This window comes from Zea mays, chromosome 3 (genome assembly GCF_902167145.1).
Source record: "Zea mays cultivar B73 chromosome 3, Zm-B73-REFERENCE-NAM-5.0, whole genome shotgun sequence".
Taxonomy (NCBI): domain Eukaryota; kingdom Viridiplantae; phylum Streptophyta; class Magnoliopsida; order Poales; family Poaceae; genus Zea; species Zea mays.
The window spans coordinates 236,933,730-237,005,542 of NC_050098.1; the positions used below are offsets into that span (position 1 = coordinate 236,933,730).

At 45.4% G+C, this 71,813-nt stretch overlaps 2 protein-coding genes across 5 annotated transcripts; both read left to right on the forward strand.

Annotated features, from left to right (window-relative positions):
- The first annotated feature begins 13,662 nt into the window (after positions 1-13,662).
- Positions 13,663-19,169, forward strand: LOC103651681 (protein trichome birefringence-like 11). The gene is made up of 4 exons (XM_008677389.4): positions 13,663-14,401; positions 17,316-17,711; positions 18,089-18,247; positions 18,485-19,169. The coding sequence occupies exons 1-4, from the start codon at positions 14,022-14,024 to the stop codon at positions 18,876-18,878; spliced, it is 1,329 nt and encodes a 442-aa protein (XP_008675611.1). The 5' UTR covers positions 13,663-14,021; the 3' UTR covers positions 18,879-19,169.
- A 382-nt stretch (positions 19,170-19,551) lies between these two features.
- LOC103651682 (uncharacterized) lies at positions 19,552-23,782 on the forward strand. 4 transcript variants are annotated; one of them, XR_564883.4, is made up of 8 exons: positions 19,552-20,469; positions 21,110-21,382; positions 21,465-21,593; positions 21,679-21,747; positions 21,908-22,100; positions 22,477-22,687; positions 22,793-23,128; positions 23,233-23,782. XR_564883.4 is itself a non-coding variant. In XM_008677390.4 (8 exons), the coding sequence occupies exons 1-8, from the start codon at positions 19,744-19,746 to the stop codon at positions 23,379-23,381; spliced, it is 2,055 nt and encodes a 684-aa protein (XP_008675612.1). In that variant the 5' UTR covers positions 19,552-19,743; the 3' UTR covers positions 23,382-23,782. The 4 variants fall into 4 exon arrangements, 2 of the variants coding, with proteins under 2 accessions (XP_008675612.1, XP_008675613.1); XR_004857438.1 differs by having other exon boundaries at positions 21,688-21,747; XM_008677390.4 differs by having other exon boundaries at positions 21,908-22,069.
- The last annotated feature ends 48,031 nt before the right edge of the window (positions 23,783-71,813 follow it).

Below are 71,813 nucleotides of genomic sequence, written 5' to 3' on the forward strand. Positions count from 1 at the left end.
AAACCCAAGGGACCCTCAAGCGCTTCCTAAGGAGAGCTCAAAACGAGTTTGAGCTCAAGGTGAAGAAGATAAGGAGCGACAATGGGTCCGAATTCAAGAACCTTCAAGTGGAGGAGTATCTTGAGGAGGAAGGAATCAAGCACGAGTTCTCTGTCCCCTACACACCACAGCAAAATGGTGTGGTAGAGAGGAAGAACAAGACGCTTATAGACATGGCGAGGACGATGCTTGGAGAGTTCAAGACCCCCGAGCGCTTTTGGTCGGAAGCCGTGAACACGGCTTGCCACGCCATCAACCGGGTCTACCTTCATCGTCTCCTCAAGAAGACTTTGTATGAGCTACTAACCGGTAACAAACCCAATGTTTCGTATTTCCGAGTTTTTGGGAGTAAATGCTACATTCTAGTGAAGAAGGGTAGGAATTCCAAATTTGCTCCCAAAGCCGTAGAAGGGTTTTTGTTAGGTTATGACTCAATACAAAGGCGTATAGGGTCTTCAACAAATCATCGGGTTTAGTTGAAGTCTCTAGCGACGTTGTATTTGATGAGACTAATGGCTCTCCAAGAGAGCAAGTTGTTGATCTTGATGATGTAGATGAAAAAGACGTTCCAACGGCTGCAATGCGCACCATGGCGATTGGAGATGTGAGGCCAATGGAACAAAAGGAGCAAGATCAACCTTCTTCTTCAACAGTGGCGCATCCCCCAACTCAAGACGATGAACAGGTTCATCAAGAAGAAGCGTGTGATCAAGGGGGAGCACAAGATGTTCATGTGATGGAGGAAGAAGCGCAACCGGCACCTCCAACTCAAGTCCGAGCGATGATTCAAAGGGATCATCCCGTCGACCAGATTTTGGGTGATATTAGCAAGGGAGTAACTACTCGATCTCGATTAGTTAATTTTTGTGAGCATTACTCCTTTGTCTCTTCTATTGAGCCTTTTAGGGTAGAGGAAGCCTTGCTAGATCCGGACTGGGTGTTGGCCATACAGGAGGAGCTCAACAACTTCAAAAGAAATAAAGTTTGGACACTGGTGCCTCGTCCCAAGCAAAATGTTGTGGGAACCAAGTGGGTGTTCTGCAACAAACAAGACGAGCACGGGGTGGTGACAAGGAACAAGGCACGACTTGTGGCAAAAGGTTATGCCCAAGTCGCAGGTTTGGACTTTAAGGAGACTTTTGCTCCTGTGGCTAGGCTAGAATCCATTCGTATATTGCTAGCATACGCCGCTCACCATTCCTTCAGGTTGTTCCAAATGGATGTGAAGAGCGCCTTTCTCAACGGGCCAATCAAGGAGGAGGTGTACGTGGAGCAACCTCCTGGCTTCGAGGATGAACGGTACCCCGACCATGTCTGTAAGCTCTCTAAGGCGCTCTATGGACTTAAGCAAGCCCCAAGAGCATGGTATGAATGCCTTAGAGACTTTTTAATTGCTAATGCTTTCAAGGTTGGGAAAGCCGATCCAACTCTTTTTACTAAGACATGTGATGGTGATCTTTTTGTGTGCCAAATTTATGTCGATGACATAATATTTGGTTCTACTAACCAAAAGTCTTGTGAAGAGTTTAGCAGGGTGATGACTCAAAAGTTTGAGATGTCGATGATGGGCGAGTTAAGCTATTTCCTTGGGTTCCAAGTGAGGCAACTCAAGGATGGGACCTTCATCTCCCAAACGAAGTACACGCAAGACTTGATCAAGCGTTTTGGGATGAAGGACGCCAAGCCCACAAAGACTCCAATGGGAACCGACGGACACACCGACCTCAACAAAGGAGGTAAGTCCGTTGATCAAAAGGCATACCGGTCTATGATAGGGTCTTTACTTTATTTATGTGCTAGTAGACCGGATATTATGCTTAGCGTATGCATGTGTGCTAGATTTCAATCCGATCCAAGGGAATGTCACTTAGTGGCGGTGAAGCGAATTCTTAGATATTTAGTCGCTACGCCTTGCTTTGGGATCTGGTATCCAAAGGGGTCTACCTTTGACTTGATTGGATATTCAGACTCTGACTATGCTGGATGTAAGGTCGATAGGAAGAGTACATTGGGGACGTGCCAATTCTTAGGAAGGTCCCTGGTGTCGTGGAGTTCTAAGAAACAAACCTGTGTTGCCCTATCCACCGCTGAGGCCGAGTATGTTGCCGCAGGACAGTGTTGCGCACAACTACTTTGGATGAGGCAAACCCTCAGGGACTTTGGCTACAATCTGAGCAAAGTCCCACTCCTATGTGATAATGAGAGTGCTATCCGCATGGCGGATAATCCTGTTGAACACAGCCACACAAAGCACATAGACATCCGGCATCACTTTTTGAGAGACCACCAGCAAAAGGGAGATATCGAAGTGTTTCATGTTAGCTCCGAGAACCAGCTAGCCAATATCTTTACCAAGCCATTAGATGAGCAGACCTTTTGCAAGTTGTGTAGTGAGCTAAATGTCTTAGATTCGCGGAACCTGGATTGACTTATAGCATACATGTGTTTTATGCCTTGATCATGTTCCTTATGCATTCTGTTGTTTATTTATGGTGCTCAAGTTGTACTCATGATCCCCGGACCTCACAAGTCCATTTGCAAGTGATGCACTTATTTAGGGGGAGGCATGCTACAACTTGACCCTTTGAGACTAACTGTGTGTTTGAGTCTGCTTAATCTAGTCTCAAAGGATGATTGAAAGGGAAAAGTTGGACTTGGACCATACAAGACTTCCACTGCACTCCGATGAAAGAGTAACTTATTCCGAGTTCATCTTTGTACTCTTATTGCCTTTTTACTCTTAGTTGAAGATTTTGGTGAGGCAATGGGGTTAAAGGGCCAAAATTGATCCCGTTTTGGTGCTTGATGCCAAAGGGGGAGAAAATAAGGGCAAAGCAAGAAATGGATCAGCTACCACTTGAGAATTTTGAAAATAGTAGAGTTAGAGTCTTTGTTTGCCAAAATACTCTTGTTTGTCTCTTGTTGTCCAAAGTTGGTCTCTTGTGGGGAGAAGGCTTAATTATGGGAAAAGGGGGAGTTTTTGAACTCTTTGATAAATTTCTCTTGAAATATCTCTCTTTATGTTTCAACAAGTGTGTTTGGCTTAGAGATAGAAAATTGAGTTTGATTTGCAAAAACAAACCAAGTGGTGGCAAAGAATGATCCATATATGTCAAATTTGAATCAAAACAATTTTGAGTTCTTATTTGAATTGATTTTGCACTTGTTCTACTTGCTTTATGTTGTGTTGGCATAAATCACCAAAAAGGGGGAGATTGAAAGGAAAATGTGCCCTTGGGCCATTTCTAAGTATTTTGGTGATTTAGTGGCCAACACAAGTGCCTAAGTGTTAAATGGTGGACAAAGTACAAATCAAGTATAAAGGTATGTTTCTCAGACTTAGTACATTGTTTTAGAGACTAATGTATTGTGTCTAAGTGCTGGAAACAGGAAAAATCAAGTTGAAATTAAAGATGGCTTTGTTCAGCCAAAGTCAGCCCTGTCTGGGTGCACCGGACTGTCCGGTGGTGCACCGGACAGTGTACGGTGCGCCAGGCTGGCTCAGGCGAACTTGCTGCTCTCGGGAAGTGATTAACGGCGTACAACTATAATTCACCGGACTGTCCGGTGTGCACCGGACTGTCCGGTGAGCCAACTGTCAGCCGGGCCAACGGTCGGCCGCGCGATCCGCGCGAGACACGTGGCCGAGCCAACGGTCGGAAGGGGGCACCGGACTGTCCGGTGTGCACCGGACTGTCCGGTGTGCACCGGACAGTGTTCGGTGCGCCAACGGCTCCAAAGCGCCATCGGTCGGCTTCGCCAAATAAGGAAAGAGATCCGCACCGGATAGTGTCCGGTGGTGCACCGGACTGTCCGGTGCGCCAGGCGATAGAAGGCAAGAATTGCCTTCCTGGAATGCACTCAACGGCTCCTAGCTGCCTTGGGGCTATAAAAGGGACCCCTAGGCGCATGGAGGAGTACACCAAGCATTCTCTAAGCATTCCTAAGCACCAAGACTTCGATTCCGCGCATTTGATTCTTTGTGATAGCAACTAGAGCTCCATTTTGAGTAGAGAACTCTTTGAGTTGTGTTGAGAGCTCGTGTTGTGACTTGTGTGCGTATTGTCGCTCTGATTTTGTGTCTTGTGTGCGCTGCTCATCCCTCCCTTACTCTGTGCTTCTTTGTGAATTTCAAAGTGTAAGGGCGAGAGGCTCCAAGTTGTGGAGATTCCTCGCAAGCGGGATATAGTAAAGTGAAAGCAAAACACCGTGGTATTCAAGTGGGTCTTTGGACCGCTTGAAAGGGGTTGATTGCAACCCTCGTCCATTAGGACGCCACAACGTGGAGTAGGCAAGTGTTGGACTTGGCCGAACCACGGGATAAACCACCGTGCCATCTCTGTGTTGATATCTTTGTCGTTATCGTGTTGTGCAAGTTCTTCTCTCTAGCCACTTGGCTTATTCGTGCTAACTCCTAATCAAGTTTTGCGGATTAAGTTTCAAGTTTTTACAGGATCACCTATTCACCCCCCTCTAGGTGCTTTCAAAACCCTAGGGTTATTTTCTTTGGTTTGCTGCACCATGCCGAACCATGCATTTTTTGATTGTTTGAAAGTGTGAAAGCATCCATATAGAAAATAGATATTAGAAAAAAAGGAAAATCTTTTTCTTTTCTCTCCCCTCCCTTTCCTCCCCTTTTGGCCCAGCCGCCCCCTTGGCGCGCGGCCCAGCCGGCCTTGCCCCCTCTCCCCTTTCCCCCCTCGCGCCGTGGGCCGGTGGCGTCGCAGCCAACCTCGCCCCCTCGCGCCCCCCGCGCCCCCCGCGCGCAGCGCGCGGCGGTTACGCCCGCCGCCGCCTCTCCCCCTGCGGGCCCCACCTGTCACCCTCTCTCCCCGCCCCAAACCCCTCTCTCCTCCCCTGCCCAACCCGCCCGCTCCCCTGCTCGCCCGCCGCCGATCCTCGCTTTGCGGGTAAGCCCCTTCCTCCCCCTCTCCTCTTTCCTCTCCCCTCCCTCCTCCTTCCCCGCGCACGCCAGCGCTCTCCCCGCGACGCGGTCGCGCCCGCCCCCGAGCTCGCCGGCCCCGCCCGTCCCGGTGGCGTGGAGCGGCGCGCTCGCCCCCAGACCGACCCCGCTCCCTCCCTGCGCCCGCGATGGTGCGGCTCGCCCACCCGCGCCCGCGATGGTGCGGCTCGCCCACTCGCGCTCGGCACGGCGGCGCTCGGCCCGGCGAGCTTCCCCCTCCCCCTACGCGTCGCGCCCGCGCTGCCCCTGTCCCGGCTGCGGAGCGGCCCGGCCCCGCCGACCATGGCGCCCGCGCCCGCCCTGCCCGGTCCGGCGAGCTCCCCCTCCCTCCCTGCGCGGTGGCGCGCCCGCCCGGCCAGGGTGCGGCCGCGGCGCGTCCGCTCGCCCCGGCACGTTCGGCCCCGGCGTGCTCGCGTCCGCCCGCCCCGGCGAGCTCCCCCGGCACGGCCTCGAGCTCGGCCAGCGTGCCTATGGCGCGCGGCCTTAAGCTCGGCCAGCGCGTGGCCCCGCGCGTTCGGCCCCGACGTGTGCACGGCTAGTTCGCGGCGCTTTAGCGCGGCCTTGCGCGCGCGTGCTCGCGTGGTGCGCACGGTGCGTTGGCACGGCTCGTCGTGCCCTCGTCTACCCCTAGACGTGTCTGTCTACCCCCCTACATTTTATGCGCGCTAATCACGTTGTTCATGTTAATGAAATAGGAAACTCAATTTAGAAATTGGTTACGTTAGTTAATTCATATAGTTAATCGTCTATCTCATTTAATGTTGATCAACTAAAAATGGTTATGTTTCTATTAGTGCATGTGACTAATCCTTATTATTGGAGCTAAGTGGAACTAGAGTACGTAACACTTAGTTATTCGTCTACCCGTAATGCACCTCGAGCATAAGCTTTAACCCCTGCGAGACCTTCCCCCGTCTCTTTCTAACCATGGTAAATGCAATATCGTATGTCATATTCTATGCATGTTTAATCTACTTGTTCTCTTGTATGGTGTACTGTTTGTCTCCTAATTTGAATGGATGGATGTATGTATGTTTGCACTCGCATAGAGAACGGTCCGGTTGAAGAGCTCGAAGAACTCGCAGGAGAAGCCCCTGAGCAGCAGTCGGTTGGTGGAGGCAAGTATCCCTTGACCTATCTCTGTCCTATTCATTCTTTAATTCACCTCCCGCATTACACATTTATACCTAAGGATTGACTAGCTTTTGTTATCCATGTCCTTGCTTACCTATTTGGGTTGGATTATTATTGTTTAGCTTTATGCTATTGCTCAACTCTAATCAATGAACATGATGAGAATGATCAATGATACGCTATTTTCCCTCTTTTTATTATGATGTTATACTCGTGGCCTTCAAGGGGGCTCGAGCGGTTTCTCGAGTGCCTCTCCGTAAGGACCTGTTCGTTGGATGACCGCCCGGGAAAACAGTGCAACCATGAGGGTGGAATGGGGTGCCCTTAGCTGAATAATTAGAGGATCCAGGGTGTAGTTCGCTTCGCCGTCGTGCCGTCAATGGGGCTCGGTGTATGCGGCTCGCTCTGCCAAGGTTGATTTGTCCCTTGGGGAGGAGTGCGGTACATTTAGGAAACCTAACGGGCGGCTACAGCCCCGGGGAATCTTTGTAAAGGCTACGTAGTGAGACCCTACCTACTCACCTTGGGAGTGTTCAAGGGTCCGTACAACCCGAGGCAAAAAGGGAATCACGACTCATGGGTAAAGTGCACAACCTCTGCAGAGTGTTATGAAACTGATATATCAGCCGTGCTCGCGGTTATGAGCGGCCAAGGGAGCTCCAATGATTAGTGGTACTTGATCAGAGATGTTCGGATTGCAGGTGACAATGAGACTGATGGTTCTTGGTTTTGACTCTGGTAATGGTAAGTAGTACTCTTTCCGTTTGGAAAGGAGTATGTTTGGGTTAATAACATGGGTTAACTCTAAAACTTGGCTTTCTCTACTAGTAATAATAACCTGACCAACTAAAAGCAACTGCTTGACTTACCCCCACATAAAGCTAGTCCACTACAGCCAAACAGGATACTTGCTGAGTATGTTGATGTGTACTCACCCTTGCTCTACACACCAAACCCCCCCATCCCCAGGTTGTCAGCATTGCAACCACTGCTCAGGAGAAGATGAAGCCGTGGAAGGAGATTTCTAGGAGTTCTAAGACTACGACGAGTTCTAGGCGTGGGTTAGCAGCAACCCCCAGTCGGCTGCCTGTGAAGTCCGCATCTATCTACGTTTCGTTTTCGCACTTTGATTATTTGTAAAGATTATGTGGATGTCTCAGACATATGATGTAATCGACTACTATTTCCCTTTTTAATACTATTTGAGCACTATGTGATGATGTCCATGTTATGTAACTGCTGTGTACGTGAATTGCTGATCCTGGCACGTACATGGTTCACATTCAGTTTGCCTTCTAAAACCGGGTGTGACATTCTCCATTGGTCACATGGAATCGGTGAGCTATGTCTTGATTCGACGCCGCTTCTGGTTGAAAAACAACATCATCGTTGTCCCTGCTCGTACTCACGTAGTCAGCACTCTCTGGAGCGAAGACTTGTGGGTTGACTTTGATTGCAACCCACCAAGCCCTAAGGCTTGGGTGAGGATATGGCAGGTAGTACACCTGTTTTGCCTGATTTGCAAGGACAACATCGCTCATACTGCTCGGAATCCTAGAGCTATGCCTCACCTCGACATTACCATACTTATCGACACGAGTCCCACTATGAGCATCAAACCAGTCGCACTCGAAAAACACGACTTTAAGTTCCTTGGGGCCATCGAAAATCAACTCTACAATGTTTTGAAGAACACCATAATAGTCCACTACTTTGTCATCGTCAACATATGAACTTGCCAACACACCACTATTGGTGGTGGCTGCCAATGGTTGACTCTTCTCCAATTTCGCGGTTCGGAAGCGATATCCATTTACATCATAGCGAGTATAGTTCCTGACGGACACATAGGTATGTGCCATTTGCTGCAAGTCCGGGTGCACAAAGTTTTTGGAAACCTATACAAGGAATTAGTATATATATATATGCATTATATCTTCCAAGTCCAAAATTCAAAGATTAAGTATGGACAATGAGAGAATGACAATTACTAACATAATTACGAAACCACTGCACGAAGTTTGGGCCACCTTTCAACCCATCACGTCGAAGATTTTCTAATTGGATGGCCGTAGGTTTACTAGTAGATTTCCAACATTCTTCATCAAACATGCTGAACATATTAGAAACATGGAGATTACACACTATAGAAATTATGAGATGAGAAAATGGACATAACTATGAGGAAAACTTACTCGAACGCCTCCTGTGTGTTGTCAATATTGCTATACATATATAGCATTAGCGTGTTCAAATCTGATGCTTCAATGTGACATACACTCCCTTTTCCAACTGCTTTACCCGGATTCGCAAAAAATTGAAGGGTGCTTTGGGGTGATTCATTTTCGACATGAAGTCGCACTGAAGGCGCAAACACATTGTTGGCTCGAGCGAAATACCTGGTTGAGAATTGAGATATCTCCTTAAGGGCAAAAGCCTTCGCAATACACCCTTCGACTCTAGCCTTGTTGCGAACAGACGCCCTGAGCTTTTTCAACACCCTTTCTATAGGATACATCCACCTGAATTGCACTGGTCCGCCTACCAAAGCTTCCCAAGCCAAATGCACAATTAGATGTTGCATCACATTGAAGAATCCTAGCGGGAAAACCTTTTCAAATTTACAAATCAGAATTGGAATTTCTTTCTCAAATTTCTGCATCAACCTCTTCGATACCGTCTTTGCGCATACTTCCCTATAGAAGTAACTCAGCTCTGCAAATATGCTCCAAAGCTCATCCTTAAAATAGCCTCAAAACATCACGGGCATCAGCCTCTCCATAATAATATGGTAGTCATGGCTTTTCAAACCGATCAATTTACCGGTCTTCAGATTGACTGCCCGTTTTAGATTTGCCGCATATCGATCGGGAAATTTCAGATTCTTCAACCACTTAAATATTTCTTTCGTTTCATCCGGCTTGAGGCAGTAATCAACTCGCGGCCTACTCTCATGCCCTTTATCGCTTACTTTCAACTCGAGCATCGGCCTCTTACAAATTTCAGCCATGTCTTTTCTTGCCTTCATATTATCTTTCGTTTTATCAGTCACATCGAAACATGTGCTTATGATGCTTTCAGCAACATTACGCTCTTGGTGCATCAAGTCTATGTTGTGCGGCATGATCAAGGATTTTGCATACGAAAGCTCCCATATTGATGAAATATGGGTCCAGTTGTGGTCCTCCCCGTAGCCTTGGAACCTATCATTTTCTTCTTGCTTCAGACAAGCATGCCATGCCATTATCTGCGGTGCAGTTTGCCTCTTTGGTGGCCCATTTCTGATTTTGGCTCCACTTCTAAATGCAGTAAGCGAACTCCTGAAATCATGCTTGAATGGAGTCCAACGTCGATGAGCATCAAAGAATGACACTTTCCCACCATGCTTCAATCTGAATGCATCTGTATCATTCATACATATGGGACAGCACAACTGACCATGAACACACCATCCAGACCAATCTCCATACGCTAGCAGATCATGCACTGACCACAAATAAGTAGCGCGCATGGTAAACTCCTTTTCAGTATGGCTGTCATAAGCCTTCACACCTCTCCACAATTGTTTCAGCTCTTCAATTAAAGGGCGAACAAACATATTCAGCTTTGGCCCTGGATGCTCGGGGCCTGGGATGACTAGTTCAAGGAACATGAACTCTTCTTTATTGACCAACTCAGGAGGAAGATTATATGGCACAATGAAGATAGGCCAACACGAGTAAGGGCTTGCACTGCTATTGAAAGGTGTGAATCCGTCCATCGATAGACCAAGCCGTACACTCCTAGGGTCGTTTGCAAATTCGGGATCAAACTCGTCAAATGCCTTCCACGCATCACCATCCGACGGATGGACCATTATGTCTGGATCAGTGACGAGACGTACACCATTCTTTAGCCACGTCATATGCAGAGCTATTTCCTTGTTGAGGAACAACCTTGAAAGCCGATGAATGATGGGCAACCGACAAAGTTGCTTAGCTGCGACCTTCGTAACTACCAATTCACCCTCATCATTTGTCACCTCGACATATCTAGAAGCTTCGCAATGTTTACAACGGTCCAGCTTGTCATCCTCCTCAAAGAATAGAATGCAACTGTTGGGACACACGTCGATCTTCTCATATGTCATCCCAAGACCAGCCAACATCTTCTTTGCGAAGTACATATTCTTTGGCAACTTATGATTCTCTGGGAGAACCTCGCCCATCAGTTGGACGATGTCGTTGTAAGCACTGTTTGAAATGTTATGCTTCGACTTTATCACCATTAGTCTTGTGAGAGTCCCAAGAACTGACATCTGAGTGTGCTCGTGCAGTCTCTCTTCTCCCGCGGCGAGTAGCCGGAAGAATTCCTGAGCATCGCGTGGAAGCTGCCCCGGCTCCTCAGCGTTCATTTCAACCTCCCTACCAAGATCATGCAACATGTCGTCCATCCTATCATGATCGTCATCAAGTTCCACCTCCGCGTCAATGTGTCTAATAGACTCTCCATGCCGGTACCATACAAGGTAGTTCGGCATAAACCCACTTTTGCAAAGGTGTTTCTCCATTTCTTCCTTCTTCTGAGGCCACTTGTTCTCGCAGCGATTGCAAGGACACTTCACTAGACGACCAGTTGCATCTTTGAAAGCGTGCTCAAGAAAAGCCTTTGTTACAACCATCCATTCATTCGAATGTGCCCCATCCTTTCTCCACCCGTCATACATCACCCTCCGATCACCGTCCATTTCAAAGGCTAAACAAAAGACAAAGAACATCAACGATCGTCTGTGGCTTAGGTGAACTCCCTATTAGGTAAAGGCCCTAAATCCACCCAAGAGTGTAGGCTGATGCTTGTGATTTGTGACGTGTAGCCTACGATTGCCGCGAAATTTTGGCAACATAACCCCGCTGCTCTCCAAGCACACGCCAGAACATGGTGTGTTGGAGAACAACTGAGTTACACAACCGAAATTCCGCGTCAATCGTAAGGCACATGTCACAAATCACAAGCATCGACCTACACTCTCAGGCTGTCCAAAATACGTGGACAATTTTGGAACGGCGAACCTCCCAAGCCAATGTGACGTTCGCCGTTCCCGAACGGGTGACGCATACGGTTCGCTACGGTTAACGATTAAAACTAAACTCTAAACATTAAAAAATATCTTGGAGACAAATATGAATTTGAATTAAAGCAATCAACAGTTAAACTCGACAAGTTAACTCAAATCTTAATCACAAGATGACAATATAACAAGATAACAATTAATGAAAATAAAAAAGACCAAGTAAGTACCTTGTTACTGGCGATGACGCCGAAGAGGCAAGTTCTCGGTGATGGGGCACGGCGAGGAGGCGGGCACGACACGACGATGGGTCACAGCAAGGAGGCGGGCACGGCGAGGGCCGGACCGGTGCGCCGATGGGGCACGACGAGGGCCAGGCGCGCCGATGGGGCACGACGAGGGGCGGCGCGGCGATGGGGCACGGTGAGGAGGCAAGCACGGCGAGGGGAGTGCGGGCGGCGCGGCGGCGTGCGGCGACGCGGTGATTCAAAATAGCTAAACGAGCGAGAGAGAAGTTGCGGGCGCGCGACCGGGACGATTTAGGGCCTCTATTTTCGTCGGCCTCACTGAGGCCGACGAAAATAGTGGTCGGTCAATGACTTATTTTCGTCGGTACGGTCCTGGCCCACGAAAATACTCCACATTTTCGTCGGTCACGAGACCGACAAAAATAACTTCCGTATTTTCGTGGGCCTGCCGACGAACATATTCCCTGGCCCACGAAAATACTCCACATTTTCGTCGGTCACGAGACCGACGAAAATAACTTCTGTATTTTCGTGGGCCGGCCGACGAAAATATCTCGGCCCACAAAAAATTATGCGTTTCCTGTAGTGTATGCTCTGCAAAATACACATTAGTCACAATAATTTTATGTTCTCATTAATCACTAAAATTAACCAGGGTCCTGGATGCTTTCAGTCTCCCCTTTTTAGTGATTGATGACAACCCTATAAGAGTGTGAGGGAAATTTATTTAAGTTTTGTCAACTTTTGAAGAATTTTAGCGATATTCCACAAGTTGACAATAGACAATCTGTTATAAGATTTGTAAGATGCATAAGCATATACACATGACATCAAATTTTGTTCAAAGTATGAGCATAAAATTCATGAACAAGTATTGCATGACATGTGAAATTAGCGAGTGAAAACATATAATAAAACACATAGTCACCAAAGATCATGAGAGTATATCGTTAAGTTTGAGGCTCAAAAGTTGAGAGTCACGGGAGAGAGTACATGCATATAATACAACCAAATGGCAACCTCTCTCTCAACTAGCTCTCCCTAGTACTCACAACTCATCTAGCTCTCCCTAACTCTCACAACTCATATCCCCTTTGGCGTCAAACACCAAAATGTTCGTCCTAACCTAGAGATCAGAAGGAGGAGGAGGAGAGGCAGACACATCAACTGGAGTGCGAGCGGCCAACTCAAACTCAGTATCAAAGTTGAAGTTAGAATCTGATCTAGGATCTGCTGTAGAAGTTGGAGCAGGTGCTGACTCAGAGGGATTCGTCGGTTGAGTATGAATGACTGGTGCTGGTGCTGGCACTGGAGCTGACACAGGCATCGAGACTGCCACTGCTGGGGTAGATACAATTGAGCAAATTGGTGGCACTACCGTTTGAATACTCACAACTCCAACGATCTGAGCAGAGAAATCTAAGGTCACTTATCGGAGAGGAAAGTCGGTCTAAAAGACTGAAGTTGAGCTCCTGACTGAATTGCTGGCATAACAAAAGTCTGAAGTGGTGGAGGTGGTGCCGACTGAACTGGGGGAACAGGAGCACCAGTGTGCTGGAGATTGAGTCACAAATGCCCGGTGCTTTGCCCTATCTGCCAACATCTGCCGCTGAAGGGCATTCTGATAATCCTGAATAGTCTGAAACATCAAGAGCATTTGCTCGGACTGTTGCTGTTGAACTGCTGCATGACGAGCCTGCTCGGCTGCCAAGTGAGCCTGTTGCTGAGTCAACTGCTGAAAATAGCTGCTAAGGTCAGATCCATCGTCGGAGGTGCAGGAGAGGGAGCAGCACTTGAACCACCTGCCTCGTGATCATGTGAGCATGGAGGTACATGGGGAGGCGGTGGTGGAATACCTAGATCATCATCATCAGAGTCGAAAATAGTATCAATAGCACCAAGGGGGACTAGACACTGCTCATGTGCTCTGAGCTAGGATGAGGTCACGAGGTAGACCACGAGGAACAAGGGAGATAGAGGAAGTAGAGAGGCCATGATAAAACATGGTCGTTGTACTATTGTATACATCGACAACCAAGAAGGCCAAGTCTCCTCAGTTCTTTTTGGGATAATTATCTGTATATCATACACAAAAAATATCATCTAATTGTCATTTAATAGCACACAAGAAATAAATATAAAATTTAATGGCATCTTGGGTTTTTTTTTTCTTCTTTTGGCGCCCAACTGGAGCACTAGGAACAAAAGAAAACAAAACTGCGGCTCCCTAACCATAATCGTGACCACTAACTGCCGTAAGGGGAAAAATAACGAAGGAAGCGAAGCGGCAACTTCCGCCTTCTCTTCGCCAGTTACTCCACTTCCAATCGCCGTCTCATAAATCCGGGCTGCCACTTCCGCCTCCATCGCCGCCAGCCGCCGCCTTCTCTTCGCCAGTTACTCCACTTGCCCGCAGGCCGCACCGCACCGCCACCGCTTTCATCGGACGATCCACTGAGCAAGCCACGCCAGGCAGGGGCTCGTACAGGGCGAGAGAAACCCGCGCGCTCGCCCCTGTCCTGCCGCGGGATCGCAGTTGCCGTCCGCTTCATCCCCGGACCCGGAGGTAGGCACCAGGCAGGCGGCGGCAATGCTACCGGGCTCGCCGGTGAAGCGCCTGCTGCGGCGGGCGGCCAAGGGGCGGCGGGAGAAGGCCGAGCTGGCGGGGCTGGCCGCGGCGGCCGCCGCGCTGCTGCTGCTCTGCGCCGCCTCGCTCCGCTGCTCGGCCACCGCGCGCGGGAGGCTCTGGGCCGGTGGGGTCTCCATCGCGGCGGCGGGGAGTGGCGGCGAGGAGGAGTGCGACCTGTTCGACGGGGACTGGGTCTGGGCTGGCGGCGGCGGCGGGTACCCGCTCTACGACTCCCGGGACTGCCCGTTCCTCGACGTCGGCTTCCGATGCGCCGAGAACGGCCGCCCCGAGGCGTCCTACACCAAGTGGCGCTGGCAGCCGTCGCGCTGCCATCTTCCCAGGTTCGTTTCGTTGCTGTCTTCTTCCTCGCTTCCGTCGTCCCCTGTCCGCCATCTCAAGAATGTAGAGATTGGTTTGCTAAGCTTGTCAGAGCGGAAGAAGCGTGCGCGGGCATACTACTAGCTCTCGGTTGTTTTGGAGCCCGCATACACTCATATTTTTTTGCCAAGTTCCGGCAAGACCCTACCGCTCGCGGCGACCTTCTCCTTCTCCTCCTCCCCACTTCCCGCCGCCACGTGCTCGCCTTTGTGTCTCCTGCGGCCCTTACCACCTGACCTCCTACCTTTCCAAAATTTCTTCTAAACTCGTCGGAAATGGAGAAGAAGAAGAGAGAGAGGACTGAGGAGCGATAGCTCTTCTGTTTTTTTTTGGTTGAATCTTGAACCAGTCTAAATTTGGTGCTGCTACTCCAGACTTTCAACGTCCGTGCAGTGTTTGTTCAATCTTGAACCAGTGTAAGTTTGACACTGCTACTCCAGACTTTCAACGTTTAAGAAAAAAAAAATCGTAGATAAGGGCACTCTCTTTCAACGTCTAGGAAAACAACTAGACAAGGACACTCTGTACTTTAATGAGATGAGATGAGATGATGAGATGTGGCTATGTGGATAAGTCGATGAGTGGGATCTTAAATTATATCATTAGAGTATATACATAATATAGGACGCACTAGACCACCACCTCACCTTGAGACCATAGTAAGATCGGAAACCCGATGCCCTTTGCCTGTCACTCGGTCAACAAATATGTAGTGGGGCAGATCCAGTGCCATGCCCGGACGCTCGTGCTGTCTGAGACAAACCGAGGCAACTTTCAGCACTGTACTATTGTTTAATTACGCACGTGTCATGCTGTTTCCATCTTACAACCTGTGGTTGGAGGGTGGTCTCTTTCATGTTATTTCTTGACCCGACATTGTTCTGTATAGAGTTAGAGACCATACTAGTGGGTTCTGATTCTGATTATATTCAGTTGCCTTTGTTGGCACGGTTTCTTGCTTATGTACCTTAGTTCTGAAATGAACCCAAAATCTGATGTCACCTTTACAACTGCACTATGTTCACAAACTAACAATAAGAATTGATGGTGTTTGTTGCGTGGTGCTACCAACAGTGCTAGAGATACCGACTCATCTCTCCAGGAATAGCTAACTTGCAACGGATTATACCACTGTTTCGCATCTGCTCCCTTATTTGGGCATGAACATGCTTTCAGTTTGTACTGACGATTGTGGCATTTAGTTGGATTGTTGTACATGTTTAGGATGTTATGAAACTGAAAGATTATACCTACTGACTGTGATAGAGAATTTAAAGTGGAACTACAATAATATTTTTTCCACAACAGCCGAAACCGATACTTTTTTTTTATAAACGCAACGAAAATAAAGAGATCAGTGCATAAAGGTACTAGCAAAAGAACACAATCCACGATTCCGATCACCAAGGGATCAGCCATCGAGGACACACAACTATCAACTAAACTAAAAGCATCAGATCTTAACCAAATGTTATCCCCAAGCAGCACGCAGGCTGAAAAACAAACTGATCACAACTCTTAATCAGCATTTAGGAATGATCTGGCATTTATCCAATCCTGAGTCTCCAAATCCTTCTTGTGGAAGTATAGAGCAATCACCTTCACCCTTTCTGCTCCTTGAGTAACCTGCTTCTCGACCTGCCTTCTGTAAACCAGCCCCCCAGTAATTAATAAAAGAACAAATCATACACACAATATTGGTATGAGATTTAACTCTCTTGTTACCAAAGCACACAGCGTTTCTGGTACACCAAATAGCCTGGCAAATTGATGCCAAACCCATCGCATAAACAGATTTGCAAAGCAAACTCTTCCCATTTGTTGGGGAAAGCTTGCCTCTGTTTATCTTTTCCCTAGACCTCACTCATGTGGGATCCTCCGACACTGGCAAGGTTATTGAAATGATAAAACGTTGAAATACTCATGGGTGAAGTTTTGACTTTTAAACGTTTAAACGAAGTTTAAATGGAGTTTTAAACAACATAGGAAAAATACCAATATATCATAATTTCAGACAATACATGAAGTTAAATACCAAAACAGAGAGGTTAGTGGCTTACCAAAAGTTCACCCATGAGCCGGATTGGACCCAAAAGTAACTAACAGACTGGGCCCAAAAGTAGCTAATAGTCTAAAACACATGGAACACCGTGTTTTACAGTTTAGAACACCAAAACGCTAAAACGTGGTTTTAACCTCTAATTAGCGTTTTGACGTTTAAACGTGGTTTTAATAACACTGACACTGGGTCTGCCCTTTCTTTTAATAGTTTTGTGACTTAGGTAAATGTGTTTGTTCTTCAACAAGTCATTCCATACAGGGGAATTTTTGTTGCTTTTCTTAAGTTGAGTAATGTCACCATTCTTCAAATATTTCTTGTTTATTTCCTGCCAAATGACAGTTCCATTTTTCCACCTTCCACCATCATTTGCATAACATGCTGATATTCAATCTTCTCAGATCTTTGATACCCGAACCTCCTTTCTCTTTAAGTTTTGTAATCTTAATCTATTTCACCAGGTGATACCTCCCCCCCCCCCCCCCCCCCCCACACACACACACACAATTCGTTTCCTGGCAGTATCCATCTTCTTGACAGTGGAAATGGGCAGTAGGTATATGGACATAGCGCAACACAACAATAATCTTGGTGGGCAATTTACAGCATTTCCGTAAGAAGATTAGCTGTCTATAATCAATTTCTTTCTAGTACCAGCAGGTTCATGGTTTTGTAGCCTTGTAAATCATGTCTATCTCTGATTCTCTGGTGCTTATGGTTTATAACTGAAGGACAATCTGAAAGATCCACATTTCCACTCTAGCATAATCACTAATCTTTTTCTCTGACTTGGTCATATTCTTTCTTTGATTTGTTAGATTTGATGCCAAAAGCATGCTGGAGAAGCTACGAAACAAAAGAGTGGTTTTTGTTGGTGATTCAATTGGAAGGAACCAATGGGAGTCTCTACTTTGTATGCTCTCTAGCGCTGTTCATAACAAGAGCTCTATCTACGAAGTTAATGGGAGTCCCATCACAAAGCACATGGGTTTCTTGATTTTCAATTTTAGAGACTACAATTGCACGGTGGAATACTACAGATCCCCTTTTATAGTCCTTCAAGGCCGTGCACCAGCAGGAGCACCTGAGATTGTCCGGTACAGTATTCGAGTGGATGCAATGGATTGGATGTCCGACCGGGGTAAATGGAAGGATGCTGATGTACTGATCTTCAACACTGGGCACTGGTGGAACAATGAGAAAACAATCAGGGGGTAAGCGTAACTTCTTGGTATCACACTGATTTTACATTCAGACAGTTCTTATGTCATAAATAGCTATATGTTTTCAAGATTTTTTTTTTGCAATATTGTTTTGATTAGTTGAAATGTGATCCGCCATGTTTAAGGAATTCACCTTTCACCCTTTTATATTTTATAAAAGGTCCAGTGTCTAGTTATCCACATGCATCAGGCTATGATGTATACACACACACACATGATTTTCTGTTAACTCTTGGAGAAGATTACGTGATCCTGAAATTACGAAGGATATGGAATGCTGGGATGGTGTTACAATTTTCCGATCACCACAGAATATGATGTCCATTTGAAGCTAGGTTTGCTCACTTGTTGTCATCTCCTTTTATCAGGGGTGCCTACTTTCAAGTAGGCGATGAGGTCAAAATGGGCATGAGTGTTGCTGAGGCTTACAGAAGATCGATAGAGACATTGTCCGATTGGCTTCGCAAAGAAGTCAACACGAGCAAGACCCATGTCATCTACCGCACATATGCTCCTGTGCATTTCAGGTCTGCGTAATCACCTACTTGTTACAAGTGATCACTCCCCTCTTCTGTTATTTGTTTTTATTATCACTTGACAACGTTTGAGATCATCTGTATACGTTCAAACTTTGTCAATAATTGACTGAAGCCATGAACAGTGCAGCGCATGCCTTTATTCCTTCGTTGTATTGAAAAATGCATGGATATATATATAAGTAAAGATTGCTTTTAGTGATATGCTAGACTGTATATGGTCTGCAGAGATGGTGACTGGAAGACTGGTGGGAGCTGCCACTTGGAAACTCTTCCAGACGCGATGCCAGTGAAGTCCCTGGACGAATGGGCCGACTTGCTCCAACCCGTGGACGAATTTCTAGGGAGCGATCTTGGATCCGAGCTGGCTGGTGTAGACCTGCTTCGCGTGACGGGAATGACGGCCCAGAGAAAAGACGGCCACCTCTCGGTCTACCTGAGCCCCTCAGGACCCGTGCCCCGCTACAGACAGGACTGCAGCCACTGGTGTCTTCCTGGAGTCCCCGATGCCTGGAACGAGCTTCTCTACGCCCTCGTCATGAGGAGGCATAAGAAGATGGCCGGCACTAGGACACCGGACGCTGAAGAGGGAGATGTCTTCAGCAGTGGATCATCATCGTGACAAAACGAGCTTCGTAGCCATCCATCCATCCTGGCTAGGCGATGACAGCTGCTGTTTCACATAGGATGCCGGAATGGCGAGACACGTTTTTGGACCATGGGTGCTGTTTGCAAGAAGCTGAGCTAGACGTCAGTGGTAGTATAGCTTTGTGTGTGGTGATGGCAACTTGTATGGCTAATGGGGAGGTATTTGGAATTGGCAGTGTAACTAGCTAGGGTCGCTACAGCGAATGATGTACATATGTATTCTTTTAGCACTCGTTCGATGATTCATATTCCATGTAGGTTTTGATGGGATTAAAAAGAAAATTATAAATTTTTTTACCTTTGAACCCACTAAATCACACCTAAACCACATGGACTGAAAGCAAAACGAACAAGTCTTAATAAGGTGTTAAGTTCCATCTAAATGAAATTTACTTTTTATAATATAAATTTAATATACTTTTTATTCTATAAGAAAGTTAAAATAATTTTTTATATAAGAAATTATAAGTGAAACGACTGCTGTGTAAGTAGATATATTTTATGTGCAAACGTGCAAAAACAGAGTCTTCTATATCTTTAGATCATGATGCAATTTAAGATGTAACACTAGTATATCAAGGGGTTTATAAAATACAATATAATGGTGGAAGAGTTAGTGTAAAATATGACATATCCATGACATAAAAGTTGAGGAGAATCGTTTATACATAAGATCTGCTTGCACAACAGTCGAAACTAACACATAGAGAGATATCATATGTAAATGATAAAAAGAACGAGATACTAGTACTTGATTAGATAAACGATATTTATTGAACATTTAATTTTAATATGTAGTATTAAATTACCCGTTTCTCTCGCGTGATTATGGAGCAGTAATGAATCAGACAAACAAGCGGAAATATTCTAGACGGTGGTCCGCGGCGGCTGTATTGCGTGCCCGTGCACTGCGTCATTCCTTGTCCTCCCTTTCCCATCATCGGATTCCACCGACGCACGCGCGCGCCACCGCGGCTCCCCGGCGCTGCGCAATGGACGCCGTCGCGTTCCCGCCGCCGCCCGCGCCGTTCCTCGACGACGACCTCGATTTCGGGGACTTCACCTTCGCCTCCGCGCCGCAGCCGCAGCCGCAGCCGCCCACCGCCGCCTTCGACGACGACTGGGGCGACTTTGTGGCAAGCGGGCTCGGATCCGACGCGGGCGCATCTGCCCCGACGGACGCGCCAGCCGCCGCTCCCTCCTCCTCGCCTTGGGAGAAGCCGCGGGGCCCGCTGCCCCTCTCCCTGTTCGGCGCCGATGCCGACGACGACGGCCAGGAGGAGGAGGAAGGGCCGGCCGGGCCGCCGCCGATGGACACGGCGCCCCAGTGCGCTCCGTCCGTCCCGTCCAACGGGTCGCGCCCCGCGGATCTGAAGGACCTCATCGCTGGCCTCTACGGATATCAGCCGCCCCACACCGCCGACGCGGTCCCGCAGGTGAAGGCGGAGGAGGATGACCAAGGGTTTGGAGACGATGATTGGGAATTCACGGCGGCGACGGGGCAACCTGCTGCTGATCAGGATGGAGGCGGACCAGGGCATGCGGATGGATTTGGTAAGATCGAGGTGAGCCTGCCGCACAAGTTGTCGTGAGACGTTTGGACCTGGGAGATCTCGTTGCCAAATTGTCGTGAGATGTTTAGACTTGGAGTGTAATGGCATCGACTCTATCCAATCCAGTATGCGATCCAAGCTCTCAGGACTGTTGGGGGGAGATATTTTGACATTTGACACCCAATTCACATGTCTTTCAAGATTTGACACCCCCTATCACAATGACATACGGGGTCACTGAGTGATTTACATGTGGGCCAGGATGTCAAATCTCGAAAAGCATGCGAATTAGGTGGCCAGCGCAATGCATTGGTGGTGATAAAATGTGACACTTAATGCAAACTTGAATAAGGGTGGTGTAAAATGGAGGGTGGGCTACTGGGCTGAGATGAACAAACTGGTTCCTGGGTAGGAGCTGGACGAAGGATTGTTGATTCCTTACATGCTTGCAAACTTTAGGCTAGGCAGACAAATCTGTCCTGCTTTAGAAAATCCCTGAGCAAGACTTGTTGCTATTGGAACATTAGGATGTCTCCCGTATACGGAAATTAGATCACATTATTGGAGTAGAACTACTTTGTGAAGTCTTTGTTTTGCCTATTTGTACAAATGGCAAAGGTGAATATTTGAGCGACATATTCATATTTTTCAGGATATATCGAAGTCATTGAGCACCGACCAGGAAGACTGGTCATCGTTTACCAGTGCCGATGGCAAATTGAACCATGTTCGTCTAACAACCGATGGTCTTGGGAATCATGAGTCCACTGGAGAATTTGTGAGGGCCTCCACTTATTCACCAGCTAATAGTTCGGCCATACTCAACCTGTACAAAGGAAGCAAACGGGTTGATGATGTTGTCATTGCCCAAGGCTCTGCAGAAAGTGTCCAGAGTTCATCTGATCTGTTTTCTAATAATGAAATGGTGAGCATTCATCATATCTAAGTTTTCCACTGACACAACCTATTTCATATTCTTTTGATGTACACTAACGATCAGTGATCAGAACTCTTCACTTGAAACAGATGACAACCATTCCAGTAGATCAACAAGTGATTGCATTTTGATTGAATTCTACCAAAGACTGAGAGAAGAGTCCTTGACAGCAATATCCCGGCACGTGAAGGATCTTAGGGTCAGTTATTACATTGCATTTGTAAAAGGACACTTTTTGTATGGTTTGTTGCTTCATAATTTTGTTACTAAGGATATGCATTCAGGGAGCACAGAAGGGATCTACAATCTCTGATGAAAACAACAAAGCGACTGCAATGGGAGGGGATATTCAGGTGTGTTCCTGATCATTTGTGTCTACAAATGAGATATTTCTTGTGAATATATTGAAGGATTGCCTTGACAATAACTTTTTTGTGTGTATTGTTGTGTTCGTGTGCATCAACTTGAGAACCCGTAATCATTGTTATTAATCTATTTTCCATGAACCTCCAGGAAATATATGACAAACTAAAAGATTCTTCATTGCCCGAAGGCTTTTTCACAGAGGAACAGCCTTGGAAGGATATATATATCACAGAACTCCTTAATTGTATCAAAGAGGAACATCTGAAGGATTTTGAACAAGAGTATTGTTTAGCAGAAAAGATAGAAGGGGTATGTATCATACTATTATTGTCTATGTCACGTAAGTTTCTGATCGTTATCAATATGTTGTATAGGAACTGTCCCTAGTGTTGGCAATCCAAAAATCACATATGAAGTTTTCCTTGGAAATTTCTGAGTCTTGAATGGACTTCTTCCTTAATTTATAGTTTCAACTCAAGGTCAATACACTCTTTTTTTTGCTGAACCACTTTTCTTCCTCTGATCAGTTTGGCATCATTATTTTATCTTAACAAGTTAACATTATCATAATCAATCCTTTCTGGTAAACTGACTCTAGAAAATTTTCTTGAATGATTTCCTATCGTTTACTTGCTGGTTTTTTTTGCTCACATGATTGATGTGATTTTGAATAAGAAAATAAATAATATATTGATCTGCTTGATACCCAATTTCAGGCAACGGAGGACACAGATATTGCAGTTGAACTTTATAAGCTCAGTATTTCCACCCTAGATCTATTGAAACTAGCATCCAAAGAGGAACAGGGTGATTATGTCGGTGCATGGTACAGTATGCTTCTGTCCTGTGCTCAAGAATTGAAGCATGGCGTGGCACTTTGGCAAGAGTTTTATCATGCAAATGTCTGCGACAGAGTAGTTTCTGAAGGTACAAATATTTTGCACGACCAGAAAAGCTTTATCATTCATTTGGGATCATTTACCTTCACAGATAGAATTCAATTATAAATTGCCATTTATGTTGGTTTTACAGGCGGTCACTACTTTATTGCTCTTGGGGAGATATATAGAGTTGCACAGATTTTATACTTATCCTTGCAGCGTTTCAAGCCCTGGGTTCTTGCAGATCCTGGAATGTTGAGTAAAATGTTGTCTTGTTTGGACAGCTGCACTTATGCTTGGACTAGTGGTCTGGAAACGGCTCTTAAGATGGTCATTGACAGCAGTCACATAGATTCATCCCTTGCTAAAGCTCTGATGGAGTCCATTAAGAATATTACAAAACTTGAGGTGCCCAATCTACAAAAAAATATTCCCAACAATGAGATGCAATGTAGACTAACTCTCTTGCCAAGTAGTCTTCTGCCAGGTAAAACTCCCAAACTCATGCTACTGTTGCTCTTTCCAAATGGAAAATTTCAGCTGAGATTCTTCTTCCAAGTAATCAACTAACTACTCTTGTCCTTAACGTAGGATTGAACTTGGTCATTTGGAATGGTGGTCACTATTTTGTTAAAGTCGCAAATCTGTGGGCAAATCGGATATCTCCTGATCCTCCTCTTCTGCCAAGCAACCCCACCTCTTCAATGAACAATGCAGCAACACACAGCCAGTCATGCTGAATAACATGTCAAACATCTGAGGCTGTGACCTACACTCTGATGGAAGCATCAAATGCATGTTGTGTAAAACATATTCGTCAAGTTATCTTTTTTATATACGTAAACTGAGCAAGCACCGTGCTGATTGAGGGCTGTTCTTGGAAGATAGAGATCCAAGGTGACTGTTCCTTTGCAGGTCATTCTTTTGTACAAGTTGTAATTTACAACATTCTTTCCATAGTGCCGGATGATGTCACTAAGTATAGCAAGTCGAAAGGGAATGACAAGTTTGGAAGTGGACGTCTGGTATAATGTGTAGATTATCAAAGCTGAGAATTGGAATACGGATCGTGGAAACTGTCACTCTTTTGCTAGGTTAATATTATGGGCTTTGCTGTGTTTTGCTAGATCAGTTGGTATTCCTCAGCTACGCATTGTGATTTGGGACTGTGTCTCGATAAGTTGCTCAGCCCAGCGTTGACTATTTATTGACTTGAAACGAAGATAGATCTTACTCCGTTCTTTCCACGCTGATGGACAATGGCACTAGTATAGCAAGTCAAAAAAGAATGTTCAGTTTGGAACTGAACGTATTGCATAACGTTGTACCAATTTTTTTTTAACATGATGCATTTTTATAGATTATCAACGCGGAAAACTAGAAATACAAAACGTGGAAATGAAGCATAGGATGCCAGACAGAACGAAACATTGATAAAATTTCTCTCGGTAAGATTGACCGGAAACAGAAATAACAGGCAGCAAGAGATAAGATTAACAAAAAAAAAAGCAGGCCAGATCAGCAATTGAGGCCCTGTTTGGGCACAATATTTTCTTAGTTTCAAGATAATACTTAGTATTTGATTATATCATAGTATTTTAGGCTAAAAATCTTTAGGGTACATCTAAAAACTCTGCATTTTAAACCATGGTTTTATCAATACCATAATATTTTTAGAGTAAAAAAACTTTGGTTTAGGGTTTAGGTGGTTGTGGTGGTCGTCTATGACACGCCACTATCGAGGTTAGGATTTGGGATACTTTGATTAGGTATGACGACAGTAGATAGGAGGATTAGAGTAAGAGCATGTATAACCTTGATACTATATTGTGGTTCTCTAAGCAATAAATACATCTAAGAAACTCGTTTATATAATCTAATATATCTAAGTGTTGTATCTTATTCACTAGATATCTTCAAGATATGGTTCATTTATGTGGGTTGCATGAGTTTAACAATATCCAGTCTTAGAGAACCGTGTTAGAGATGTTTTCTTCGTCAAGATACGTCTCGTGTTTTTTACACTTACCGTCTTAGATACCCTTTAAAATATGGCTTGGGCTTGTTCGTTTTGCTGTCAATCTATGTGAATTGGGTGAGTTTAAATCACAAACAAGTTAAAATCTTTCATATTTTTTTAATCTCGTTAAATCCATATATGATAGAAATAAACGAACAAATGGATTGTACATGCTCTAAAGGCTTATTTAGGTGCTCTAGTATTGATCCCAATACACCATGAGTTGAGGAGGATTGAGCTGTAAATTAATCTAATTTACCCCTCAATCCTTCCTAAACCATGTGTATGTATTATAATGAATACTAGATTATTAAACATAGCCTGAGTGAGGTGGCGATTGGTTGGACGCACGTGACGTGACTGCTCCTCTCGCCACCGTCTCGTCCCCTGCGGCCCTGCTCTGCCGTCGGCCGCCCCAGCATCCCCCACCCCCGGAAGACAGCCGGCGGTACAGGCTTGTTTCCCTTCGATTGTCCGCTCCATTCTCTTCCTCGTGGGAAGTTTTCTCAAGTCCATAAGGCCTATATTTGCTCTCTATCCGCAGGCAACGACTGCCAACAAGTCTCTCGAGATTGCATCCTTCCAACGACTGTCAAGTATCCTTTTTGTTTTTTTTCCCCAATTCAACGGCATAACAGCTATTCGCAAGATTATTGTGTTCAGAACAAGTCCAGCGCTTGAATTCATGGTGGGTGGTTTCTGATGTTTAGTTGCTTGTTTGGCTATTGATGAGTGACGAGAGAACCGAAAATTGTGTAGGTATAAATAAATATAAAGGCCAACATAGCAATGCTTTTGTCTTGGTACCTGTATCAAAGGTCATTGGACATTGCAAATTTCAACCAAACAAAGGAATGAAAGTTTGAAAATACAAATTCTCATCCATAACCTCCATGATGACAATGTGTAAACGTCGTGACTTCTATTTATGGTGATGGGCTTGTGTTTTTTGAAGTATAGGTGATTGACATAAGAGGACCGCTGAGGCAGCAGCAAGTTTCGTTCAATGCAGCTGCAGCTTCATCTATGATCATCAGGCATGCAGCTGAAAATTGAGACGTATCAGTCTGGTGAGCATGGCGTTTTTTTCTATATCCTGCCACAATGCTAACCAGCTGAAAATTGTTATGAAATGTACCTGTATTTGCATTGATCTAGTGACGTATCTAGTGTAAAAATGATTAAAGTGCTAACATGTTGACATTAGCAAAGATTTAATGCTAATGTTAACATATTAGCACTATAATCATTTTTTACAGTAGATATGTTAACATGTCTCTGCCCATGAGATACTTCTATCTGAGGAATGGTCTTGAGAGAACGGGCAGAGACAGTTTAGTCCAAAATTATAGCTCTATAGAGCAATTTTGCAATAAGTAACACCAAATCAAACAATGAACTGGTTAGATGGTTTATTATTCTAGGCCAACGAAAATGGTGTTAAAAAGTTAATGGCCATTGAATTGAGTGTTAAAAATCTCACGGCAAGAGAATCCAAGATAATACAGTTAGGCCTTGTCAGGTTAATCCTGTTACCCATAGATTGGATGAGATTGGAAAAAAAATAAGAAGTTTGGCTTACTTGGGATTTAAACTCACCCAATCCCACTCAATCCACATGGATTGAGAGTGTAACACCCTGATGTTACTAGCACTAAAACTTGAGCATAACATCATGAGCATTGACATTTCATGTGTTTGTTACACCTAGAATGCATTCACTAGGTAAAATCTTCAAACAAGTTGGGATGAGGTGACTTAATGTGTGATTAACCCTAGGATAGGGTACTTAACCCTGAATTAGGACTTATGGATGAAAGTGAAGCCTAAATGGGTACAAATTTCAAAAAACATGAAAAATGTCCACAAGATATCAAAGTTGATGAACTTTAATGACACAAAAACCCTAAAGTACTCAAAACCCTAAAGGAAACCCTAGAAAATCAACTTGTGAAGAGTTTAGTAGGATCATGATACAAAAATTCGAGATGTCGATGATGGAGGAGTTGAAGTATTTCCTAGGATTTCAAATCAAGCAACTCCAAGTGGGCACCTTCATTTGTCAAACAAAGTACATTCAAGACATACTTAAAAAGTTTGGGATGAAGGATGACAAACCCATCAAGACACCCATGGGAACCAATGGGCATCTCGACCTCGACACGGGAGGTAAATCCGTAGATCAAAAGGTATACACGTCGATGATAGGATCTCTACTCTATTTATGTGCATCTCGACCGGATATTATGCTTTATGTATGCATGTGTGCAAGGTTTCAAGCCGATCCTAAGAAAGTTCACCGTAGGGTCGTGAAAAGAATCATGAGGTATTTAGTTTACACTCCTAAGTTTGGGCTTTGGTACCCCAAGGGATCCACTTTTAACTTAATAGGATATTCCGATGCCGATTGGGCAGGGTGTAAAATTGATAGGAATAGCACATCAGGGATTTATCAGTTTGTGGGGAGATCCCTGGTGTCATGGGCTTCAAAGAAACAAAACTCAGTAGCTCTTTCTACCACCGAAGCCGAGTATATTGCCGTGCGGCCATTGTTGTGCGCAATTACTTTGGATGAGGCAAACCCTTAGGGACTATGGCTACAAATTGAGCAAAGTCCCTCTCCTATGTGACAATGAGAGTGCAATCCGCATGGCGGATAATCCTGTTGAAAACAGCCGCACTAAGCACATAGACATTCAGTATCGCTTTCTGAGAGACCACCAACAAAGGGGGATATCGAAATAGCTTATGTAAACACCAAGAACCAATTAGCCGATATCTTCACCAAGCCACTAGACGAGAAAACCTTTAGCAAACTTAGGAATGAGCTAAATATACTTGATTCTCAGAATTTTGATTGAAACATTGCACACATAGCTTATTTATATACCTTTGATCATATCTCTTTCATTTGGTACAAATACACATTTCTTATTTTCTTGTACCAAGGCTACGACAAATGTGTTTCCAAGTATATTTCAATACTAAGTCATAGATTGAAAGGGAAATGGAGTATTCGACGAAGACAAGGCTTCCACTCCACTCTAACGGTATCATTTACCCTTCGTCGTCACTCCACAACACTCTCAATTGGTATAGTCCTTCACTCATATTTACTTGCACTAATGGGGAGAAAATATAAAGGGCTCTCAATGTTTCCGTTTTTGGCGATTAATACCAAAGGGGGAGAGAATATTAAGCCCAAAGCAAAAGGACTGCACCACCATAATTTCAAAAACTTTCGAAATAAAGCTTTAATTGATATTTGGCAATCTCTCAATTGGTATCCATGATTCACTTGTCTTGAGAAAGCAAAATTTCAATTGGTATCTAAGTCATGGAAATCTCTTTCAATTGATTTGGTATTCAACTCTCTAGAAGTTCATCTTTAAATTGGTATCTAATTCAAAACCCTCTTGAAAGCTAAAAGGAGAATTTCATTCAGGGAAAGTTTTATTTAGTCAAAGGAAAAGCATTTGAAACAGGGGGAGAAATTTTAAATCTTGAAAATGCTTCTTGCAATCTTATTCATATACCTTTGACTATTTGCAAAAGATTTTGAAAAGATTTTCCAAAAGGATTTGCAAAAACATAACAAGTGGTGCAATTGTGATCCAAAATGTTAAAGGAAAGAAAAACAATCCATTCATATCTAGTAAAATTATCAATTGGTTTATTTCCATGTAACCTATGCACTTACCATTGCAAACTTGTCATTTATGCACTTTATATATTTGATTTGGTTTGTATTGGCATCAATCACCAAAAAGGGGAGATTGAAAGGGAAATAGGGTTAACCTTTTCCTACAATTAATTTTGGTGGTTGAATGTCCAACACAAACAAATGGACTAACTAGTTTGCTCTAGAATTCATGTATTACAGGTGCATAAGGTTCAACACAAACCAATAGATATTCAAGTTAGGGACCCAATTCAAAAGTAGCAAAAAGGACTTGAGTGTGCTGTGGTCTGGCGCACCGGACTGTCCGGTGTGCCAGGACCGTACAAGGTTAAACCAACCACTCTCAGGAAAACGCAGGCGCGCTCCGCTATAATTCACAGGACTGTCCGGTGTGCCAGCGGGCAACGGCTATCCAGCACGCAACGGTCGACTCTGACGGGTGAACATTGCAGCACAGTACCGCGGCAGAAGTCAGAGCAGCGAGTCAGAGGGGCACCGGACTGTCTGGTGTGGCACCGGACTGTCTGGTGCCGCAAGAGGACAAAGCCCCCAACGGTCGACCGGGCTCCAGACCCTAACGGTTGGGTGACGTGGCGGCGCACCGGACAGCCTACAGTGCCTGTCCGGTGGCGCACCGGACTGTTCGGTGCGCCCATCGACAGTAGCCTCCCCAACGGCTACTTTGTTGGTTGAGGGCTATAAATACCCCCAACCACCACAACTCCAAGCATCCAAGTTTCTGAAGTTCTCATTCAATAAAAGAGCTAGTGCATTCACTCCAAGACACATTTGCAAAGATCAAATCATCTCCAAGTCTAGAATTCATTCCAACCACCTAGTGAATTGAGAGAGTGTGTGTTTGTGTTCATTTGCGCTCTTGTTGCTTGGATCGCTTTCTTCCTTTTTCATTCTTGTTCCCAAGTTATTTGTAATCAAAGCAAGAGACACCTAAGTGTGTGGTGGTCCTTGCGGGGTCTAAGTGACCCGTTTGATTAAGGAGAAGGCTCACTCGGTCTAAGTGACCGTTTAAGAGAGGGAAAGGGTTGGAATAGACCCCATCTTTGTGACCTCCTCAACGGAGACTAGGTTCTTTGGAACCGAACCTCGGTAAAACAAATCATCGTGTTCATTCGCTTGATTTCCATTTGATTTGTTTTCCCCTCTCTCCCGGACATGATTTTAGATCTAACGCTAACCCCGGCTTGTAGTGTGTGTTTAAAGTTGTAAATTTCAGATTACGCCTATTCACCCCCCTCTAGGCGACTTTCAATTACAGACATGACCCTAACCACACATGTCCACGTGGGGCCCATCTTTATGGGCCTAATCGCACATGGGCCTCCCTCGGTGGTGAGGGAGCGGGAGGTTCGTAGACTACGGCAGGGCCTTCGTCTTGTCACACGAGAGCGATGGGGGTCGAATAGGCCTCTGTAAAGGCCGACGCCCTTGGCCTGTTCTGGCGGGTTGTGGATTCAGCCTTCATCTGCTTAGGACGAGGACGAAGTCGACGTGCAAAGGGTGGCATGTTCGCCTTCGCCCCAACATTTGCCCTCCGAGCGACCAGTTCGACTAAGTCAGCTGGTGCCGAAGACCATCGTAAGATGGTGAAGACGCTGCCCTCACTCGAAGTGGTCCCGCGGGGGTTTTTGAAATGTGACCAGTGATGGACGTGTTACTGTTGGACTGTATGTTTCCCGAGGCGTCGCGTCGCGCCTATAAAAAGCTGACCGCGGCCGAGCCCGTTTCTGGCTTGCATTTGCGCAGTAGAAACCCTAGCTTTTGTAAACTACTCACCTGCCCTCCTTGCTCTCCTGCTTCGGAAATCTGGCCGGCATCAAGCAGACCGCGCGCCGTCGCCGACGGTACGTTGCAATGTCTTCTTCTTCGTCTGCTGCGAGCGCATCGTCGGTCGTGCCGTCGTCCGAGGAGACCTTGAGTGATTTGGCGGTGATGGAGTTGCAGCCTGGCCATACCGTGGAGTTTGGTACTTCGAGGATTTTCTCGGTCCGCGTGCTGGAGATGCAGTGGCTTGGTTACTTTGGTAACGGTGTCGGGCGGGCCCTAGGTGCAGAGGAGGTCCCCGAGCCTGAAAGCGAGTTAGTGGTTTTTAGGCCTTTTTTGTTGCCGGTCTTCGCCCCCGACACATCGATTTGTGGCGGAGGTGCTGCGAAGGTTTGAAGTGTAGGTCCACCAGTTGACGCCGAACGCCGTGGTGGCACTAGCGAAGTATGTTTGGGCAGTTACTTCCTACGGCGGGCAGCCGTCTGTGGAGGTCTTCGTGAAAAACTATTGTGTGCATTGGCAGAATAGGAAAATAGGAAATAAGATAGCACAATTCGGATAGTGCCCCTTCATGCCGAGGACTGGGAAGACTTCGGCTGAGGTTGTGGAAATAGTCCCATGTGCTAGGAATAAATGGGGCAAGTGGTGGGACTTTTGGTTCTATGTGGCTCCTGGTGACGTCGAAGACCTGCCTCCGGCCATTCTGTGCTCACACTGCTACGTGGCGTTTCCTCGATTCGAGGTGGCGGAGGAGGACGAGGACGAAGTGGCCCTTCGTCATGCTGCCCGCCTGAGTAGCGGGCGTGACTTGGTTGAGTAATTTATTACGTATGGAGTGTGGCCCTTGGCGCACGGCTGGGTGTTGGGCGAAGTGACCCCCCATCGGATGCCAACCCTGGGCGACCAGCTGGTGCGAAGTACTGCCTTTGTGGTGGACTTACGCGGTCGCAATGCGGCCGCGTTTGTGCGTGAAGTTTAGGCCAAGGCCGCGAAGATTGTGGGAAAATATGTGCCGAAGACGGAAACTCTAAGGGGTTGGGATATCCACGATTCAAATGTTAGGTTGAACCGTGTGTTTGAGTTAAATCGTATGTCGTATGCCGGCTACCCGGGGGACGACTATGCCAATGTTGATGTTCGCCGGGGGAAAAAGGCGATGACCATGGCCGACGAAGGTCCTTCACGCGGAACAGCGCTGGGCGCGGCCGTCAAGAAGAGGAAATTAGGTACAACAGATGAGGGGTCGAGGGCTTCCGATCGTTTTGCTACAGATTTACTAGAGACTTGTGCGGCTCCCGGGGAGACGATGTCTTCGCCCGAGCTCCGGGAATCTTCCGTGCAAATGCTGAAGGTTACCGGGGGTCGCTGGCCTAGGAATGTTCCGATTCCCGGGGCGGCCGACGAGGACATGTTTACATCTCGATTAGCTTGTGAGATGAAAATTTTCCCTTACGGACGGAATGTTGGTGTTGTTGTATCAGCAGTGATGGAGAAGGATCGCCTAGATGCGCCATAGAAGCGCCGAGCGTTCGCCAGGGTGGGGGACCCGAGGCGCGAGGCGAAAATTGCGCGGGTGAGCGCGAAGCCTGCCGCGCCCACACACGAGCGTAGGCCTCCCTCGCCACCGCGCGTTGCCGAGGTAGTGGTGGCGAGCGCTGAAGGCTCCATGGATATTTCTGTGGATGACTACCTTGTTGGCGGAGTCCCAATATTCGACGCCCACACGGGACTAGGTCTTGCTGGTGACTTTTTTTCACGCGAAGTTTGTGTTTCTGACGTGACCATGATGTAGGAGCAGGGTCCGGGCAAATGGTTGTTGTCCCGACGCCGGTGGTGGCTGGTCCGGTGGCCGCGCCGACCGTGGCGAAAGGGTCTTCGCAGGACCCGTGGTCCAAGTTCTGCGCTGGCGGTGAAATTGCCTCGGCCGCCGCCGCGAAGGACGTGGCCGCCTCAGTTGCGCAGCAGCTGAGACACGTGAGTGATCAGTGCTTCTGGAGTTCGTTTTTCTTCCATGGCTCCAAATTTTTGACAGTCTTTTGTGCCAGGCGTCCGCCTTCGCCGAGCACATTGCGTCGGGGGCGTTGATCTCGGAGTTTTCTGCCGAAAGGCAGGGACTCGAGGGGAGGATTGAACTGGCTCCGAACGTAGCATATGGAGGCTGTGCGAGACAAATCGGCGACAGAAAATAGGAGTCGCAATCTGCTAGAAAAGCTATCAGCGGCGGAGGCTGAGAAAGAGGACCTCGGGCGCTGGCTTGCAGCGGAAAAGGAAGACGCGGAAAAAGCCCGCGCCGAGGCCTAGGTTGCCCGTGCTGAGGCCAGCCTCACCCTCAAGCGCGCCACCGACGCGGAGTTGGGGCAAAGGAGTCTGCACAGCTTTGCGGACAAAGCGGAGGCCTCCACCCGCACTGGGTCGACCGAGCACACGCGTTGCTCGTGGACGCGTACCATCAGCTTGGTGCGCGTACCGCCCCTTCGACACATCCGGCAAAGAGGTGGGCCTCCGCTTCCTCGGGTGGCTGCAGGAGGAGTTGGAGTTGCTCCCGTCCATCGTGATGGGTATCATGTCCTTTGCCTCGCTCATTACCTGCGAGGGGGCTGCGAATGTTTTGTCCCGTGAGGGATGCAGGCATTTCGAAGTCTTTGACCGGGCAAACGAGGACTTCGACCGTGGAATCTTCCAGATCGAAGACGAGGTGTTAAAGCGGTCCGCTGGGGCGCTTTATGATAGGATGTGGGGCCCTCATGGCCGTGATACTATCCGAGAGAGGTCCAACCGGACGTTGGAGCATGTGTGTGACATTTTTTTCATATGTTTTTTGCTATTTCTGTAGATGATGAACGATGAAGAAGTCGATGACTTCGGTGGCCTGGAAATATTGTTGACTCAGGCAGAAGATGCGAGGATGGGGGTTGAAGAGCAACCAGCACCACAAACCGACCCTGGTGGAGACTCTGCAGCGGCAGCTGCGTCGACTCGCGAAGACGCTCCAGCGGCAGCTGCGCCGGCTGGCGAAGACCCTGCAGCGGTGGCTGCTCCTTTGCAGGTGGCGGGGTCGTGTTAGGGGCGTTGGGTTTAGGGTTTTATTTTTTGTGATACTTGAAAGGGAAATGTGCCCTTGGGCCATTTCTAAGTATTTTGGTGATTAAGTGTCCAACACAAGTGCTTAAGTGTTAAAGTATGCCAAGGACTCAAGAAGTGCAAATCAAGATTAAAGGTATGTTTCTAGACTTAGTACATTGTTTTGAAGACTAATGTATTGTGTCTAAGTGCTAGAAACAGGAGAAACAATTATGGAGAAGTTGGCTGTGTACAGCCAAAAAGGCTACTCGGACTGGATGCACCAGACAGTGTCCGGTGCGCCAGGCTGGCTCTGGTGAAAAGGCCGCTCTCGGGACTTCGTCGGCGGCGTACGACTAAAATTCACCGGACTGTCCGGTGTGCACAGGACTGTCCGGTGAGCCAACTGTCGGCCCAGCCAACGGTCGACCGCGTAATCCGTGCGCGACGCGTGGTAGAGCCAACGGTCAGAAGGGGGCACCGGACTGTCCGGTGTGCACCGGACAGTGTCTGGTGCACCAACGGCTCTAAATCTCCAACGGTCGGCTTCGCCAAAGAAGGAAAGAAATCCGCACCGGACAGTGTCCTGTGCGCCAGGCGACAGAAGGCAAGAATTGCCTTCCTGGAATGCTCTCAACGGCTCCTAGCTGCCTTGGGGCTATAAAAGGGACCCCTAGGCGCATGGAGGAGAACACCAAGCATTCTCTAAGCATTCCTAAGCACCAAGACTTCAATTCCGCGCATTCGATTCTTTGTGATAGCAACTAGAGCTCCATTTGAGTAGAGAACTCTTTGAGTTATGTTGAGAGCTCGTGTTGTGACTTGTGTGCGTATTGTCGCTCTGATTTTGTGTCTTGTGTGCATTGCTCATCCCTGCCTTACTCCGTGCTTTTTTGTGAACATCATATTGTAAGGGTGAGAGGCTCCAAGTTGTGGAGATTCCTCGCAAGAGGGATATAGTAAACAAAGCAAAACTCCACGGTATTCAAGTGGGTCTTTGGACCGCTTGAGAAGGGTTGAGTGCAACCCTCGTCCGTTGGGACGCCACAACGTGGAGTAGGCAAGTGTTGAACTTGGCCGAACCACGGGATAAACCACTGTGTCTATCTGTGTTGATCTTCTTGTGGTTATCGTGTCTTGCTAGAACTCCTCTCTAGCCACTTGGCTTTATTGTGCTAACTCCTAACCAAGTTTTGTGGCATTAAGTTTCAAGTTTTTACAGGATCACCTATTCACCCCCCTCTAGGTGCTGTCAATTGGTATCAGAGTCGTTCTCTTCAAGAAAGGGACTAATCGCCCAAAGAGATGGATCCTAAGGGCAAGGGGATGGTGGTTAATGATAAGGAGAAGGAGTCCTTTGTCAATGATCCAAAGGATGACAAGCCTACTGACTCAGACTCGGGCCACAAAAGAAAAGACAGGAGGAAGAAGAAAACAAGGCGCATCAAGGAGATAGTCTACTACGACAGCGACAAATCTTCCTCTTCCCAAAAGGACGACGACAACGACTACGAGAAAAAGAAGACGGTTAATTCAAACTTTTCCTTTGATTATTCTCGTATTCCGCAAAGTTCCAATGCTCATTTGCTTTCCATTCCCCTCGGTAAACCCCCCCACTTTGATGGAGAGGACTACGGATTTTGGAGTCACAAAATGCGTAGCCACTTGTTCTCTCTCCATCCAAGTATATGGGAGATAGTAGAAAATGGAATGCACTTTGATAGTACGGATAGTACCATGTTCATTAATGAGCAAATTCACAAAAATGCACAAGCTACTACTGTTCTTCTAGCTTCATTGTGCAGGGATGAATACCATAAGGTGAGCGGCTTGGATAACGCCAAGCAGATTTGGGACACCCTCAAAATCTCACATGAGGGGAACGATGTCACCATGCTCACCAAGATGGAGTTGGTGGAGGGCGAACTTGGGAGATTCGCAATGATCAGGGGCGAGGGGTCAACCCAAACGTACAACCGGCTCAAGACCCTCGTCAACAAAATAAGGAGCTATGGAAGCACGCGATGGACGGACCACGACGTCGTCCGCCTAATGCTAAGGTCTTTTACTGTCCTTGATCCACATCTTGTGAACAATACTCGTGAGAATCCTAGGTACACCAAGATGACACCCGAGGAGATACTTGGAAAGTTTTTAAGCGGGCGGATGATGATCAAGGAGGCAAGATACGTTGACGATGCGTTGAACGACCCAATCCACGAGCCTCAAACCGTTGCTCTCAAAGCAACGAGGAGCAAGGAAGTGCTATCTAGCAAGGTGGCACAAGTTGAGGCGGCGGGACTCAATGAGGAAGAGATGGCCCTCATCATCAAGCGTTTCAAGACGACGCTAAAGGGTCGCAAGGAGCATCCAAACAAGACCAAGACGAAGGGGAAGCGCTCATGCTTCAAATGTGGTAAGATCGGTCATTTTATCGCTAATTGTCCCGATAATGATAGTGATCAGGAACAAGGGAACAAAAGGGAAAAGAAGAAGGCTTACAAGAAGGCTAAGGGCGAGGCACACCTTGGAAAGGAGTGGGACTCGGATTGTTCGTCGTCCGACTCCGACAACGAAGGACTCGCCGCCACCGCCTTCAACAAGTCGGCCCTCTTCCCCAACGAGCATCACACCTGCCTCATGGCAAGGGAAAAGAAGGTAAGCACTCATAATACTAGTACTTACGCTTCCTCAAGTGATGAAGAATCTAGCGATGATGAAATAGACTATTCATGTTTATTCAAGGGCCTAGATAGAACTAAGGTTGATAAGATTAATGAATTAATTGATGCATTGAATGATAAGAATAGGTTATTAGAAAAGCAAGAGGATCTTTTCTATGAAGAACATGATAAGTTTGTAGAGGCACAAAAATCCCTTGCTTTAGAAATTAAAAGGAATGAAATGCTTTCTTGTGAATTGTCTACATGCCATGACTCTATTTCTAGCTTAAAGAGCATAAATGATGATTTGAATGCTAAGTTAGAAATAGCTAATAAATCAACATCTTGCGTAGAACATGTTGCAATTTGCAATAGGTGTAAAGATTTTAATGTTGATGCTTGTAGTAAACATCTAGTTTCAATTTCTAATTTGAATGATGAAGTGGCTAGTCTTAATGCCCAACTTAAGACTAGCAAGAGTGAATTTGACAAACTAAAATTTGCAAGGGATGCCTACATGATTAGTAGACACCCCTCAATTAAGGATGGTCTTGGCTTCAAGAGGGAAGTCAAAAACTTAACAAGTCATAAGGCTTCCATCTCTGCCAAGGAGAAAGGGAAGGCCCCTTTGGCTAGTAGTGCTCAAAAGAACCATGCCTTCATGTATCATGATAGGAGACATTCTAGGAATGTTTATAGAAGTTATGATGCTTTTTATTCTCATGCCATGATTGCTTCTAGTTCTTCTATTATGCATGATAGAAATTTGGCTAGGAAAAATGCTATGCCTAGAAGAAATGTTGTTTATGTTCCTAGGAAAGTAAACTATGAATCTTCTACAATTTTCATACTTGCAATGCTTCCTTCACTATTTGTAGAAAGGATAAGAAGGTGATTGCTAGGAAGTTAGGGGCAAGATGCAAGGGAGATAAAACTTGCATTTGGGTCCCTAAGACAATTGTCACTAACCTTGTAGGACCCAACAAGAGTTGGGTACCTAAGACCCAAGCCTAAATTTGCCTTGCGCATCCGGGGGATCAAGCTGGATTATCGACAGCGGATGCACAAACCACATGACGGGGGAGAAGAAGATGTTCTCTTCCTACGTCAAGAACAAAGATTCCCAAGATTCAATCATATTCGGTGATGGGAACCAAGGCAAGGTGAAAGGACTAGGAAAAATTGCTATTTCATCCGAGCACTCTATTTCTAATGTATTCTTAGTTGAGTCGCTTGGATATAACTTGTTGTCTGTGAGTCAACTTTGTAACATGGGATATAATTGCTTATTCACAAATGTAGATGTGTCTGTCTTTAGAAGAAGTGATGGTTCATTAGCTTTTAAGGGTGTACTAGACGGCAAACTTTATTTAGTTGATTTTGCAAAAGAGGAGGCCTGTCTAGATGCATGCTTAATTGCTAAGACTAGCATGGGCTGGCTGTGGCATCGCCACTTAGCACATGTGGGGATGAAGAACCTCCACAAACTTCTAAAGGGAGAACACGTGATAGGTCTAACAAACGTAACCTTCGAAAAAGATAGACCTTGTGCAGCTTGTCAAGCAGGTAAACAGGTGGGAAGCTCTCATCATGCCAAAAATGTGATGACCACATCAAGACCTTTGGAGTTGCTTCATATGGACCTCTTCGGACCCATCGCCTATCTAAGCATAGGAGGAAGTAAGTATGGTCTTGTTATAGTTGATGATTTTTCCCGCTTCACTTGGGTATTCTTTCTGCAGGATAAATCTGAAACCCAAGGGACCCTCAAGCGCTTCCTAAGGAGAGCTCAAAATAAGTTTGAGCTCAAGGTGAAGAAGATAAGGAGCGACAACGGGTCCGAGTTCAAGAACCTTCAAGTGGAGGAGTACCTTGAGGAGGAAGGGATCAAGCACGAGTTCTCCGCTCCCTACACACCACAGCAAAACGGTGTGGTAGAGAGGAAGAACAGGACGCTCATAGACATGGCGAGGACAATGCTTGGAGAATTCAAGACACCCGAACGGTTTTGGTCGGAAGCTGTGAACACGGCTTGCCACGCCATAAACCGGGTGTACCTTCATCGCCTCCTCAAGAAGACTTCTTATGAGCTTCTAACCGGTAACAAACCCAATGTGTCTTACTTTCGTGTATTTGGGAGCAAATGTTATATTCTAGTGAAGAAAGGTAGAAATTCTAAGTTTGCTCCCAAAGCTGTAGAAGGGTTTTTGTTAGGTTATGACTCAAATACAAAGGCGTATAGGGTCTTCAACAAATCATTGGGTTTGGTTGAAGTCTCTAGCGACATTGTATTTGATGAGACTAACGGCTCTCCAAGAGAGCAAGTTGTTGATCTTGATGATGTAGATGAAGAAGACATTCCAACGGCCGCAATACGCACCATGGCGATTGGAGATGTGCGGCCACAGGAACAAAAGGAGCAAGATCAACCTTCTTCCTCAACAATGGTGCATCCCCCAACTCAAGACGATGAACAGGTCCATCAAGAGGAGGCGTGTGATCAAGGGGGAGCACAAGATGATCATGTAATGGAGGAAGAAGCACAACCGGCACCTCCAACCCAAGTTCGAGCGACGATTCAAAGGGATCATCCCGTCGACCAGATTTTGGGTGATATTAGCAAGGGAGTAACTACTCGCTCTAGATTAGTTAATTTTTGTGAGCATTACTCTTTTGTCTCTTCTATTGAGCCTTTCAGGGTAGAAGAGGCCTTGCTAGATCCGGACTGGGTGTTGGCCATGCAGGAAGAGCTCAACAACTTCAAGAGAAATGAAGTTTGGACACTGGTGCCTCGTCCCAAGCAAAATGTTGTGGGAACCAAGTGGGTGTTCCGCAACAAACAAGACGAGCACGGGGTGGTGACAAGGAACAAGGCACGACTTGTGGAAAAAGGTTATGCCCAAGTCGCAGGTTTGGACTTTGAGGAGACTTTTGCTCCTGTGGCTAGGCTAGAGTCAATTCGCATATTGTTAGCCTATGCTACTCACCATTTTTTCAGGTTGTTCCAAATGGATGTGAAGAGCGCTTTCCTCAACGGGCCAATCAAGGAGGAGGTGTACGTGGAGCAACCCCCTGGCTTCGAGGATGAACGGTACCCCGACCACATGTCTAAGCTCTCTAAGGCACTCTATGGACTTAAGCAAGCCCCAAGAGCATGGTATGAATGCCTTAGAGACTTTTTAATTGCTAATGCTTTCAAGGTTGGGAAAGCCGATACAACGCTATTCACTAAGACTTGTGATGGTGATCTTTTTGTGTGCCAAATTTATGTCGATGAAATAATATTTGGTTCTACTAACCAAAAGTCTTGTGAAGAGTTTAGCATTGTGATGACTCAAAAGTTTGAGATGTCGATGATGGGCGAGTTAAGCTATTTCCTTGGGTTCCAAGTGAAGCAACTCAAGGATGGGACCTTCATCTCCCAAACGAAGTACACGCAAGACTTGATCAAGCGGTTTGGGATGAAGGACGCCAAGCCCGCAAAGACTCCAATGGGAACCGACGGACACACCGACCTCAACAAAGGAGGTAAGTCCGTTGATCAAAAGGCATACCGGTCTATGATAGGGTCCTTACTTTATTTATGTGCTAGTAGACCGGATATTATGCTTAGCGTATGCATGTGTGCTAGATTTCAATCCGATCCAAGGGAGTGTCACTTAGTGGCAGTGAAGCGAATTCTTAGATATTTAGTCGCTACGCCTTGCTTCGGGATCTGGTATCCAAAGGGGTCTACCTTTGACTTAATTGGATATTCAGACTCCGACTATGCTGGATGTAAGGTCGATAGGAAGAGTACATCGGGGACGTGCCAATCCTTAGGAAGGTCCCTGGTGTCGTGGAGTTCTAAGAAACAAACTTCCGTTGCCCTATCCACCGCTGAGGCCAAGTATGTTGTCGCAGGACAGTGTTGCGCGCAACTACTTTGGATGAGGCAAACCCTCAGGGACTTTGGCTACAATCTGAGCAAAGTCCCACTCCTATGTGATAATGAGAGTGCTATCCGCATGGCGGATAATCCTGTTGAACACAGCCGCACAAAGCACATTGACATCCGACATCACTTTTTGAGAGACCACCGGCAAAAGGGAGATATCGAAGTGTTTCATGTTAGCACCGAGAACCAGCTAGCCGATATCTTTACCAAGCCTCTAGATGAGTCGACCTTTTGCAAGCTGCGTAGTGAGCTAAATGTCTTAGATTCGCGGAACCTAGATTGATTTATAGCATACATGTGTTTTATGCCTTGACCATGTTCCTTAATGCATTTTGTTGTTTATTTATGGTGCTCAAGTTATACAAGCACTCCCCGGACCTCATAAGTCCATTTGCAAGTGATGCACATATTTAGGGGGAGATGTGCTACAACTTGACCCTTTGAGACTAACTGTGTGCTTGAGGTTGCTTAATTTAGTCTCAAAGGAGGTTTGAAAGGAAAAAGGTGGACTTGGACCATGCAAGACTTCCACTGCACTCCGATGAAAGAGTAACTGATTCCAAGTTCATCTTTGTACTCTTATTGCCTTTTTACTCTTAGTTGAAGATTTTGGTGAGGCAATGGGGTTAAAGGGCCAAGATTGATCCCATTTTGGTGCTTGATGCCAAAGGGGGAGAAAATAAGGCCAAAGCAACAAATGGATCAGCTACCACTTGAGAATTTTGAAAATAGTAGAATAGAGCTTTTGGTTTGTCAAAAATCTCTTATTGTCTCTGTTGTCAAAAGTTGGCCTCTTGTGGGGAGAATGGTTGATTATGGGAAAAAGGGGGAGTTTTTGAAATCTTTGATCAATTTCTCTTGGAACAACTCTCTTTATGTCTCAACAAGTGTGTTTAACTTAGAGATAGGAAATTGAGGTTGATTTGCAAAAACAAACCAAGAGGTGGCATAGAATGATCCAAATATGCCAAATTTTAATCAAAACAAATTTGAGTTTTCATTTGCATTGATGTTGCACTTCTTTTAGTTACTTTTTATTGTGTTGGCATAAATCACCAAAAAGGGGGAGATTGAAAGGGAAATGTGCCCTTGGGCTATTTCTAAGTATTTTGGTGATTAAGTGTCCAACACAAGTGCTTAAGTGTTAAAGTATGCCAAGGACTCAAGAAGTGCAAATCAAGATTAAAGGTATGTTTCTAGACTTAGTACATTGTTTTGAAGACTAATGTATTGTGTCTATGTGCTAGAAACAGGAGAAACAATTATGGAGAAGTTGGCTGTGTACAGCCAAAAAGGCTACTCGGACTGGATGCACCGGACTGTCCGGTGGTGCACCGGACAGTGTCCGGTGCGCCAGGCTGGCTCTAGTGAAAAGGCCGCTCTCGGGACTTCGTCGGCGGCGTACGGCTAAAATTCACCAGACTGTCCGGTAAGCCAACTGTCGGCCCGGCCAACGGTCGGCCACGTAATCCGCGCGCGACGCGTGGCAGAGCCAACGGTCAGAAGGGGGCACCGGACTATCCGGTGCACCAACGGCTCTGAATCTCCAACGGTCGGCTTCGCCAAAGAAGGAAAGAAATCTGCACCGGACAGTGTCCGGTGGTGCACCAGACTGTCCGGTGCGCCAGGCGACAGAAGGCAAGAATTGCCTTCCTGGAATGCTCTCAACGGCTCCTAGCTGCCTTGGGGCTATAAAAGGGACCCCTAGGCGCAAGGAGGAGAACACCAAGCATTCTCTAAGCATTCCTAAGCACCAAGACTTCAATTCCGCGCATTCGATTCTTTGTGATAGCAACTAGAGCTCCATTTGAGTAGAGAACTCTTTGAGTTGTGTTGAGAGCTCGTGTTGTGACTTGTGTGCGTATTGTTGCTCTGATTTTGTGTCTTGTGTGTGTTGCTCATCCCTCCCTTACTCCGTGCTTCTTTGTGAACATCATATTGTAAGGGCGAGAGGCTCCAAGTTGTGGAGATTCCTCGCAAGCGGGATATAGTAAACAAAGCAAAACTCCGTGGTATTCAAGTGGGTCTTTGGACCGCTTGAGAAGGGTTGAGTGCAACCCTCGTCCATTGGGACGCCACAACTTGGAGTAGGCAAGTGTTGAACTTGGCCGAACCACGGGATAAACCACTGTGTCTATCTGTGTTGATCTTCTTGTGGTTATCGTGTCTTGCTAGAACTCCTCTCTAGCCACTTGGCTTTATTGTGCTAACTCCTAACCAAGTTTTGTGGCATTAAGTTTCAAGTTTTTACAGGATCACCTATTCACCCCCCTCTAGGTGCTCTCAATACTGAAAGTCGGTTGCTACGCAGGTTCCAACGTCCGAGCCTGCGCAAGCAACCCCTACTGATGATATTAATTTTGTGGCGGCTGCGAATGCAGTGCCTGTTAGTGGAAATTTGTCTGGTTCTGAAACTAAGTCTTGGTCATCAGACGAGGGTGAGTTTGGGAGCCCGTTTTCGTGGATTGAGGAGTCTTCGGATGAGGATTTATATTATTTTGTTGCATTGGATGTGGCCATGACGGAGTCCTTGCCGCAGCCTGAAGTGCGCGAAGTTTTTGCTCCCCCGGCTGGGGTGATGACCGAAGAGCACCGCCAGCGAAAGGTGGTTTCGAAGCACAATGTTGGCGAGATGTCGCGAAGTGGGAGGCATCGACGGATGGGGATGGAACGATCCCGTCTTCGGCTAGATCGGGGCGGCCAACGAGATTTGCTATCTTCGATGTCTGGGACGTGTATTGGGGAGGGGGATCTTCGGAATCTTTTTGAGGGCGAGGAGTTGAATATGATGTTGTTTAATTTTCGTGAGGCAGGCCTTATTCCGAAGGCTGAGCCGATGTAACATGTTTGCTGCCCTCGCTCTCGTGTTGCGGTAGTAAGTGAAAACGCTGGCCTCCCCCAGCTTGCAATAGAGAGGGAGGGCAACAAGATGCGATTTTTATTATTTGTGCAATGTGGCCGATGACCCTTCGTTGTGTGTATGTAAACTATGATGACATTGCTTGTTGTGAAGTTGTCCCGATTTGTAATTGTGGTGGTGTGGCACGTGAAATGGGATGGGGACCTCTCTTTCCACGGCGATGTTGGACGCTTATGACGCGTACCTGGTTGCGTCCTTAGGTGGTTTTTGTTCGACCGTGCCGGATAGTACAGTCTTCGCTAGTACGGACTTCGCACCTTTGAGGGGATCGTAGTAGACTTTGTGCCATTAGGGTGATGTCGCATATTTTTGCATGTCCGGCTGCACCCTTAGACGACTTTTGCTCGGATGTCTTATAGTAAAGACTTCGCACCAATAAGGTGATGTTGCGCACTTACTGTGCATATCTGGTTGCACCCTTAGGCGGCTTTTGCTCAGATTTGTCTCTAGAAAAGACTTCGAGTCGCGCACTTGTTGTGCTCATCCGGCTGCACCCTTTAGGCGGCTTTTGCTCGGATTTGTCTTCAGAAAAGACTTCGCATCGCGCACTTGTTGTGCTCATCCGGTTGCACCCTTTAGGCGGCCTTTGCTCGGATTTGTCGCACGCGAGGGTAGTCTAGGCTACCTCTTGCGGTGACTATTTATTCATCAAATGTCGAAGACCATCGATGCGGTCTTTTTCGACACTCATGGTAATGATGCTTGCTAGAGTTTTTTTTGTTGCAGGGGCTTTGAAAGTCGCCTAGAGGGGGGGTGAATAGGCAAATCTGAAATTTACAAACTTTAAGCACAACTACAAGCCGGGGTTAGCGTTAGAAATATAAACGAGTCCGAAAGAGAGGGCAAAAAACAAATCACAAGCAAATAAGGCGGATGACACGGTGATTTGTTTTACCGAGGTTCGGTTCTTGCAAACCTACTCCCCGTTGAGGTTGTCACAAAGACCGGGTCTCTTTCAACCCTTTCCCTCTCTCAAACGGTCACTTAGACCGAGTGAGCCTTTCTCTTCAATCAAATGGGACACTAAGTCCACTCCAAGGACCACCACAACTTGTGTCTCTTGTTTTGATTACAAGTGAGTTTAACACAAGAAAGAAGGAAGAAGAAAAGCAATCCAAGCGCAAGAGCTCAAATGAACACAAATGTCTCTCTCTCTAGTCACTAATTTGTTTGGAGTGATTCCGGACTTGGGAGAGGATTTGATCTCTTTGATTGTGTCTTTGAATGAAGTCTAGAGCTCTTGTATGAGGTTTGATGGCTGAAAACTTGGATGCATTGAAGTGTGGTGGTTGGGGGGTATTTATAGCCCCAACCACCAAAATGACTGTTGGTGGAGGCTGCTGTCGTATGGCGCACCGGACAGTCCGATGCGCCACCGGACACTGTCCAGTGCGCCAACCACGTCACCAGGTCATTGTGTTTCGACCGTTGGAGCTCTGACAAGTGGGGCCACCGGACAGTCCGGTGGTGCACTGGACAGTCATTGTTCACTGTCCGGTGCGCCTGCTCTGACTTCTGCGCGCGCAGGCGCGCACTGTAGCGTTTCACTGTAGCTTTGCAGATGACCGTTGGCACTTGGAGCCGTTGCTCCGCTTGGCACACCGGACAGTCCGGTGCTACACCAGACAGTTCGGTGAATTATAGCAGAGCGGCCTCCCGAATTCCCGAAGGTGGCGAGTTCAGAGTGGAATTCCCTGGTGCACCTGAAAGGGAATTAGGCTTACACCTAGTCCCTAATTAATTTTAGTGGTTGAATTGCCCAAATTATTGGACTAACTAGTTTGCCCAAGTGTATAGATTATACAGGTGTAAAAGGTTCACACTCAGCCAATAAAAAGACCAAGTTTTGGATTCAACAAAGGAGCAAAGTGGGAACCGAAGGCCCTCTGGTCTGGGAGCACCGGACTGTCCGGTGTACACCGGACAGTGTCCGGTGCACCAGAGGACTCCAACTTGAACTCGCTACCTTCGGGAATTTCCAGAGGCTCTCGCGCTATAATTCACCGGACTGTCCGGTGTACACCGGACAGTGTCCGGTGCGCCAAGGAGAAGCGGCCTCAGGAACTCGCCAGCTTCGGGAAACTCCAACGGCTAGTCCGCTATAATTCACCGGACTGTCCGGTGTGCACCGGACTGTCCAGTGCAACTCCAGAGCAACGGCTATCTCCGCGCCAACGGCTACCTGCGGCGCATTAAATGCGCGCGCAGCGCGCGCAGAAGTCAGGCGCGCCCATACTGGCACACCGGACAGCAAACAGTACCTGTCCGGTGTGCACCGGACACCCAGGCGGGCCCACAAGTCAGAAGCTCCAACGGTCAGAATCCAACGGCAGTGATGACGTGGCAGGGGGCACCGGACTGTCCGGTGTGCACCGGACTGTCCGGTGCGCCATCGAGCAGACAGCTTCCCAACGGCCACATTTGGTGGTTGGGGCTATAAATACCCCAACCACCCCACCATTCATTGCATCCAAGTTTTCCACTTCCCAACTACTACAAGAGCTCTAGCATTCAATTCTAGACACACCAAAGAGATCAAATCCTCTCCAAATTCCACACAACGCCATAGTGATTAGAGAGAGTGATTTGCTTGTGTTCTTTCGAGCTCTTGCGCTTGGATTGCTTTCTTCCTTCTTGATTCTTTCTTTGCAATCAAACTCACTTGTAATTGAGGCAAGAGACACCAATCTTGTGGTGATCCTTGTGGGAACTTTGTGTTCCAAGTGATTGAGAAGAGAAAGCTCACTCGATCCGTGGATCGTTTGAGAGAGGGTAGGGTTGAAAGAGACCCGGCCTTTGTGGCCTCCTCAACGGGGAGTAGGTTTGCAAGAACCGAACCTCGGTAAAACAAATCTCCGTGTCTCACTTGCTTATTCGCTTGGGATTTGTTTTGCGCCCTCTCTCGCGGACTCGTTTCTTTATTACTAACGCTAACCCCGGCTTGTAGTTGTGTTTATATTTGTAAATTTCAGTTTCGCCCTATTCACCCCCCCCCTCTAGGCGACTTTCAATTGGTATCAAAGCCCGGTGCTTCATTAGAGCCTAACCGCTCGAAGTGATGTCGGGAGATCACGCCAAGAAGGAGATGGAGACCGGCGAAAAGCCCACTACAAGCCACGGGAGCACTTCATCGGAAGAGTCCCGCACCAAGAGGAGGGAGAAGAAGAAGATCTCCTCCAACAAAGGGAAGGAGAAGAAATCTTCTTCTCACCACAAAGAGAAGAAGGAAAAATCTTCTTCCCACAAGCCGCATCGAAGCGGAGACAAGCAAAAGAGGATGAGGAAAGTGGTCTACTACGAGACCGACACTTCATCAACATCGACCTCCGGCTCCGATGCGCCCTCCGTAACTTCTAAACGCCAAGAGCGTAAGAAGTTTAGTAAGACCCCCCTACACTATCCTCGCATTTCTAAACATGCACCTTTACTTTCCGTCCCATTAGGCAAACCACCAACTTTTGATGGTGAAGATTATGCTAGGTGGAGTGATTTAATGCGATTTCATCTAACCTCACTCCACAAAAGTATATGGGATGTTGTTGAGTTTGGTGCACAGGTACCGTCGGTAGGGGATAAAAACTATGATGAGGATGAGGTGGCCCAAATCGAGCACTTCAACTCTCAAGCAACAACAATACTCCTCGCCTCTTTAAGTAGAGAGGAGTATAACAAAGTTCAAGGGTTGAAGAGCGCCAAGGAGGTTTGGGATGTACTCAAAACCGCGCACGAGGGAGATGAGCTCACCAAGCGGGAAACGATCGAGGGGGAGCTCGGTCGGTTCCGGCTTCACAAAGGGGAGGAGCCACAACACATGTACAACCGGCTCAAGACCTTGGTAAACCAAGTGCGCAACCTCGGGAGCGTAAAGTGGGATGACCACGAAGTGGTTAAGGTTATTCTAAGATCTCTCATTTTCCTTAACCCTACTCAAGTTCAATTAATTCGTGGTAATCCAAGATATACTAAAATGACCCACGAGGAGGTAATCGGGCATTTTGTAAGTTTTGAGTGCATGATCGAAGGCTCGAGGAAGATCAACGAGCTTGATGATCCATCTACATCCGAGGCTCAACCCGTCGCATTCAAGGCGACGGAAGAAAAGAAGGAGGAGTCTACCCCAAGTCGACAACCAATAGACGCCTCCAAGCTTGACAATGAGGAGATGGCGCTCGTCATCAAGAGCTTCCGCCAAATCCTCAAACAAAGGAGGGGAAAGATTACAAGTCCCGCTCCAAGAAGGTTTGCTACAAATGTGGTAAGCCCGGTCATTTTATTGCTAAATGTCCTATATCAAGTGACAGTGACCGAGGCGACGACAAGAAGGGGAGAAGAAAGGAGAAGAAGAGGTACTACAAGAAGAAGGGCGGCGATGCCCATGTTTGTCGGGAATGGGATTCCGACGAAAGCTCAAGCGACTCCTCCGACGACGAGGACGCCGCCAACATCGCCGTCACCAAGGGACTTCTCTTCCCCAACGTCGGCCACAAGTGCCTCATGGCAAAGGACGGCAAAAGGAAGAAGGTAAAATCAAGATCCTCCACTAAATATGAAACCTCTAGTGATGAAAATGCTAGTGATGAGGAGGATAACTTGCGTACTCTTTTTGCCAATCTTAACATGGAACAAAAAGAAAAATTAAATGAATTAATTAGTGCTATTCATGAAAAGGATGACCTTTTGGATTCCCAAGAGGATTGTCTTATTAAGGAAAACAAGAAACATGTTAAGGTTAAAAATGCTTACGCTCTAGAAGTAGAAAAATGTCAAAAACTATCTAGTGAGCTAAGCACTTGCCATGAGATGATTGACAACCTTAGACATGAAAATGCTAGTTTAAATGCTAAGGTTGATTCACATGTTTGTAATGTTTCAATTCCCAATCCTAGTGATAATAATGATGATTTGCTTGCTAGGATTGAAGAATTAAACATTTCTCTTGCTAGCCTTAGAAATGAAAATGAAAACTTGCTTGCTAAGGCTAAAGATTTTGATGTTTGCAAAGTTACAATTTCCGATCTTAGAGATAAAAATGATATTCTACATTCTAAGATTGTTGAACTTAATTCTTGCAAACCCTCTACATCTATCGTTGAGCATATATCTATTTGCACTAGATGTAGAGATATTGATGTTAATGCTATTCATGATCATATGGCTTTAATTAAACAACAAAATGATCATATAGCAAAACTAGATGCTAAAATTGCCGAGCACAACTTAGAAAATGAGAAATTTAAATTTGCTCGTAGCATGCTTTATAATGGGAGACGCCCGGGCATCAAGGATGGCATTGGCTTCCAAAGGGGAGACAATGTCAAAATTAGTGCCTCTCCTAAAAGATTGTCCAACTTTGTTAAGGGCAAGGCTCCCATGCCTCAGAATAACGAGGGTTACATTTTATACCCTGCTGGTTATCCTGAGAGCAAAATTAGGAGAATTCATTCTAGGAAGTCTCACTCTGGCCCTAATCATGCTTTTATGTATAAGGGTGAGACATCTAGCTCTAGGCAACCAACCCGTGCTAAGTTGCCTAGAAAGAAAACTCCTAGTGCATCAAATGATCATAACATTTCATTTAAAACTTTTGATGCATCTTATGTTTTGACTAACAAATCCGGCAAGGTAGTTGCCAAATATGTTGGGGGCAAGCACAAGGGCTCCAAGACTTGTGTTTGGGTACCCAAAGTTCTTGTGTCTAATGCCAAAGGACCCAAAACCATTTGGGTACCTAAAGTCAAGAACTAAACTTGTTTTGTAGGTTTATGCATCCGGGGGCTCAAGTTGGATACTCGACAGCGGGTGCACAAACCACATGACTGGGGAGAAAAAGATGTTCTCCTCATATGAGAAAAATCAAGATCCCCAAAGAGCGATCACATTCGGGGATGGAAATCAAGGTTTGGTCAAAGGTTTGGGTAAAATTGCTATATCTCCTGACCATTCCATTTCCAATGTTTTTCTTGTAGATTCTCTAGATTACAATTTGCTTTCTGTTTCCCAATTATGTCAAATGGGCTACAACTGTCTATTCACTGATATAGGTGTCACTGTCTTTAGAAGAAGTGATGATTCAATAGCATTTAAGGGAGTGTTAGAGGGTCAGCTATACTTGGTAGATTTTGATAGAGCTGAACTCGACACTTGCTTAATTGCTAAGACTAACATGGGTTGGCTCTGGCACCGCCGACTAGCTCATGTTGGGATGAAGAATCTTCATAAGCTTCTAAAGGGAGAACACATTTTAGGACTAACAAATGTTCATTTTGAGAAAGACAGGATTTGTAGCGCATGCCAAGCAGGAAAGCAAGTTGGGACTCATCATCCACATAAGAACATAATGACGACCGACAGGCCACTGGAGCTCCTGCACATGGATCTATTCGGGCCGATCGCTTACATAAGCATCGGCTGGAGTAAGTACTGTCTAGTTATTGTGGATGATTATTCTCGCTTCACTTGGGTATTCTTTTTGCAGGAAAAATCTCAAACCCAAGAGACCTTAAAGGGATTCTTGAGACGGGCTCAAAATGAGTTCGGCTTAAGGATCAAGAAAATAAGAAGCGACAATGGAACGGAGTTCAAGAACTCTCAAATCGAAGGCTTCCTTGAGGAGGAGGGCATCAAGCATGAGTTCTCTTCTCCCTACACGCCACAGCAAAATGGTGTAGTGGAGAGAAAGAATCGAACTCTATTGGACATGGCAAGGACCATGCTTGATGAATACAAGACTTCGGATCGGTTTTGGGCCGAGGCGGTCAACACCGCCTGCTACGCCATCAACCGATTATATCTACACCGAATCCTCAAGAAGACATCATATGAACTCCTAACCGGTAAAAAGCCCAACATTTCATATTTTAGAGTCTTTGGTAGCAAATGCTTTATTCTTGTTAAAAGAGGTAGAAAATCTAAATTTGCTCCTAAGACTGTAGAAGGTTTTTTACTTGGTTATGACTCAAACACAAGGGCATATAGGGTCTTTAACAAGTCCACTGGACTAGTTGAAGTCTCATGTGACGTTGTGTTTGATGAGACTAACGGCTCTCAAGTAGAGCAAGTTGATCTTGATGAGATAGGTGAAGAAGAGGCTCCATGCATCGCACTAAGGAACATGTCCATTGGGGATGTGTGTCCTAAGGAATCCGAAGAGCCTCCAAATGCACAAGATCAACCATCCTCCTCCACGCAAGCATCTCCACCAACTCAAAATGAGGATGAAGCTCAAGTTGATGAAGAAGAAGATCAATCAAATGAGCCACCTCAAGATGACGGCATTGATCAAGGGGGAGATGCAAATGAGGAAGACAAGGAGGATGAAGAGCAAAGGCCGCCACACCCAAGAGTCCACCAAGCAATCCAACGAGATCACCCCGTCGACACCATCCTCGGCGACATTCATAAGGGGGTAACTACTCGATCTCGTGTTGCACATTTTTGTGAACATTACTCGTTTGTTTCCTCTATTGAGCCACATAGGGTAGAGGAAGCACTACAAGATTCGGATTGGGTGGTGGCAATGCAAGAGGAGCTCAACAACTTCACTAGAAATGAGGTATGGCATTTAGTTCCACGTCCTAACCAAAATGTTGTAGGAACCAAATGGGTCTTCCGCAACAAGCAAGACGAGCATGGTGTGGTGACAAGGAACAAAGCTCGACTTGTGGCCAAGGGATACTCACAAGTCGAAGGTTTGGATTTCGGTGAAACCTATGCACCCGTAGCTAGGCTTGAGTCAATTCGCATATTATTAGCCTATGCTACTTACCATGGCTTTAAGCTATATCAAATGGACGTGAAAAGTGCCTTCCTCAATGGACCAATCAAGGAAGAGGTCTATGTTGAGCAACCTCCCGGCTTTGAAGACAGTGAGTATCCTAACCATGTCTATAAGCTCTCTAAGGCGCTTTATGGGCTCAAGCAAGCCCCAAGAGCATGGTATGAATGCCTTAAAGATTTCCTTATTGCTAATGGCTTCAAAGTTGGTAAAGCCGATCCTACTCTATTCACGAAAACTCTTGAAAATGATTTGTTTGTATGCCAAATTTATGTTGATGATATCATATTTGGGTCTACTAACGAATCTACTTGTGAGGAATTTAGTAGGATCATGACACAGAAGTTCGAGATGTCTATGATGGGAGAGTTGAAGTATTTTCTAGGATTCCAAGTCAAACAACTCCAAGAGGGCACCTTCATCAGCCAAACAAAGTACACTCAAGACATTCTAAGCAAGTTTGGAATGAAGGATGCCAAACCCATCAAGACACCCATGGGAACTCATGGGCATCTCGACCTCGACACGGGAGGTAAGTCCGTGGATCAAAAGGTATACCGGTCAATGATAGGATCTTTACTCTACTTATGTGCATCTCGACCGGATATTATGCTTTCCGTGTGCATGTGTGCAAGATTCCAAGCCGACCCTAAGGAAGCTCACCTTACGGCCGTGAAACGAATCTTGAGATATTTAGCTTATACTCCTAAGTTTGGGCTTTGGTATCCTAGGGGATCCACATTTGATTTAATTGATTATTCGGATGCCGATTGGGCGGGGTGTAAAATCAATAGAAAGAGCACATCGGGGACTTGCCAGTTCTTGGGAAGATCCTTGGTGTCTTGGGCTTCAAAGAAGCAAAATTCCGTCGCTCTTTCCACCGTCGAAGCCGAGTATATTGCCGCAGGCCATTGTTGCGCACAATTGCTTTGGATGAGGCAAACCCTGCGGGACTACGGTTACAAATTAACCAAAGTCCCTTTGCTATGTGATAATGAGAGTGCAATCAAGATGGCCGACAATCCCGTCGAGCATAGCCGCACTAAGCACATAGCCATTCGGTATCATTTTCTTAGGGATCACCAACAAAAGGGGGATATCGAGATTTCATACATTAATACTAAAGATCAATTAGCCGATATCTTTACCAAGCCTCTTGATGAACAATCTTTTAACAAACTTAGGCATGAGCTCAATATTCTTGATTCTAGGAACTTCTTTTGCTAGATTGCACACATAGCTCATTCATATACCTTTGATCATATCTCTTTCATATGCTATGACTAATATGTTTTCAAGTCTATTTCAAACCAAGTCATAGGTGTATTGAAAGGGAATTGGAGTCTTCGGCGAAGACAAAAGGCTTCCACTCCGTAACTCATCCCTCGCCGTCACTCCAAGCAACTCTCCATTCTCGGGGGAGACAAGCATGAGCATCAAAGAAAAGGACTTTGGGGAGAGAGTAAGAGCCCAAAGCTAAAAGATCGGACTTCGTCTTTGGTATAATCTCAACTCATGTATTTATGACCAAAGGAAAGCACTTCGAGGGCTCTAATGATTCCGTTTTTGGCGATTCATGCCAAAAAGGGGGAGAAATGAGCCCAAAGCAAAAGGACCGCACCACCACCAATTTCAAAAACTTAAGTGTTGAATATTTTCAATTGGTATCCTATTGTGTTCAAAAAGGGGGAGAAAGTAGTATTTCAAAATGATATATCAAAACCCTCTTGAACACTAAGAGGAGGATCTCATTTAGGGGGAGTTTTGTTTAGTCAAAGGAAAAGCATTTGAAACAGGGGGAGAATATTTCAAATCTTGAAAATGCTTCGCAAAATCTTATTCACTACCTTTGACTATTTGCAAAAGAACTTTGAAAAGGATTTACAAAAGAGTTTGCAAAAACAAAACTTGTGGTGCAAACGTGGTCCAAAATGTTATATAAGAAAGAAATAATCCATGCATATCTTGTAAGTATTTATATTGGCTCAATTCCAAGCAACCTTTACACTTACATTATGCAAACTAGTTCAATTATGCACTTCTATATTTGCTTTGGTTTGTGTTGGCATCAATCACCAAAAAGGGGGAGATTGAAAGGGAATTAGGCTTACACCTAGTCCCTAATTAATTTTGGTGGTTGAATTGCCCAAATTATTGGACTAACTAGTTTGCCCAAGTGTATAGATTATACAGGTGTAAAAGGTTCACACTTAGCCAATAAAAAGACCAAGTTTTGGATTCAACAAAGGAGCAAAGTGGGAACCGAAGGCCCTCTGGTCTGGGAGCACCGGACTGTCCGGTGTACACCGGACAGTGTCCGGTGCACCACCGGACAGTGTCCGGTGCACCAGAGGACTCCAACTTGAACTCGCTACCTTCGGGAATTTCCAGAGGCTCTCGCGCTATAATTCACCGGACTGTCCGGTGTACACCGGACAGTGTCCGGTGCGCCAAGGAGAAGCGGCCTCAGGAACTCGCCAGCTTCGGGAAACTCCAACGGCTAGTCTGCTATAATTCACCGGACTGTCCGGTGTGCACCGGACTGTCCGGTGCAACTCCAGAGCAACGGCTATCTCCGCGCCAACGGCTACCTGCGGCGCATTAAATGCGCGCGCAGAAGTCAGGCGCGCCCATACTGGCACACCGGACAGCAAACAGTACCTGTCCGGTGTGCACCGGACACCCAGGCGGGCCCACAAGTCAGAAGCTCCAACGGTCAGAATCCAACGGCAGTGATGACGTGGCAGGGGGCACCGGACTGTCCGGTGTGCACCGGACTGTCCGGTGCGCCATCGAGCAGACAGCTTCCCAACGGCCACATTTGGTGGTTGGGGCTATAAATACCCCAACCACCCCACCATTCATTGCATCCAAGTTTTCCACTTCCCAACTACTACAAGAGCTCTAGCATTCAATTCTAGACACACCAAAGAGATCAAATCCTCTCCAAATTCCACACAACGCCATAGTGATTAGAGAGAGTGATTTGCTTGTGTTCTTTCGAGCTCTTGCGCTTGGATTGCTTTCTTCCTTCTTGATTCTTTCTTTGCAATCAAACTCACTTGTAATTGAGGCAAGAGACACCAATCTTGTGGTGATCCTTGTGGGAACTTTGTGTTCCAAGTGATTGAGAAGAGAAAGCTCACTCGATCAGTGGATCGTTTGAGAGAGGGTAGGGTTGAAAGAGACCCTGCCTTTGTGGCCTCCTCAACGGGGAGTAGGTTTGCAAGAACCGAACCTCGGTAAAACAAATCTCCGTGTCTCACTTGCTTATTCGCTTGGGATTTGTTTTGTGCCCTCTCTCGCGGACTCGTTTCTTTATTACTAACGCTAACCCCGGCTTGTAGTTGTGTTTATATTTGTAAATTTCAGTTTCGCCCTATTCACCCCCCCTCTAGGCGACTTTCAGCACCGGACAGTCCGGTGCGCCAGACGAGGGCTGCCTTTGGGTTGTCTTTTGCTCTCTTTATTTGAATCCTTTCTTGGTCTTTTTATTGGTTTGTTGTGAACCTTTGGCACCTGTAAAACTTATAATCTAGAGCAAGCTAGTTAGTCCAATTATTTGTGTTGGACAATTCAACCACCAAAATCAATTAGGAAAAGGTGTAAGCCTATTTCCCTTTCAATCTCCCCCTTTTTGGTGATTGAGGCCAACACAAACCAAAACAAATATATAAGTGGATAATTGAACTAGTTTGCATAATGTAGGTGCAAAGGTTACTTTGGAATTAAACCAATATACATTTCATAAGATATGCATGGATGCTTTCTTCATATTTAACATTTTGGACCACGCCTGCACCACTTGTTTTGTTTTTGCAAATTCTTTTGTAAATTATTTTCAAAGTCTTTTTGCAAATAGTCAAAGGTAAATTAATACAATTTTTCAGAAGCATTTTCAAGATTTGAAATTCTCTCCCCCTGTTTCAAATGTTTTTCCTTTGACTAAACAAAACTCTCCCTCAATCAAATTCTCCTCTTAGTGTTCAAGAGGGTTTTGGATACAAATATTGAAAGGGGTTACCAATTTGAAATTGAACCAAACATAAGATACCAATTTGAAACACTTCTTTAAATACAAATTGAAAAACTAAGTTTTTGAAATTGGTGGTGGTGCGGTCCTTTTGCTTTGGGCTAATACTTTCTCCCCCTTTGGCATGAATCGCCAAAAACGGATACTTGTGAGTGAAATATAAGCCCGTTGTCAAACTTTCTCCCCCTTTGGTAAATAATATAGGAGTGAATATTATACCAAATTGGAGAGCGGTGCGGAGCGACGGCGAAGGATGAATAATTCGATGGAGTGGAGTGAAAGCCTTGTCTTCGCCGAAGACTCCATTTCCCTTTCAATCTATGACTTAGCATGGAATGCACTTGAAAACACATTAGTCATAGCACATGAAAGAGATAGGATCAAGGGTATGTAAGTAAGCTATGTGTGCAAAATATCAATCAAAATTCCTAGAATCAAGAATATTTAGCTCATGCTTAAGTTTGGTAAAAGTTTTCTCATCTAATGGTTTGGTAAAGATATCGACCAATTGTTCTTTGGTGTTAATATATGCAATCTCGATATCCCCCTGTTGTTGGTGATCCCTCAAAAAGTGATACCGAATGGCTATGTGCTTAGTGCGGCTGTGCTCAACGGGATTATCCGCCATGCGGATTGCACTCTCATTATCACATAGAAGAGGAACTTTGGTTAATTTGTAACCATAGTCCCTAAGGGTTTGCCTCATCCAAAGTAATTGCGCGCAACAATGGCCTGCAGCAATATACTCGGCTTCGGCGGTAGAAAGAGCTACAAAATTTTGTTTCTTAGAAGCCCAAGACACTAGAGATCTTCCCAAGAACTGTCAAGTCCCTGATGTGCTCTTTCTATCAATCTTACACCCTGCCCAATCAGCATCGGAATAACCAATTAAATCAAAAGTGGATCCCCTGGGGTACCAAAGGCCAAACTTAGGAGTATAAACTAAATATCTCAAGATTCGTTTTACGACCCTAAGGTGAACTTCCTTAGGATCGGCTTGGAATCTTGCACACATGCATACGGAAAGCATAATATCCGGTCGAGATGCACATAAATATAGCAAAGAACCTATCATCGACCGGTATACCTTTTGATCTACGGATTTACCTCCCGTGTCGAGGTCGAGATGCCCATTGGTTCCCATGGGTGTCTTGATGGGCTTGGCATCCTTCATCCCAAACTTGGTGAGAATGTCTTGAATGTACTTCGTTTGGCTAATGAAGGTGCCCTCTTGGAGTTGCTTCACTTGAAATCCTAAGAAATACTTCAACTCCCCCATCATAGACATCTCGAATTTTTGAATTATGATCCTACTAAATTCTTCACAAGTAGATTTGTTAGTAGACCCAAATATGATATCATCAACATAAATTTGGCATACAAATAAATCTTTTGCAATAGTTTTAGTGAATAAAGTAGGATCGGCTTTTCCGACTTTGAAGCCATTAGTGATAAGAAAATCTCTTAGGCATTCATACCATGCTCTTGGGGCTTGCTTGAGCCCATAAAGCGCCTTAGAGAGTTTGTAAACATAGTTAGGGTACTCACTATCTTCAAAGCCGATAGGTTGCTCAACATAGACCTCCTCCTTGATTGGTCCATTGAGGAAGGCACTTTTCACGTCCATTTGATAGAGCTTAAAGCCATGGTAAGTAGCATAGGCAAGTAATATACGAATTGACTCAAGCCTAGCTACGGGTGCATAGGTTTCACCGAAATCCAAACCTTCGACTTGTGAATATCCCTTGGCCACAAGTCGGGCTTTGTTCCTTGTCACCACACCATGCTCATCTTGCTTGTTGCGGATGACCCACTTGGTTCCTACAACATTTTGATTAGGACGTGGAACTAAATGCCATACCTCATTCCTTGTGAAGTTGTTGAGTTCCTCTTGCATTGCCAACACCCAATCCGAATCCCTTAATGCATCTTCTACCCTGTATGGCTCGATAGAAGACACAAAGGAGTAATGTTCACAAAAATGAGCAACACGAGATCAAGTGGTTACCCCCTTATGAATATCGCAGGATGGAGTTCACGGGGAGATCTCGTTGTATTGCTTGGTGGACTCTTGGGTGTGGCGGTCTTGGACCCTCATCTTCTTCCTTGTCTTGATCATTAGCATCTCCTCCTTGATTATTGTCCTCCTCTTGAGGTGGCTCATCCTCTTGATCTTCATTTTCATCCTCTTGAGCTTGATCCCCATCTTGGTTTGGTGGAGATGCTTGCATGGAGGAAGATGGTTGATCTTGTGCATGTGGGGGCTCTTCGGATTCCTTAGGACACACATCCCCAATGGACATGTTCCTAAGCGCGACGCACGGAGCCTCTTCATCATCTAGCTCATCAAGATCAACTTGCTCTACTTGAGAGCCGTTAGTCTCATCAAACACAATGTCACAAGAAACTTCAACTAGTCTGTTGGGACTATGCTTCGTCGCCAAAGGTCTGGTAGGAAGAAACAGCTTCGGTTGAAGCTGTCCGCATGTGATGACCGAAGGTTCCTCTTCATGAAGCTTCGGAATTACAAACCGACATAAAAGTAGAATGACCTTTTAGTCCATAAATGTTTGAGTCGCTGTTGTAATCCCTTATGAGGGGCATAATTGTAATTCCTCACAGGCTGTGTCCCGTGTCTATAAATAGTGAACGGCATTCCTTTACTGTTCACGCATTCCTGTAATAGTGATCGCACCATTCGGGAATCAACCTTTTGCCAAGGCAGAGGTATTACTGTATCCAATGCTTAAATATATTAAATAGATATAATATTAAAGTAATGTTGTTCGTTTATAATTTATTCACCTTTGACGCTTCATATTTTATATTACTTTATTCAATCTATTAGAATTCAATTACGAAGATTTAACCTTCGTAATCATATTGTCTTCAACCTTCGTCCAAAGTTCATTAGTCCTTAAGGGAATAATGCTTCGTTGGACGAAGGACATTAACATTTAACATTTTATGTTGCCTTGTTCTTGATTCATAGCATTTGAGAACAAGTCCCCAACATTGGCGCCCACCTCCGGTCAACTCACTTCCACTTTTTGAGCTGATGGCTTCGATTAACGATCAAGTTGGAGCTGCTTCGGCCCCGAAGCTGGTGCTCCCGATAACAGGTGGTTCGTGCTCAGAACCAGCCAACAAAAAGCAGAAGAAAGAGGCGCAGAGAAGGGTACAACATGTTGGAGTGCAGGGACCCTTCATCAAGTCAAGATGGTCCCACATTCCAATCACCTTCTCCCAAGAGGACCTTCAGCTCAAGGATTTTCCTCATAACGATGCTATGGTTATTTCTTGCGTTATCAAAGGGTTTCTGGTCCACAATGTTTTGGTTGATACAGGCAGTGCAGCTGATATTATATTTGCTAAGGCCTTCAGACAAATGCAAGAGCCAGAAGATAAGATTCATGATGCTACGCACCCTCTCCATGGCTTCGGAGGAAGACAGATTGTAGCACTGGGCAAAATCACCATGCCAGTGACCTTCGGATTCATCAACAACACCAGAACTGAGCAAGTTGTGTTTGACATTGTTGACATGGAATACCCTGACAATGCAATTATTGGTCGTGGTACCCTCAATGCCTTCGAAGCAATTCTTCATCCTGCTTACCTTTGCATGAAGATACCTTCGGATCAAGGACCCATTGCTATTCATGGAAGTCAGGAAGCTGCCAGAAGGGCCGAGGGAAACTGGACTGACTCAAAAGCAATCCATAATATAGATGGAGCTGAAGCTTGTGAACAGTGCAAATTTAGAAGGGAGAAAGCAGCTTCGGCAGATCAGCCGAAGCCCATGCTCTTATGTGAGGACATAGCAGAGCAGAAGGTGCTGTTGGGCTCCCAATTATCCGAAGAACAGGAGAAAACCTTGATAAGGTTTTTGTTCAACAACAAAGATGTTTTTGCATGGTCAGCCAATGATCTTTGTGGAGTTAACAGGGATGTTATTGAACACTCGCTCAATGTTGACCCATCCTTTAGACCCAGAAAGCAGAGGCTTCGGAAAATGTATGAAGACAAGGCCGAAGGAGCTCGGAACGAAGTCAAAAGACTCCTCAGTGCAGGAGTTATCAGAGAAGTAAAGTACCCAGAATGGCTAGCTAACACTGTTATGGTAAAAAAGGCCAATGGCAAATGGCGAATGTGTATCGACTTTACGGATCTCAACAAGGCCTGTCCGAAGGACGAATTCCCATTGCCAAGGATAGACTCCTTAGTTGATGCAGCAGCTTCGTCAGAGCTTATGAGTCTTCTAGATTGTTATTCAGGCTATCATCAAATTTGGATGAAGAAGGAGGATGAGCCGAAGACCAGTTTCATAACCCCCAGTGGAACATATTGTTACCTTCGGATGCCCGAGGGGCTCAAGAACGCTGGAGGAAGTTTCAGCCGAATGACTGCGAAGGTTCTTCAGTCTCAGATAGGCAGAAATGTGCTAATTTATGTTGATGATATCATTGTAAAAAGCACGAAACAAGAAAATCACATTGCTGATTTGCAGGAGACCTTCGCCAGTTTTAGACAAGCTGGTCTAAAGCTGAATCCAGAAAAATGTGTCTTTGGAGTAAAGAAGGGGAAATTTCTTGGATGTTTGGTTTCAACAAAGGGAATTGAAGCTAATCCAAGTAAAATTGAAGCTATACTTCGAATGGAGCCACCAAATACAAAAAAGGGGGCCCAAAGACTGACGGGGAGGCTGGCATCTCTCAATAGATTCATATCAAGATCAGCAGAGAGAAATTTACCATTCTTCGAAGTGCTGAAATCAGCCGATGTCTTTCAATGGGGACCAAGCCAACAAAAAGCCTTCGAGGGAAGCAATATTTGATAGATTTAACAACATTAACTCCACCAACACCAGGGGCTCCTTTGTTATTATATGTGGCAGCTTCGCACTCAGCGGTAAGTGCAGCACTTGTCCAGGAGAAGCTTGATGGCCAAGTCAAGAAGCAGGTCCCAGTATATTTTGTATCTGAGGTTCTTAGTTTATCGAAGAAAAACTATACAGAATTGGAGAAGGTGTTATATGTTGTTTTGATGGCATCCAGGAAGCTTCGGCATTACTTTCAAGCATACAATATTGTTGTTCCTTCTTCGCAACCATTGAAGGATATTATGAGAAATAGAGAAGCTACTGGACGGATTGGAAAATGGGTTGCAGAGCTCAACGAATTTTGCATTGATTATGTGCATAGATCTTCGATCCAGTCTCAAGCGTTGGCAGATTTCATTGCTGACTGGACGCCAGGGGCTCAGGATGAAGAAACAAATAAAGATGCCGAAGTATGGACAGTGTTTTGTGATGGGTCTTGGGGAACCTTCGGAGCAGGAGCAGCCGCTGTGTTGGTCTCACCATCCAAAGTTAAAACTTGTTATGCGGCAAGACTCGATTTTAGTTGTACAAACAATATTACTGAGTACGAAGCCCTGCTTTTGGGCCTTCGGAAGTTAAAAGCAATGGGAATCAGAAGGGCCATTCTTAAAACTGATTCCCAGGTTGTTTCGGGTCATATCGACAAGAGTTGTAAGGCTAAAGATCCAAAGCTTGAAAAATATCTAGACACGGTCCGAAGGATTGAAGCTTCCTTCGAAGGATTTTCTGTCAAAAATATCCCTCGAGGACAAAATGAGCATGCCGATTTGCTAGCTAAGTGAGCAGCACAGGGGCTACCCTTACCTTCGGATGTGTTCTTCGAAACAATAAAAGCACCTTCAGTGGAACTTCTTGAAAGAGCAGTCCTCAATATATCTCCTGTTTATAGTGAAGACTGGAGAACTGAGATCATCTCTTACCTTCAGGGTAACTTCCTTTCAGATGACGAAACTTATAACAGGAGGATAGAGGCAAGAGCTCGTCCATATGTCATGATAGAAGGGGAGTTGTACAAGCATGGAGTTTGTGCTCCATTACTCAAGTGTTTATCTAGAGCCGAAGGCATAGAATTGATGAAAGAAATACATGCAGGCCTGTGTGGATCTCACATTGGATCTAGGTCGTTACTTGGAAAAGTTTTCCGTCAAGGGTTTTATTGGCCGAAGGCAGCTTCGGATGCAGCGGAATTAGTTCAAAAGTGCGAAGGTTGTCAGAAATGTGCAAGAGATCAAAAACAACCTTCGTCTCTAACTCAGCTGATACAACCCATCTGGCCATTGCAAAGGTGGGGCCTTGACTTGTTAGGTCCGTTACCACCGGCCCAAGGAAACTTAAGATATGTTGTCGTGGCTGTGGAATATTTTTCTAAATGGATTGAGGCAAAGCCTTTAGCCACAATAACTTCGGCCACCATTCAAAAGTTTTTCTGGCAGAATATTGTTTGTCGTTTCGGAGTACCAAAGGCCATCACTGTAGATAATGGAACACAGTTCGACTCCGAAGCTTTCAGAGAATTCTATGATCAAATTGGCACGAAGATCCATTTTGCATCAGTCAGGCATCCGGAGTCAAATGGACTTGTTGAAAGAGCCAATGACATCATAATGACAGGAATAATGAAGTTAATCTTCAATCAACCCAGGGGAAAGTGGCCAGATCAATTAATCAAAGTGGTATGGAGCCACAACACAACAACATCAAGGTCAACAGGCTTTACTCCATTCAAATTATTGTTTGGTGACGAAGCAATAACTCCGGAGGAAGCTAAAACTGGATCAATAAGAGTAGTAGCTTCGGCAGAATCAGATTCTGAAGCTGATCATTCTGTGGAAAAAGATGCTATAGAAGGGATCATGCTTCAAGCTGTGGAGAACATCAATAAATATCAAGCCGAAACAATCAAATGGCGTGATAGAAAGGTTCGGCTAAAGAATATTGAGCCAGGACATTTGGTGCTTCGGAGAGTGGCTAACCCAGATACAGTGGGCAAGTTGCAGTTGAAATGGGAGGGACCTTTTTTGGTAGTATCTTCGTCAAGACCCGGTTCATACAGATTGAAGGATATGGACGGCAACGACATTCCTAGATCTTGGAATGCGGATGAGCTTCGGCGATATTATGTATAACTCGATGTAATTTTTTATATTTTTTATTTTTCTTTCATGGCACCCTTTTCCTTTCTGAAGGGGGAGAAAGGTTTTTAATGGGGCCATCACATGTAATTTCCTTTTTTAGCTCTATAAGAGCAAAATCCCCCAAAGATGTAAATGTAAAAACTGAGAACGCACCATCGAGTGCCGAAAAGAAACAGGGAAGAAGCTCGAAAGCCGTCCCTAAGGGGATGCGGAGCACGACGAAGCTACTAAAGAAGTCGCTCCAAAGGGAGCGCAGTGTAAGTTTTCTGCTCAAAAGTCGTTCCAAAGGGAATGCAGAGCTTACAGCGAAAAGTCAACGCTGATACCGCCGAAAGTAAAAGGCGAAGAAGCTCCTAAGGGAGGCTTACAGCGAAAAGTCAACGCTGATTCCGCTGAAGTAAAAGGCGAAGAAGCTCCTAAGGGAGGCTTACAGCGAAAAGTCAGCGCTGATATGTGATTGTTTCTAAGGAAATAACGGTTGTGATTATGGCTTCGGATATGTGTTTGGACATTCATTTGCACACCACATTACATCATAACATTTGCATTCATAAACATTCATCCAGGCATATGTAGGATAACCATCGTCATAGCATAAGTGGTTGCTTCGGCAAAAAGGAAAAAACTGTCTTTTGTACTTCGTTGTGTACGAAAAGAAGAGCTTCGGCAAAAAGAAAAAGCTGTTTTTTATGCTTCGCTGTGTACGAAAAGAAGGGAAGGTGTTTTTTCGCCTTCGTCTCAAAAAGATAATTTCGTCCACATCAAAGCACCTCATACATTAATGGAAGGGTAAGAGCATATTACAAGGTATGTGTTGGGGACTTGCTCTTAAATGCTATGAATTAAGAACAAGGCAACATAAAGTGTTAAATATTAACGTCCTTCGTCCATGAGACATTATTCCCTTGAGGATAATGGACCTTGGACGAAGGTTAACGAGAGTATGATTACGAAGCTTAAGTCTTCGTAATAAAATTTCAATAAATATTATAAGACAATGTAGAATAAAGGGTATATAACTTATAGACGAATTATATTATATTATATTTACTTGATATATTGAATCATCGAATACAATAATACCTCTGCCTTGGCAAAAGTTGGATTCCGAAAGATGCGGTTGCAATTATCAGAATGCGTGAACAGTAAAGGAATACTGTTCACTATTTATAGGCACAGGACGCAGCCTGTGAGGAATTACAAGTATGCCCCTTATAAAAGCTTACAACATTGACTCAGACCTTTATGGACTAAAAGGTCATTCTATCTTTAAGTCGGTTTGTAATACCGAAGCTTCACGAAGAGGAACCTTCGGCCATCTTATACAAACAGCTTCAGCCGAAGACCGCTTCTTCCTGTAAGACCTTCGGCGACGAAGCATAGGCCCAACAGTAGCCCCTTTCGCGGTGCTAGATTGTTTTTCGTAACGAGCTTGATCCGTGAAAAAAGTCTCTTAGGCTTCGGGGAGCCGAAGGTCCAAAAAACACCTTCCCTGAGCTCGTTGTCGAGAAACGATTCAATTTCCCAGCGCGTAGCGGTCCCACCTTGCAGAGTTACTGTTTGGTCTCTGCGGTCCACCGCACAGCGAGTACAAGCGGGTGCCCGCCTGGTGTAAAAATCCTGGCGCTTCGCCTTCTTTCCTGCAGTACTATATAAACAGATGAGTAGGTGTGAAGTTACCACAGCATTCATTGCTATTTGCACTGTTCTGCTGCCAAAATTTTTAACCATCGCCGAAGCTTGTCTGTCGGAATCAAACGAAGCTCCAGTTTGAAGCCTGCTTCGTCAGAAAAAACTTCGGAAGAAGAAAGTATTAAATTTCCACACATTCATAATTAAATGGCCAGAGTGCGTTCTACCGCCAGGGTTGAGCGTGAGGGGGGCGAAACTGAAGCTTCGGAGACTGTTCCCATCTCCGAAGCCATGCAACGATCCGGGCTGGTGACTTCTGAAGAGATCCCTAGTGAAGATGCAGAACAAGCAAAACAAGCAATTGCCGAAGCAGAAGAAGAAGTTATTGAGGAAACTGATCCCGAAGACGATTATCGTATTGCCATGCCAAGCAAGCCCAGCCACTTGGACTTTGGAAAGTCTACTGTTTCGAAGGCTGATCTCTCCAAAATGGTAAAGTCAGGCTTTTTCAATGAGAATCAGAAGAAGTTATTACGCTTCGGGGGAGAAGAGACTACCCCAAAGCCGGAAAAGGATGAAATTGTCATTTTTAAGAGCTTTTTAAAGGTTGGATTAAGATTTCCCCTACATGGGATTATTGCAGAGGTACTGAAGAGGTTCGGTATCTATTTTCACCAGCTGACCCCTAACGCTATCGTTAGGCTCGGTGTTTATATCTGGGCACTCCGAAGCCAAGCAGTGGAGCCATTTGCGGACAGCTTTTGCCGGGTTCACGAGCTGCATTATCAGACGAAGGCTAGAAAGGATGGATTGCATGACAATTTTGGTTGCTATAATTTCGCCTATCGGAAAACCACAAAATTTCCTGTAATCAGCTACCGGAGCAAATGGGCAGCAGGGTGGAAGTCTGAGTGGTTCTATGTCAAGGTTGATGATGACAAGGAGAAGCTCGTGCAAAGTCCACTCGAACTAACCTTCGGAGAAACCCGACCTCTTTGCAACATGACACTAGAAGGTCCAACACAACAAGCGCTGAATGAATTCAGAATTGTTGCAGAGCATATTAGTACAAGAGACCTGGTTCAGGAGTTCTTGGCTTTCAAAGTTTTTCCTAGTTTAAAAGAATGGGAAATGCCAAAGCTGAAGAGGGAAAAGAAAGAAGGTGAACTTGTGCGTTTGCCTTACTATTTCAAATTTAAGAAATACTTTAAAACACCTTGCCAAGAGTGGCTGGAAACAATTGAAGTAATGTGCAACGAAATACTTGGGAACTACTCCAAAAAAGAAGATCAATTGATGACCGCGGCCTTCGGCACCCGTTCGAAGCGAAGACTGAACCGAGTGCTGGACGCCTTGGGCCTTGAATGCCCTGACTATGAAAATTTGAACAAAGGTGCTGGGGGCCAAAAAAGAAAAAGGATGACTGAGGCCATGAATGAAGATGAGAAAGAACCATCAAAGAAGAAAATTCCGAAGAAGAAGAAAACGTCTTCTCCGAAGCAAAAAATGTCCGACGTAGAAGAAACCCCCGCATCACCCTCTGCCGCTGACGTTGAGGAAATTCTGAAGGTAATGACTGAATCCTTACCTGCGAAGCTAAGTCCACTGGGGCCTCAACTGACAAATTTTTTTCAGAAGGATAAGGAGCCCGAAAAATCGAAGAAAACAATCAAAGCAAAGAGACAAAGAATTATCACTGTGACAGAGGTAATTGACAAGACACCGCCAAGAGCTTCAGCTCAGAAAACACCAGCGTCTGTGGAAGGGACAAATATTGAAATTACACCTTCGGAGGTCGCAGCTGTCGAAGCTGCCTCAGCTGAAGATTTGAACCTGGATAGCACGATTGAACATATTGACAAAATACTGCTAGACATGATTGCAGAAGAAGCTACCACCGCCGCCGAAGAGGCCGCGACCGCAGCGTCGGGGAAAGGGAAAGAAATTGCTGATGAAGCTTCGGGAGACGAAGCCTTCATGTTCCAGAATTTAGTTGGGGAACAACTAACAAAAGCTGAAATAGAAGAGCTTAGAGAGTATGCCAAATCCTGCGGATACAAACCTGGGGCACTCCTCTTCGGAGGCGTTGATGATGAAAAATTAGATTGTATTCGAGATCAAACCGGAGCCAAAGTTATCGGTACTCTGTCCAAGAGTATCGGCTTTCCGAAGCTAGAAACAGACATCAGCCGCTACCGACGACAACATATCGTTGGTAGTTTATTTTATTCCAACTTCAAGGTGAACTACTTTTTCCCTTAACTTTTATTGTTTCTAATAATGAAAACATGTCTGACGAAGGTTGTTTTCGTGCAGAGTATGCTGTTGAGCAAAGCCTTAACAATGCAGCAAGATTTTGAAGATAAGAAACACGAAGTTATTATTGAAAATTTGGAAAGCAAAATAAAGGAGCAATCAGATGCTATCGAGAAAAAGAACTTTGAGCTCCAAGCAACCGAAGGTTTATTGGCGGAAGCTGAAGCAAAAATAACAGAACTGAACACGAAGCTTCTCCTTCAATCTGAGCAGCTCGAACGAGAAAAGCAAGATCTGAATGCAAAACTTGAAGCCGAAGCTCAACAGAATTCAGATTTGAGAAAACTACTGGCGAGCCTTCAAGAAAAATGTTTGGAATTTAGCAACAAATGCATTCAACGATTAAGAAAGATTTTTCACTCAGTTGGAGCCAGCAGTGAAAAATTCACCCCCTCAGCTGAAGATCTACCGAAAACCTTCGAACATATTGAGGGTGAGATTGACGAGCTCGACGAAGTCATAGCTGGGCACGGTGACTTCTGTGCCTGGGTGGCTTCTCGGGGCACCGCTGCAGCTTTCTTAAAAGCTGGCTGCGATCATGGAAAGATTGTCAATAGGCCAAATTTCACTTTATCACCATCAATCCTAGATGACATTCCTGATCTCGCCCGAAGTATCTCTAATAGATTTGTGAAAATGATATGGACAAAAGGTGGCCGAGAAAAGGCTGGAGACGAAGCTCGGAGTCACCTTGAACCTGTAAGAAACCATACCTTGCGCTTACCTCTTCCTGCAAGCTCGATTTTGACTTACGACAACCTTATTCATGTAGGATGACGAAGCCGAAGCCGATGATTAAGAAATAACGCCGAAGCTGAAGCTCCTTGGAGATTAAACAGTAGACTGTAGATAGTACTTGAGAAACTTTTGAGATAACCGTTGTAAATGTAACTAAAACTTGTCTTAATGAATTCTGTTCATACCTTGTAATATATCCTTATCCTTCCATTGATGTATGAGAAGTGCTTTGATGTGGACGAAATTTTCTTTTTTTTGAGCCGAAGGCGAAAAAACACCTTCCCTTCTTTTCGTACGCAGCGAAGCATAGAAATCAACATTTTCCTTCTTTCCGAAGCTCTCCTTTTTGTACATGAAGCTCTTTCTTCCCCTTCTTTTTTTCTTTGCCGAAGCAACCACTTATGCCATGAAGATGATTATCCTATATATGCCTGGATGAATGTTTATGAATGCAAATGCTATGATGTAATGTGATGTGCAAATGAATGGCCGTACACGTATCCGAAGCCATACTCATAACCATTATTTCCTTAAAAACAATCACACCTCAGCTCTGCATTCCCTTAGGAACGACTTTGGAGCTTCTTCGCCTTTACTTTTGGCGGTATCAGCGTTGACTTTTCGCTGTAAGCTCTGCATTCCCTTAGGAACGACTTTGGAGCTTCTTCGCCTTTACTTTTGGCGGTATCAGCGTTGACTTTTCGCTGTAAGCTCTGCATTCCCTTAGGAACGACTTTGGAGCTTCGTCGCTTTTTACTTTTTTGGCACTGGATGGTGCGCTCTCAGCTTTTACATTTACATTCCTTGGGGGATTTTGCTCTTATAGAAGTAAAAAAGGAAATTACATGTGATGGCCCCATTAAAAACCTTTCTCCCCCTTTAGAAAGGAAAAGGGTGCCATAAGAAAGAAAAAACATAAAAAATTACATCAAGTTACACATAATATCGCCGAAGCTCATCCGCATTCCAAGATCTAGGAATGTCGTTGCCGTCCATATCCTTCAATCTGTATGAACCGGGTCTTGACGAAGATGCTACTAAGAAAGGTCCGTCCCATTTCAATTGCAACTTGCCCACTGTTTCTGGGTTGGCCACTCTCCGAAGCACCAAGTGTCCTGGCTCAATATTTTTTAGCCGAACCTTTCTATCTCGCCATTTGATTGTTTTGGCTTGATATTTATTGATGTTCTCCACGGCTTGCAGTCTGATCCCTTCTAACGCATCTTTTTCTATAGAATAAGCAGCTTCGGAATCTGATTCTGCCGAAGCTACTACCCTTATTGATCCGGTTTTAGCTTCCTCCGGAGTTATTGCTTCGTCACCGAATAACAACTTGAATGGAGTAAAGCCTGTAGACCTTGATGTTGTTGTGTAGTGGCTCCACACCACTTTGGTTAACTGATCTGGCCATTTTCCCCTGGGTTGATTGAAGATTAACTTCATTATTCCTGTCATTATAATGCCGTTGGCTCTTTCAACGAGTCCATTTGACTCCGGATGCCTGACTGATGCAAAATGGATCTTCGTACCAATTTGGTCACAGAAATCCCTGAAAGCTTCGGAGTCAAACTGTGTTCCATTATCCACAGTGATAGCCTTTGGCACCCCGAAACGACAAACAATATTCTGCCAGAAAAACTTTTGGACGGTGGCCGTAGTTATTGTGGCTAAAGGCTTTGCCTCAATCCATTTAGAAAAATATTCCACAGCTACTACAACATATCTCAGGTTCCCTTGGGCCGGTGGTAACGGACCTAACAAGTCAAGGCCCCACCTTTGCAATGGCCAAGTGGGTTGTATGAGCTGTGTTAAAGACGAAGGTTGTTTTTGATCTCTTGCACATTTCTGACAACCTTCACACTTTTGAACCAATTCTGCTGCATCCGAAGCTGCCTTCGGCCAATAAAACCCTTGGCGGAAAATTTTTCCAAGTAACGGCCTAGATCCAATGTGAGATCCACACAGGCCTGCATGTATTTCTTTCATTAACTCTATACCTTCGGTTCTGGATAAACACTTGAGTAGCGGAGCACAAACTCCATGCTTGTACAACTCCCCTTCTATCATGACATATGGACGAGCTCTTGCCTCTATCCTCTTGTTATAAGCTTCGTCATCTGAAAGGAATTTACCCTGAAGGTAAGAGATGATCTCGGTTCTCCAATCTTCGCTATAAACAGGAGATATATTGAGGACTGCTCTTTCAAGAAGTTCCACCGAAGGTGCTTTTATTGTTTCGAAGAATACATACGAAGGTAAGGGCAGCCCCTGTGCTGCTGACTTAGCTAGCAAATCAGCATGCTCATTTTGTCCTCGAGGGATATTTTTGACAGAAAATCCCTCGAAGGAAGCTTCAACTCTTCGAACCATATCCAAATACTTTTCAAGCTTCGAATCTTTAGCCTTGCAACTCTTGTCAATATGACCCGAAAAAACTTGGGAATCAGTTTTAAGTATGGCCCTTCTGATTCCCATTGCTTTTAGCTTCCGAAGACCTAGAAGCAAGGCTTCGTACTCGGCAATGTTATTTGTGCAACTAAAATCAAGTTTTGCCGCATAACAAGTTTTAACTTTGGAAGGTGAAACCAACACAGCAGCCGCTCCTGCTCCGAAGGTTCCCCAAGACCCATCGCAAAACACTGTCCATGCTTCGGCGTCTTTATTTGTTTCTTCTTCCTGAGCCCCTGGCGTCCAGTCAGCAATGAAGTCTGCTAACGCCTGGGACTGAATCGAAGATCTATGAACATATTCAATGCAAAATTCATTGAGCTCTGCAGCCCATTTTCCAATCCTTCCAGTAGCTTCTCGGTTTCTCATAATATCCTTCAGAGGTTGTGAAGAAGGAACAATTATGTTGTAAGCTTGAAAATAATGCCGAAGCTTCCTGGATGCCATCAAAACAGCATATAACACCTTCTCTAATTCTGTGTAGTTTTTCTTTGATATACTAAGAACTTCAGATACAAAATACACTGGGACCTGCTTCCTGAGTTGGCCATCATGCTTCTCCTGGACAAGTGCTGCACTTACCGCTGAGTGCGAAGCTGCCACATATAATAACAAAGGAGCCCCTGGCGTAGGTGGAGTTAGTGCTGTTAGATCTATCAAATACTGTTTCAGCTCTTCGAAGGCCTTCTGCTGGATTGGTCCCCATTGAAAGACTTCGGCTGACTTCAGCACTTCGAAGAATGGTAAATTTCTCTCTGCTGATCTGGATATGAATCTATTGAGAGATGCCAACCTTTCTGTCAATCTTTGAGCCCCCTTTTTTGTAGTTGGTGGCTCCATCCGAAGTATAGCTTCAATCTTACTTGGATTAGCTTCAATTCCCTTTGTTGAAACCAAGCATCCTAGAAAATTCCCCTTCTTTACTCCGAAAACGCATTTTTCTGGATTCAACTTTAAACCAGCTTGTCTGAAACTGGCGAAGGTCTCCTGCAGATCAGCAATATGATTCTCCTGTTTCGTGCTTTTTACAATGATGTCATCAACATAAGTTAGCACATTTCTGCCTATCTGAGACTGGAGAACCTTCGCAGTCATTCTGCTGAAACTTCCTCCAGCGTTTTTGAGCCCCTCAGGCATCCGAAGATAGCAATATGTGCCACTTGGGGTTATGAAGCTAGTCTTTGGCTCATCTTCCTTCTTCATCCAGATTTGATGGTAGCCTGAATAACAGTCTAACAGACTCATGAGCTCTGAAGAAGCTGCTGCATCAACTAAAGAGTCTATCCTTGGCAATGGGAACTCATCCTTCGGACAAGCCTTGTTAAGATCTGTAAAATCGATACACATGCGCCACTTGCCATTGGCCTTTTTTACCATAACAGTGTTAGCTAGCCATTCTGGGTACTTTACTTCTCTGATAACTCCTGCAGTGAGGAGTCTTTTGACTTCGTTACGAGCACCTTCGGCCTTATCATTCGGTATTTCGAAGTCTCTGTTTTCTGGGCCTGAAGGATGGGTCAACATTGAGCGAGTGTTCAATAACATCCCTATTTACTCCACAGAGATCATTGGCTGGCCATGCAAAAACATCTTTGTTGTTGAACAAAAACCTTATCAAGGTTTTCTCCTGCTCTTCGGATAATTGAGAGCCCAATAGCACCTTCTGGTCTGCTATATCCTCACATAAGAGCATAGGCTTCGGCTGATCTGCCGAAGCTGCTTTCTCCCTTCTGAATTTGTACTGTTCACAAGCTTCAACTCCATCTATGTTATGGATTGCTTTTGAGTCAGTCCAGTTTCCTTCGGCCCTTCTGGCGGCTTCCTGACTTCCATGAATAGCGATGGGTCCTTGATCCGAAGGTATCTTCATGCAAAGATAGGCAGGGTGAAGAATTGCTTCGAAAGCATTGAGGGTGCCACGACCAATAATTGCATTGTAAGGGTATTCCATGTCAACAATGTCAAACACAACTTGCTCAGTTCTAGTGTTGTTGATGAACCCGAAGGTCACTGACATGGTGATCTTGCCCAGTGCTACAATCTGTCTTCCTCCGAAGCCACAGAGAGGATGTGTAGCATCATGAATCTTATCTTCTGGCTCTTGCATTTGTCTGAAGGCCTTAGCAAATATGATATCAGCTGCACTGCCTGTGTCAACCAAGACATTGTGGACCAGAAATCCTTTGATAACACAAGAGATAACCATGGCATCGTTGTGTGGGTAATCCTTGAGCTGAAGGTCCTCTTGGGAGAAGGTAATAGGAATGTGAGACCATCTTGACTTGATGAAGGGTCCTTGCACCCCAACATGCTGTACCCTTCTCTGTGCTTCCTTCTTTTGTTTCTTGTTAGCTGGCTCTGAAGACGAACCACCTGTGATTGGGAGCACCAGCTTCGGGTCCGAAGCAGCTCCAGCTTGGTCGTTGAACGAAGCCATCAGCTCAAAAAGTGGAAGTGAGTTCACCGGAGGTGGGCGCCAATGTTGGGGACTTGCTCTTAAATGCTATGAATTAAGAACAAGGCAACATAAAGTGTTAAATATTAACGTCCTTCGTCCATGAGACATTATTCCCTTGAGGATAATGGACCTTGGACGAAGGTTAACGAGAGTATGATTACGAAGCTTAAGTCTTCGTAATAAAATTTCAATAAATATTATAAGACAATGTAGAATAAAGGGTATATAACTTATAGACGAATTATATTATATTATATTTACTTGATATATTGAATCATCGAATACAATAATACCTCTGCCTTGGCAAAAGTTGGATTCCGAAAGATGCGGTTGCAATTATCAGAATGCGTGAACAGTAAAGGAATATTGTTCACTATTTATAGGCACAGGACGCAGCCTGTGAGGAATTACAAGTATGCCCCTTATAAAAGCTTACAACATTGACTCAGACCTTTATGGACTAAAAGGTCATTCTATCTTTAAGTCGGTTTGTAATACCGAAGCTTCACGAAGAGGAACCTTCGGCCATCTTATACAAACAGCTTCAGCCGAAGACCGCTTCTTCCTGTAAGACCTTCGGCGACGAAGCATAGGCCCAACAGTATGAACAAAATTCATTAAGAACTGTTTAGCCATATTTACAAAAGTTATTTCAAAAGTTTCTTGAGTTTTTCTACAGTCTACTCCTACTG

What these genes read in the sequence shown, in the direction of transcription:
- LOC103651682 (XM_008677390.4), top strand. Translation starts at nt 19,744, where the DNA reads ATGAATCAGACAAACAAGCGGAAATATTCTAGACGGTGGTCCGCGGCG. An exon ending in GGCACGTGAAGGATCTTAGG is followed by an intron (nt 21,594 to 21,678) that starts GTCAGTTATTAC and finishes ATATGCATTCAG; the next exon opens with GGAGCACAGAAGGGATCTAC. An exon ending in CGACAGAGTAGTTTCTGAAG is followed by an intron (nt 22,688 to 22,792) that starts GTACAAATATTT and finishes TTGGTTTTACAG; the next exon opens with GCGGTCACTACTTTATTGCT.
- LOC103651681 (XM_008677389.4), top strand. Translation starts at nt 14,022, where the DNA reads ATGCTACCGGGCTCGCCGGTGAAGCGCCTGCTGCGGCGGGCGGCCAAG. An exon ending in TCGCGCTGCCATCTTCCCAG is followed by an intron (nt 14,402 to 17,315) that starts GTTCGTTTCGTT and finishes TTGATTTGTTAG; the next exon opens with ATTTGATGCCAAAAGCATGC. An exon ending in AATGAGAAAACAATCAGGGG is followed by an intron (nt 17,712 to 18,088) that starts GTAAGCGTAACT and finishes TCCTTTTATCAG; the next exon opens with GGGTGCCTACTTTCAAGTAG.